This window comes from Atractosteus spatula, chromosome 7 (assembly GCF_055471065.1).
Source record: "Atractosteus spatula isolate fAtrSpa1 chromosome 7, fAtrSpa1.hap1, whole genome shotgun sequence".
Lineage (NCBI taxonomy): Eukaryota > Metazoa > Chordata > Actinopteri > Semionotiformes > Lepisosteidae > Atractosteus > Atractosteus spatula.
The window spans coordinates 31,055,481-31,127,569 of record NC_142712.1 but is presented as its reverse complement, the minus strand read 5'-3'; the positions used below and the strand labels follow the sequence as shown (position 1 = coordinate 31,127,569).

General features: G+C 36.4%; 2 protein-coding genes across 7 annotated transcripts in view; one reads left to right on the top strand and one right to left on the bottom strand.

Moving 5' to 3' along the window:
- Positions 1-20,347: 20,347 nt before the first annotated feature.
- Positions 20,348-60,528, top strand: ppp1r12b (protein phosphatase 1, regulatory subunit 12B). 6 transcript variants are annotated; one of them, XM_088921384.1, is made up of 9 exons: positions 20,348-20,403; positions 20,942-21,050; positions 49,825-49,841; positions 52,417-52,552; positions 53,094-53,198; positions 53,779-53,829; positions 54,261-54,311; positions 57,388-57,597; positions 59,070-60,528. In XM_088921384.1, the coding sequence occupies exons 2-8, from the start codon at positions 20,949-20,951 to the stop codon at positions 57,520-57,522; spliced, it is 597 nt and encodes a 198-aa protein (XP_088777510.1). In that variant the 5' UTR covers positions 20,348-20,403; positions 20,942-20,948; the 3' UTR covers positions 57,523-57,597; positions 59,070-60,528. The 6 variants fall into 6 exon arrangements, with proteins under 6 accessions (XP_088777510.1, XP_088777515.1, XP_088777513.1 ...); XM_088921389.1 differs by lacking the exons at positions 20,348-20,403; positions 57,388-57,597 and adding an exon at positions 54,993-55,047 and having other exon boundaries at positions 20,456-21,050; positions 59,070-59,153; XM_088921387.1 differs by lacking the exons at positions 20,348-20,403; positions 57,388-57,597 and adding an exon at positions 54,990-55,047 and having other exon boundaries at positions 20,456-21,050; positions 59,070-59,153.
- Positions 60,529-70,571: 10,043 nt separating this feature from the next.
- The window catches only part of syt2b (synaptotagmin IIb), a 75,670-nt gene continuing 74,152 nt past the window's right edge, over positions 70,572-72,089 (bottom strand). Inside the window, exon 9 of the mRNA XM_088920998.1 lies at positions 70,572-72,089. This exon is cut by the window's right edge and continues 420 nt beyond it. The gene's annotated coding sequence lies outside the window, so the exon portion shown is untranslated.

The window sequence follows — 72,089 nt, the reverse complement described above, 5'->3', positions numbered from 1 at the left end:
AGATTCACAGTCTGTTCACCCTTTAACTACAGAGCTGTTTTACAGCATGAGCAGAATTTGGCAGCTGCCTGAAGCACTGAGAACTCCCCTGTGTGAAAAATCCAAAGTAGGTTAACTAGGATTTGACTGTAGGACTGTACCACATTGTTTTTCACTGTGACTAGAAAAGGAAATAAGAGAAAAAGGAGCTTGTATGCCTTTAAATACCAGCTCTGTTTGTATCAGGTACTTATAGATAGTGTATCATAGGGAAGTGTCCTGCTGCCAGACTGTCTCCTTGCTGTGTGTGCTGGGGGGTTTGCATCTCCTGTTCACTCTCCTAGCTGGAGTCTGATCTGTCCCAGAGTGCCGCTCCCAGCACTGCAGTCTTTCCACAAGTCTGCCTGCTTCCACCCCTGACCTTCGCAGCAGACATGCAAGCCTGCATAACCAGGTACAGTACATTCCTCCTCTCTGATTCAGGATCTCATTTGGGTTTTAGCTTGCTTTGCTTTCAAAAATGTGTGTCACTTGAATTAAGCAGGGGTGTGGAAAGAGCAATGAGAAAACTAGCCCAGTACATTCCTGCAGCATAATCAGGATGCAGGAAAGATATGTTCAGGATAGTGTTGTCTGGTCTGGTTGCCTGTATACAGTACTCCTATTTTAAGAGTTTATTCTTTTAGAAGTATGCACTGCTCTGTAGGGAATGATGATAACGCATCGAGATTTCTCTGTGTAAGTTTTATATGTTCTTTTAGAGACTTACTCCACTTTAAATCTCACTTGAAATCTAGAACATGTACTGTAGGTTGCTTTCAGATGTACAGTACAGTATATGCACAACTCATACAAATTTATCAAACCTTTTCTTCAATTTCAAAATGCTCACAGATTTGTTTTCCTTTAACTTGTGAATGCAGTACATTTAGTGTGTCCCACTTAAGAGAGTCATTCATCACCCTGTCGTTTGTCTCCCTAAGGTTTTGCATCTACAATCTGACAAGTTAAAAAAGGGGAGGAAAGGAGGTATTACAATTAGTGGGAAAAAGATCTCTTAAAACCCAGACTAAGAGGTAGAATTGCATATCACAGTGATTGATACTATTCCTCTCCTCATTTTCAAATGTTGTAATAGATCAGTGTCTTCACAGTGCCTGTGCCCATTAACTCTCATACTCTTTAGTGCATGAAACTGAGTAAATAACAGTGAAATATAAAATATTAACAAGATGTACCATTTAGCTGAGTGAACAAAATGCCTGTTATTTTCTTTCCCAGTTTTGGAAGCCTTACAAATAGATCAGAATCAATAAACTTTAAAAGAATTTCAGAAATAAAATAATCATAAAATGGAGATGTAAAATAATTTGGAATTTAATTAAATATTTTTCACTCAGCATCCACACTTTTACAAATGCCTGTAACTGAGAAACAGGATGGAAAATACTTGTATATAAAGCATTTAACAAATTACTGTTTCACAATGATTCTATTAAGACTAATAACATAAGAATTTCATTTTGCATATAGGTTTTCCTTATGATAACAATCCTGTGTTCATTATCAATACGACAAGTTCTGATTTGCTTCTTTCTAGGTCAAGAACACTAATGTTTATGTTTTTATAATTAAATGACTAAAAACAATGTGAAATCAGAATCACAATAAAATTTGACATATTTAAAACTGACAGGTATGTTCTAATAAATGGTTTAGTGTACTGGTTTGAAAATATGCGTTTGCAATTCTTATTAATTCTGTGTGGTAGAAAGCGTGAAATGCAATGTTGCCTGACTCTGTAAATGTGATGAACTCTGTTTTAACAGCATGAGCTAAGGCACTTTTGGGTAATTAAACTTTGTGTTGATTTTATTTTATTTTTTTCAAATTATGGTCAAAGAATAAAACAATACCATATTTCTTCCAACAAAACAAAAAACAACATCTCCCTTCTCCCATGGCAGGCATTTGATGGCAATAACAGTTTACATGCTGTATGACTGTGCTAAACAAAACAAGAAACACCTTTTTCAACGTATTTTCAGGCCATATCTGACACCAGTGCGAGATGAAGAAGCAGAGTCTCAGAGAAAAGCAAGGTCTCGCCAGGCACGCCAGACAAGGCGATCAACACAGGTATGTAAGAACCCAGGAAGGTCAGTGAAGAGTGGACTGAAAACACTGACTTACAGTACATGTTCAGCACTTATGAATAAATTCATCTGACATCTTTTTGGAGATTGGCAGGAGCAAGTTTATTGAGCTTAAAAAGTTAGAAGAGAAATCCCTCCTTGAAACTTTCAAAAGCCGAGTTAACTTGCAACATACATTGCAACAAGCAATTTACTGATGAAGAGAAATCCAAATTTAGTAATGTTAAAATCCATTCAGACTATCCTTCCTTGTGCGTTACTGATCTCTTCCTTTTTAACAAAGGTGTGTATAACATTCTGAACTCTGGAGCTATTTTAAAGTATTCACCCCTGATAAGGAACCCTATTTCCCTAAAATATACACAAATTCTAACAATACAACTAAAAAAGACTGGTCAGAATAGTAGGACAAGAGATCCATCTTAATAAGCAAAACTGGACGCATTCTTACGTTTTGCAATGAAAAGATTTGTACAGTACTTCTGTAGAGTCAAGTTCTGAATGAAAAACATTTTCTCAGTTGTAAGCAGTACAATTCAACGGAGAAGCAAAAGGGGTGCTTCCTACATTTCTTACAAAATATACAAACATACATATTAGACCCATTTCACTGTTCAACACTGTATATGTTTTAATGTTCTAAAACTACCAACTTTAACTTACAGTAGATATTAAGAGAATTTACAGTAAATGAGTTAAACATCTGTTTTACTGTCATTTTATTCCAGTTGTATACAGTACCACCCTTTAAAACATAGTTTTAAAAACTTGTTTAAATCATTAATATCTAATCATTAAGTATTAATTTGGCCTGTGGTTTGGATTCTTTCATAAATCTTTAACATTTTAAATGTAGCATACTGTACAGGATATACACATATATTGTGCGGAAATAATCATTGCCAACATTTTTTGTTTCCAAAAAGTGGTACAAATTAACAAAGTGTTAGCATAAAACACAAACAATTCTCTTGCAGCATAATCAGGTTATTTGAGGTATTAAAACAGAGCGTGCTAGGTTCACAGATACCAATAAAGCAAATAAATCATCACTTCAATCTTTAAAAAGTGTCGAACTTCTCCACTCAAGCTCAATAAGGTAATCTAGTAATTAACTTTGTTTCATAACTAACAGAAATTATAAGGTTAACGGGAATCACATGATCAAAAACAAACACAGAAAACCAGATACAGTATCAGCAAGTTAGCGGAATAGTACAAAGCCTTTATTTATGTCAGTTAAAGTTAAGTATTCAACCCTCCGTCAATTTTCAATTTGCTTGTCCAGGTGAGGGCTGTGCCTTATCCAGAGATCCTTCTCTTAAACATTCAAACTGAGCCTTTAATCTGCCGGTTTGATCCCACCACACATTGCTTCAGGGTGTGACTCTTGCTGAGCTGAAGGAAGCACAGAAGATGTTCGGCCTGTGTAGATCAGAAAGACAGATCGAAGAGGCGGATGGGGACGGCCTGGAAAAGGAGGAGGCTGATACCAGACGAGATCCAAAAGCATCACCCTCACAGTCAAAGGAGCCAGATGAACCAAGTTGGAGATGGACAGTGGAACCGGAGGAGGTCAGTGAAACTTTTAGGGAAACAGTTTTTAATGAATTTCAATCTTCTTCTTCCATTTATTTTTTGCAGAGACCCCTTGACATTCCAGGACTTAGTTAAGAATAATCCACATTTCAAGTATGTACAAAATCTGAATATAGGTCATATGCCATACAGCCTTAAGGTTATGAATTCATAATACCATGATTATCAAATGTGCAGCATATAATGAGCCAAGGAGTGGCCCAGTTGATAAAGTTAAGTCTGATAAAAGGCTTAAGTCTGTAACGTTAGCTTAGCTGAGGTTTCACATATATGGAACTTCTGGGCTGTGAAGGTTATGCAAGGAGCTTTTTAGCAGGACTTTTTGTGATAACATTTTATATCTTTTTTATTTAATGCAGTAGAAAAGTGATGTAGGTTACTAAACGTGTAATTCTCATTGTGACAAGTATTGGCACAAGATAGCCTCCACTGGTTTGGGATTGTGCTAGAGTTTACATTTCATATAGTAGATGTCAAGGAACAAGTACAGGTTAATTCCACACTGAAAAGTAAAAGGTAGTAAACCAATGTTTTATCTGCCTTTTTAAGGTGTGAGGGAGAAAGAGGAAGGCAGCAGTTATACTGTATAAAGCAAAGGAGAACAAAGGACAGAGCAGATGAGAATGGGCAGTGGGCAGGTGAGAAAAAGTGTCCAAACTAAGGGAGCTCTGGGGGACAGGTGTGAAAACCTGAAATACATAAATAAATGGATAGGTTCTAAGAGAAATTGTCTAATTTGACTAATTGAGAGAGGAAAGGTGTGATCCAAGTTTAAGGGTAATCTTTGTTTATAATTTGTTTTCCCCTGGAGTAGGAGTCCTGAAATCACTGTAAGAAGATACAGTACAGTCTCTGCCTGTCAGATGCACAGATTCAGGGGTCAGCAGTATGGCATGATATGTCAGTTTAAGAAAAAAAGCTTCCAGTTGAAGCTGTATAATGGAGACATTATTTTTGATGATCCTGGGAATGGAAAGGGTTTTGTGGTGAAAAGGAAACACCAGTGGACTATGTTTCTGAGTGTGTGAATTTCTCGTTCCTGAACTAATGTTCTGAGTGCAGGCTATTCCCAGCCAATTAAAAAGAACACATTTGGTTTTTTTTTCAAAAGCGCTTGATTTTGGAGGTCTGTATCATCACTGCATAACCAGTAAAGTCTGACTTGAGAAAGGCAAAAACTATATTTGGAAGGGAAGGAGCTGTAAAGGAGATACCTGTGTGAATTGGTGGATCAAGTTTCGCACATTTGTTAAGTGTGTGTTTTCATGCTGTGAAACCGTCATCAATAGCAATAACGGTGCACAGGGATCTGATTCTCATGGTGAAAATAAAATGTTCTGGACACTAAAACTGAAAACTGTCAAAAAGCTGAAGAGATTGATTGGAGTTCTTAATATACAAAGGAATCACTGCAATCAATGGTCTCATTAGGATGTCAAGGATAGTTGAGGTGTGAGTAATTGGTCATCCTTGGAGTGTCAGGTTTGTGGATGTGGAATGAAATCAAATAGAGATGCCTGAGGATGTTTAACTATAAAACAGTTGATATCTGGGGGTAATTCTTTATTACTAATTAGAAGTGAGATTGTGGATAAAACCTCTATTTGAAAGTCAGTGGTTGACTAATTTGGAAGAGGACAGTATGCAGAAGTTTTACTTTTCTAGTGGCTTTAGAAATACAGGTCCACTTATATATCAGTGCTTCCCTTGTTTGCTGTTTAAATGATAATATCTCATTTGTGGTGTGACTGGAGTGCCTGGCTTTCCCCTGGGGTGAGGTTATACTAAATACTATAGATTTCTGGGGATAGAAAATAGTTTTGTAGCTTTGTTATTGCATTGGTAGTCTGAAAAGGACTTCAACATCTTTGGGTTCAATTGGTAAATCTAGTCGATAACTATCTGTTCTCAGATTTAGACTAGGGGGACTCATTAGAGAAATGTTCTTTGACACAAATCCTGTAGTAAAAATAGCTGAGGTCAATCAGCACCTGTGGGGCATCCAGTGTCTTGGTAGGCACTACAAAATTGACGTTTTCACTGAGAAGAGATCTCTCATCATATGAAAAGAAAAAAAATGGTCTTATTTCTATTTTCCAGCATGGAAATAAACCCTACTTGTTCCATCAATTTCCATAGCTCCCTGCTCAAACCTCTTACAAGTGATTTTATTGACAAAGTAGGTAATAATCAGCACTCCCCATTGTCAACAATCTTTCTTTTTTCAGTTTGGCTACAACAGGTCCAAACTGGGGTCCCAGACCGAGAGCCCCAGCAAACCCCCCTCTACCAGAGGCTGCTTTTACTTCCCTTCTTCCACTTTACCCAGTCACATTTCTTCAAGGGGTCTGTGCCGGGACGCAGAGAAAAATGGTGAGATTAATAACAGAAACACCATGCTGATTCAATCCGAGCAAATACTTGCAGGCTTGGGATTTGTAGAAAGAATAGAGTGAGGATCATAAGGAATCTTATATTAAAGGAACAGAATAATTATTGCTTAATATCCACAAATAATATCAAATCAGTATGTATATAAAGGAGGTTCTATTTCTTATCTGAGCCCATCAGATGTGTATCTGGTTTCCATATATGGCACCTTATATAACAACTAGTTTTATATTGGAGTTTAGTGGTAATTATTCTAATAGATAATTACCTAATAATTATTTGAATAGAGCGGATTTTTATATCTGTAAAAAGAGTCAGTTTGCAATGAAAAAGCAGAATGTCGGATTAAACAGTGACATGGTGATTATCTTTGACAGTTCTTTGGTCCTGGGTTTGAGTCTGGGCTGGGGTGCCTTCTTTGTGTTATTTGCATATCCACTCAATATGCATTTGGCATTGTTCTGCTCTGGGTCCTCCAATGTCTTCCTGCCTTCCACGGCCATGCTGGGTAGATTAATTGATGTCTTTAAATTGTCTGTGTGTTGGTGTGTGTTCGTGTGTGTGCTCTGTGTCTGCTAGATGAGGCCCTGGATCACTGTAAACCTTCTAGGATGAGGTGGCTATGGATTCATATGGCTATGGATGAACAGCATTAAAGGGCTGACTAGATATCATACAGCCAACACAGTTAATGTTGGGATTATTGTTAGTTTCTAAAAAATCTTTCAAACCTTTGGATAGATGTTTTTTCTCAATCTTAAATAAGAAAAATAAATACAATTCCAGTTCTTGGTATGACTGGCTCCTGGAACCGATTCTACAAGAGGGCAGATCTGGAGCAGGATCATATATAATGATCTGTATTTCTGGAGGAAATGTAGCTGAAGTACAGTAGATATACTATCCTCCAGTTCAGACAGATGGGATTTAAGGAAAAATATCCCCTTATCTGAGTCTCTGATGTGTCCAATTTTCTGGAGCTACTGTACACCAGTTACAGATATACACCAGCATACACTCTTGTTTAACAGATGACATCAGCTTCAATCCTCTCCTGCAACTGCTGAAGGCAAGACTGAATGGTTCAGATAGTGGTAAAAACAGCTTTAACATAACCAAGCATATCAGTTTTAGGGAGTCCCTGATGCAGCTTACAAATAATCCCTTAATGAATGAATCTGTGTGTTAAGAAGCAATGGTAACAATCCCTGATAAGCAATCACAGAACAGGGCAGTTTCTGAAGGTGTGGGCTGTGCAGTAATGAGTTGCATCCCGTTTCCTACCCCTGTTTTTTATAACAGAAGTGGTCATGCTCAATGAGGCACTTCTTGGGGTTGGGATACTCTACTGAAATGACAAACTTCCCCAGACTGTAATTGAAAATTAAATTTCCAAAAGAAAGAGGTGATGAGTTTGAGAATTACAGTGTGACAAAATCCTGCACACATTCCACCATGCTTTCTACATCCCATTAGTGTCAGCATGATACAGTACCTCAGTATTTTGTGGTGACCAAAAGTGGTCAGTCCTTTTCTTTTGGACCCCATCTGGGATCCTAGTTGTTATACAGTGTAATGGTCCACTGTTGTGGAAGACTGTATGATCCTCTTCATTCTGCTGAATTTTCCTTGTCTATACTGACACACATGCTCATCACATTCCCTAGTTCTTCCCCACTACCTCTTCAGTCTCTTTCACCGTTCATCACCAGACACTAGAGTATTCATATCAATTAACTGTGTCGGGTCTGCCCAATTCTCAGTCTTCACTTCAACTCAAATTTTCACTCACTATTTAGCAAGCACTAGATCTTCACTGTTAAACGTTAATGTCCTAGCCAATCATCTTTGGCCAGGGATGCCTCTCTTTAAAAAACAAAATCTACAACCCTGATAGACTAGCAGTAAGGTGTCCCATTTCCATTCTCTCACTCTCAGAGACTGCCCATTTCTCTTCTGGTAGTAAGGCACAGGGAGTACTTGGACTCAACCTGTGACATCCAGACTCCACTCTCCTCATGGGTGGAAGGTACTCTACTTCCTTTCCAGGCAATACCCCACTACTCTGGGTGCCAACACCTCCAGTCAGCCCTAGTCCAGAAAATCAATCCTGTTCTTGAGTAGTATACTGTACAGTATACATTATCCCCATTCCAACTGGCAAACAAACTACCATGCCATGAAGACGTGTCCAGCACCTGTTATGACCATAAGTACAACTTAAACTTTATTTTCTCAAGCCTCCTTAGGTGTCACAGGCCTGTAAGTCAGCCTAATACATTATTTGGAAAAACTTTCCTGTGAATCTCTGTCTTCTGCCTTCTAGGCTGGAGCCTACACACAAACTGACATCCTTTTCCTCACAACAGGTGTTAAATGCCTATTTAAATTAAGCATACAAGGTTCTAGAAGGATTTAGAAGCTGCCTTGTGTTAAGTAAGTGTAATACAACCCTCACAGAAAGATACCACAAATTTAACAGAATAACATGCAGACATGAGAGGACCAACACACCTGATTCTTTGATCTTGTGCAGCAGGAAAGCCTGTTGTAGATGTGTACAGTATATTTCATTTCTGCATGAAATATACAGTATATTATTTTTTGAGAATGGCTCTTTTAATTACAAACATAATTTAACATACTGTACCTCACACACTAAATCCCAAACACTTCCTCTCTTTTCTACACTACTTTTCTACAATAAAGTCAGCCATCAGTAAGCACTAACTGAAGAAAAGGGAACAGTGGGTACAATGTCAACATTAAAATTAGACCAGTAAGCTTGTAGATCTGATCAATCTTCAATAGCATTCTTAATAACCATTACCTCTAGGTCATGAATGGAAAAATGAAGGGGAGAGAGAATTTGACACCGTGTCTGACTTCATCCTATCTCTCAGAGACAGAAGACAAGCTAGAGACCATGGCCGAGGGACAGACACCTCCTTCTGGACACATGAGGTAACAGACATATTTGACTTGAACATGCACTAAACCATTGTCTGTAAAATTGCAATTTTATAGTGCAATAGTGTAATAGTGTTTTGTTCTGCAGAACTTGTAAAAAAGTGGTAAACATCTATTTTTTTCAGGTTATGGTGCTGGTTAGAGACAGGCAGCAAGAAATTATTTTTCACAATTCCCTCTGGTTGCGGATCTCATAAGTAATAACAAAATTTGTTTTTAATTCTTTTAGGATGGAACAGATGGAAGGAAAGATGTAAAAGATTTAGTGGTAGGTCCCAAACCTCATTTATTTGTTCACTATTTTAATGAATACAGTACGTGAAAGTAGGCCATGTCCTTGCTTTTTTTCCATGTCCTGGTTGTTGAGTGTTCTATTACAGAAAATGTGCTCAGTACAAAATGCTGCTGTTTTCTGTCCTTTGATTAGGGATGTTTTACATATTTAAATTAATTATTATGTTAATTGGATCAGATCAACACTTTTCCTAAGTGAATAATTAAGGAAATTCATAAAACCTACTAGAATGTGATTTATATGAAGTTTTGCATGACTATCTTAGATTGTTATTGAATTTGCTAACACTAGCAAAAAATCTTTCGAAAGATTTCTCAAAGGGGAAGTGCAAGAAGGAAAAATATTTGTAGCCGTATTATTTGTATCTGTATTATCAATAAAAAACGGAGCATTATTTAACTGATAATGTGTCTGGATGGAGACATGTTTTGGAAAGCTTGTTTTCCTCTTTAAAAGTAAATGTAACGCAAGAAAACTACAGGATAAAAAATAGATCCTCTTGTAGTAAGCATTCAACAGAAAAAAAATAAGCACAGAGAAAATAAAGTAAACCTCCAAATGTTGGATGTTTTTAATTTTGGTGATTTAGGTGAATGGTATATATTGTCAGTACCACTACCACTACTTTAAAAGAAATATCTTTCTCCAGACACTATACAGTACTTCAGAATATAGACATTCTGAGCTCAGACATGCTTTGCAAGAATTGTGTGTTTATAATAAAAAATAAGTTAAAATTCACATCCTGAGAACTGTAAAGTTAGACAATCCATAAAGCAATAATGCTTTGTGTTACACAGAAAGTACATTTTCATGTACTTTACTTGTAACAACACACCACAAGATGGTGCTAAAGTTAATTGTAATTTTTTACTTTATCAAAGCAATTTGAGAAAGATGTAATTTATGCTATTTTCAAAAATAAAGAAGCATATGGTCAGTAATTAAGAGTCTAAAAGAGATAATGTATAAGTTATAGTTTAATAACATTTTCTTACAACCACATAGAAATCAGGTTGAAATTAAATTCAAATTCAAAAATCGGTTTTGGCACGACTGACACAGTGCTACCTAAACCATAACAATTAGTGAACATTTCAATTTAGAACAGTTACATCCTATTATTTGAGAAACTTACTCTCTGTTCTTAGGATGTGACAGCAGATCACATACTACGCTATTGATATTCCTCCCCACCTTCCCCATTAGGAATCATAGCTGTTCTTGTTCATGCAGATGCTGGATTTCTGGGATTTAATTATTGGGGATTGTAGGGAAGTATGTTTCTCTAATCATTAAATATCTCTTGCCGTGTAGCAGAAAATGCAGTGCCGTCTGTACTTTTATAGCTGGAAGAGGAGAACAGCTTGTCCTCTCTGAGTAACCATGTCTGCCAGTGTTGCTCTGTTTTTACGGCCAGGATGTGCATGCTAATGTTGTACTTTGTCAGAGCCTACTCTTTCTTGTCTCTTACCTTGCTCATATACTGTACTCTGCCAGTGTGTATTATATTCTAAGTGTCTACCAGCATTATAGTTTGTGTTTTGTCACAGTAGTGAAGTACTGTTACTTCTTTTTCTTCTGTAATTGTCATGACTGTGATTTGCAGTGGTTTAGCAGGGCTGTCTTGAACCTTGCCGAGTATGCATTTGATAACATTTGGTCAAATTTTTAAATGAGTTTTCCAGAACAGTTTATTTTAAACAGACAACTCTTTGAGTTTTGTTTTATTTAGAGAATTCTATTTTTCCCAGAAGCAGCTTTGGCTTATTGACTCCTCGATTCCTGCAAATTGCCTGTTTAAGTGTCTGTTTTTATGGTTTGTAGTCCATCTGTATGACTAGTTAAGGTTATACACCGTAGCTTGCTATGCTGTGCCAGTGTGCATTTGGACAGGTGTGCATTTTATAAGGGTGTTGACAGAGAGGGCATGTAGCACATAGGAGAGGGGTCCAGGTCATTGACAAAATAGTCCACTATTCTGTAGCCCAGAGCTGACATGTTAGTTCACCTTCACAAAACGTCCCCTCTGAACCTGACAGTATACAGGTGCAACTTGAGATTCTAATTTATCTTTAATTAAGTGTGTGGTTTTTAGAAATGAATAATTTGTGCAGCTGAGTTTGCTTTGTCGCGTCTGTGGTATGTTGTCATTCTTATGTGACCTATCATTGACTTTCCTCCTGGAGCAGTACTGCAGTCATTTGTAGCTGTTACAGTGTATACAGTATGTCTTACAATAGTTAAGCCATATTGTCATACATATTACAAACAGAATGTTCCTGTGACTTGATAATAGGAATGACTGAAGATGTACTGTATTGATATATACTGTATCTACAGTATATTGTGTGTCCAGCTGGTCATGCAAATAATAACAATCAACAAATAATGAATTTACTGTTGTATAACCCAAACTAAAACCACTAAAATAGCAGTTTTCTTTACATCATTTGCCCTTGAAATCAGATTCTTCACATATATAGAAGTGCTAAGCAAAATATAAGGCTGTTTTGAGCTGAAAACTATTACTACACCATGGTAAGATACAGTATGTAATCTATCAATCTACAGTATACTGTAATCTATTCCAGGCTGTATAGTTACAGGGATACAAAATGCCTTGAAATATTCACCCCCATCCAAAGATGCCCCATTTTATTCAATTAAGGAGGATGTACAGTATACAGTTTTTTAAGTTTATTAATATTGATATTTAATCTGACTTGAATGCTTAAACTTCATACTGTATTTTTATGGGTGAAATGAGTTAAATGTCAGCAAAAACTGCAATGAAAACTAGAGTATGTTTTATACATACGTATTCATCGTGCTGTGGGAAACCTAAATTAGTTCAGGTGCGCAAAATTACTTTCAGAAGTTGGCCTTTGTCTGTGTGCAATAATAATGGTTCACATGATTTCAGTATTAATCTCTATAAGGCACAGTACTTTAGTCATTTATAATAACACCCTAACACTGCCTAGATCAGGCTGAGACTCCAAAATGAGCATCTGGCAAGGAAGAAGCTAGTCAGGGATGCCACTGTGAGGCCAATGGTGACTTTGAAAGAGCTAAATGTTAATTAAATTCCAGTGGCTGAGATTAAAGAAAATGTCTATGAGTCAACAATATTTAACTTTCAATGTTGTACATTCCTCAAACCTTGCCAGTACTGCAGATCAGTAAGAAGGAAGCCATTACTGAAACAACACCCATCAAAACATTTTAGTGATACTTCAAATATGCAAAATATTTTGTGATCAGAAAAGTCAAGATTGTGGGGAAAATGAGTGGTGCAAAAACATAAAACTGTACTAAAATGTACAGTGTCTATTAGCTGGAGAATGACCCAAAGCACAAGGAGAATTCAACATTTCGCTTAAAAAGAATAAAGAAAACGTCCATGAGTTGAACGGCTCAATTAAAGGTCTAATTTAAATCTGAAAGTAAATCAGTGTTATCACTTGAAAGGTGACCAAGCCTGAGCAAGTTTATAAGAAGAAAAAGAATGAGTGAAAAGTGTGAGAAAAGTTGTTAGAGACTTATCCAAAAAGACTCATCGTCCAGTGGTCCTACTACCAATAATTAACTGTAAGCAATTTGAAAAGACAGTTTTAAAGCAAAACAGAAAGCATGTTATTTCTAAGTAGAGTAATTGTTAAATTAAATGAAAGACCACAGGTTTATATGGACTATGCAACACTGCAGATGTATGCCTAATAATATATATTATTATTATTAATAATAATATAGTATATTGAGATGTAAAAAAATATTATTTTTTCTTTCCTGAAGTAACAGGGAGCTCTCTTATAGATAGAATAAACTAATCCAGGCTGTGCAGTTCTAGAGACATATTTCTAGTCTCAACACTTCCCCCAGTTTGGTTTACTGGTCTAATATAAGCCCTGGAACTGTGGCATATTGTGATTTATAATATTAATATTTTGTTTGAAAATACATGTGTGTATAATATACACACTAGTATAATACATTGCATAATTTAGCAGAAAATAATATGACTGGTGTTCTGTCCAGGGTGTACCCTGCCTTGCGTATGTTACTTGTTGGGATAGGCTCTGGCTCCCCTGCGACCCTGTACTGGATAAGGCAGCTAAAAAATGGATGGATAGATAAAAAAATGAAAATGTGTTGCCCTGAAAAGTATAACAATATGAATCAAGTGTAAAAACCTACCCCAGTGTTTAACAGCTGTAAAATGTTGGTTGTAAATGATCTGCTATTCGCTATCTGCTATATCCTCAGGCCTAGATTAACATGTACAGTGAGGAGGTATGATTGTTTTGTAGAATGATGGATGCCAGTACAGTAGCAGATCTGTCTGGTATCACTTTGGGAACTACTTCAGAAGAGTTGACCTCCGGAATCTCTTCTCTCTGTCACATGTTCTAGGTAGATTTAAATTCCATACCATACTTGGGGAAACAGACTGCTTATCCATCCACAGTCCTTTACCTTGAAAGGGCAGGCTTTCCCAGAGTTTCTTTGAATGCTAGTGTTTTCACAGACTTAAAGTCTGTCTTGAATTTACTGTGTGGTGTCCAACCAGAGTGTTCCAGCATACACATTCCTATCAGCGCTACTTAATCTGTGCCTTATCGGTGTATATGATTGTTATATATGATCTGAGGTTTTTCCACATCCACATTCATGTGTAGTCTTTCAAGCAAAAAAAATAATAGAAAAAATTAAAGTCCAATAATGTTTAAATACAAAACTAGAGAACATATAAAACTGGGAACATAACTGTACATCCTTCCATAATAACAATTCTCTAAATATGTAAAAGATGCATGTCCAATTTTACAGAGCGTGTGCAATCCCTTTGAAATGCTGTAGAGCACTGAAATAGATACAGCTCACTTAGGATCCTGGCAGAAGAACAGATATAGAGAGAAGGTCAGAAATGAGCAGTGGATTATAGTGTGATTTGAAGATGATGGAATAGCCCTTTAGGCAATGGCAGATGCTTAATGTCCTTGATACCACCAAGATTATGTCATCGGGTCTTGTTTACAATGTAAACATCAGTCTTCTCTGTTCAGCTGCTCCTATTGAGTCTCAGATCTCAGTCCGTAAAATTTTACAGGGTCAGACAATGGTAACCTCTGAGCTGATGCTCTGTTTGATTAAATTGTGCATGACAATTACATTAAAACAAACTGCGCACATTTCCTGCTTTAAACACTTTATTTGGAAGTAAAAACTAGACTTTACCTGTGTATTGTGTATTTAGCTGTGCACAGTGATTCTCAAGACTTTTTCAGGACTTCATGTTGCATGGCTCTCAACACTTAATTCAGAAATATATCTTATCCTACAAAATGAACTGGAATGCTCACAAGAACGTAAGAAGGTTACAAACAAGAAGTGAGTCAGTCTCCTGTTAACAATAACTCATCTATTCAGTGGTAAAAAAAACAAATTTAGCTTCTTTTCCTTTTATCTATTGAAAACCCAGGCATCAAGTCCTGGGGTAGTTATTTTTGCTTGGTGATAGGGTCAATGTTTTGGCTTGATCTGAGGTACATATGGTTGTCCTCATTTATATTTGTGCCTTCCACATTTATTTGCAAAACGCTCTGCCTTCTGCTCAAGATCTTCACTTGCCTATTTAGAAATCACATCCTGATCAATGTAATTAAACAATTATACCAAAGGAAGGTCGGTATAAATCATTCTAGTAGCAATATACTGTAGTGCCTGCAAATGAAGGTCAGCATTAATCATTTTAGTGGTTACACGAGAAAAGTGGTTAGACAAGAAAAATGAATACCAAATGCAGAGCTTAATGAATGCCTGCTATTAAGGAAAAACATTTAGGAATCTCTAGTTTTTAACAATTGTGAAAGACATCTTGAACACATCTTGGACAACTCCCTCATCCAATAATTACAATTCAGGTTGTTTGAGACTAACTGTTTGCAGATGTGAAAAACTGTATGTGATGTAATTTGTTCCATTTTACATGAAAATAAATGAACTGGCAGGTGAAATTTGGCATTATTTCTAAACCAGCTTTTAAGGAATTGCATAGCATACGTACTGTACTGCTCTACTAGTTTATAAAAGGAAAGCGCAATAATAATGATATGAGCTACTGCAAAAGTTTTTTATAGCTAAATTCACAGATGTAATGTGCATGTAAAGGCAAAATGATATAAGTTTTAGCATATAGTATATGTGATTCATTAAAATATTTTCATTAGAATTGGTTGAGATGCAGCAAGCTTAACTCACAAAGCATCGGTGTGAAGAGAAGCAGTTGTTCACTTAAAGACAAGCTGCAATGCTGTGAATGAACCAGGATCTTTGTGTTTGATGGAGAGTCAGCTGGAAACAGCAGCAGTCAATCTTTGAAAAAATCAAAGCTCACGGATCAATGCGGCACAGCCATGCGGATGAAGCTTCAGGCTGATAATTATTCTTGACAAGGTACCCAGACAGTTCCTGCATAGCCACAGCAGCCTACATTTGCCTCAGAGGTGCAAATGTAAATATCCTGGAGTTTTGCACAAGTTTGAGGGGCTTAATTTGGGATTGGAACCAAGTACATTTAAGCCCGTTTTACTTATTTTTCACAGCTGATAAGATTAAGACATCAAAACCCACTTCCTGGCTTCCTTCCTTCCTTTTTGCTATGCCTCTTTCCCCATTCTTTTAATGCTAATCAACACAAGAATTTCAAGAGACACACTACCAGCATCAAACACTTATAACAATGGTTAAAATATCAGAGGTGCAATTTTCCAATTACCCAGTGAATTAGTTATTCAATCATCTGGGGGAAGGAAAATTGGCCCAAGGTGTGAGTGTTTATGTTTCTATGTCTGTGTGATTCCTGAGATGGACTTGGTATATCCTGCTTTCTGCCCATTACTTGCCAGGATTGACTCCTGCTCCCCCGCCACCCTACATTGGACAAGATGGTCAGAAAATGGACGGATGGATAGACTATGATCTTGTAATACTACTGTACATTTAACATTTTTGTGACTGTGACTCGTCCAAGTACCCTTTTAAAGTGCTGTTAACTGAAGTGCTATACTCAAATGTTATTCACACTCCATCTCCTACCCCATCAAACTAGCTTTGTGGGCCTTATTCAGCTCAGTCTGTATTTTGTATCATCACTTCTTCTGCCAGATGCATTCATCTTTCAACTCTCTAAAGGGTTTTTGTGATACAGATGAACTCTGCATTATTTCTGCACTGTCTTGCAAAATTCACAGAGTGGTTGTAAACTTCAGTACCTGTAAAAAGAGCAAGTATTCCGTGAAGCACTCCAGATACTGTATGTGCTCTTATTCACATATCAGTCAAGTGAACATATGTAAATGCACTTTAGAGGAAACAGTCTCAGTGACCATCTTTAGAACATAAAATGAACAAGAGAAGGCTATTCAGTCCTTGTAGCCTGTTTGGTAGTTAGTAGTTAATTAATCCAAGGATTTAATCCAGGCTTTTCTTGAAATAAGCCAACATACTGGTTTTAACAGCATAACTGAGTAGCTTGTTCCATACTCTCACAACCCGTCGTGTGAAAAAATGCCTCTTGTTCTTGCTTTTAAATGGACTATGGACTTAGCTATGTAGTTTCTATTTGTGCCCTCTGGTTCATAATTCACTGTACATTCTGAAGAAACCTTTGTCAATGCAAATGAGGTGTTAGTGGGGCCAGCAGGGGGTGCTCACCCTGCGGTCCATGTGGGTCCTAATGTCCCAGTATAGTGACGGGGACACTATACTGTAAACAGGCACTGTCCTTCGGATGAGACGTAAAACCGAGGTCCTGACTCTCTGTGGTCATTAAAAATCCCAGGGTGTTTCTCAAAAAAGAGTAGGGGTGTAACCCCGGTGTCCTGGCCACATTTCCCATTGGCCCTTACCAATCATGGCCTCCTAATAATCCCCGTCTATGAATTGGCTTCATTACTCTGCTCTCCTCCCCACTGATAGCTGATGTGTGGTCAGCGTTCTGGCGCACTATGGCTGCCGTCACATCATCCAGGTGGATGCTGTACATTGGTGGTGGTGGAGAGGAGTCCTCATTACCTGTAAAGTGCTTTGAGTGGAGTGTCCAGAAAAGCGCTATATACTGTAAGTGTAAGCAATTATTATTATTATTTTTTAATTTCAGTCTTAAATCTCAAAATTCCCTGGTATCAGGTCTGCTCATAGTTTTCTCCTGTTTAAGACTATAGAGACTCAGTTCCTTCAGACTGTGTGAGACACTCTCTTAAGCTTTGAAATGAATTTTCGTAAGTACCCTCTTGTTCACTTTTTCCCATTTTTTATTGCACTTAATACATTTAGAAGAGCAATTGTCTGTTGTTGATGTTGATGGTTTAAAAATTTAATCATGTTATACATTTCACATCTTATGTCTGACTTGGGATGTTCTAATGTTAAAAGGAGCACATTCCAAGTTGTTGAATGAATTTTAGATTAAAAAATTTAAAGAAAGAGAAAAATATATGCCAGGGATGTATTTATAACTTTCCATATGTAAAGAATATGAATAGTGGTCTTCCCAAATAAATTTAATAAAAAATAAATGTAATATTTATGCAGTATATCAGACCAGTCAAAAATGTGGATTTTCTTGATGTTTGAACCAGGAATATTCTTAACTACAGAACCATCTACCCTAAGTATAAATAGTGCAAAACCTAGCAATGGTACCAAATCCTGGTGAGACCTTTGCTTTAAAAAAAAATTGTAAGATGGCAATACAGATGAGAATTTACACGGATATCAGAATGCCTGAGAAAAGAAAGATTTTTCCTCAACTGTAAATGCATTGCTTAAAATTTCCTGTCACTTAAAAAAAATAAAATCACTTCATGCCCAAGAAATGCGGACACTTGCATTAGTGATGATAAGCTGAATACAGATGTTTCCTTTTTTAAATGGAAAAGTTCAGATTAACCAAGGTACATCTGCAGTTCTAGATTAATTCCTATTCATGCAAGTATAAATTCCAGAGCACCAGTTTCTTTAGAAATTGCAACATCACATGTCTATGGCAGTAATGTCTACACAACGGTTTTTCTCTGTTATTAAAGCAATGGGAAAAAAACACATTAAGAAAACAAAACATGATTTGCATGAGCATTTAGTTAAAGATCTCAGTGAATATTCTTTAAGGAAGGGATAAATATTCATTTTCATATTTTAGAAAAGAAAAACAATAAGAACCATTTTCGTACCATTAGTGTACTGTTTATAATTACCATTGCTCTTGATTTTGAAGATCCCAGTAGATAACTGATGGTGAAAGAGAGTGTTTCTCGGCAGACAGCTCTATATAAGGCAATGCTCTGGCCCTAACACAGCCTTTGTGTTTGACTATACCATTTCAACTCAGGGTGCTGCAGCCTGGGGGTTGGCGAGGGTTTCAGTGCTCATAAGGGACTGGAATATTACAATGCCTCCTATTATTTTCTTTCATTTTTTATAACCTTCAGCCCCCACAGATTCAAGCAATTCCAATAGTCTATTTCTTGCACACAGCAGCTTGATTTTCTGTGTCATACTTACAAGTCAGCTTCTTTGGACATGGAACTTTTGAAATAATGTTTGAAATATAAAGACATTATTTATTCTACATACCCTTTCTCACCAGAAAATATTATGAAAACCATGTTTTGCAAGCTTCTTCTGTCATACTGTATGTGGGTTTACTGCATGGCAGAACTGTATACTGGCATACTGGCATGGCATACTACTGTGGCAGAATTGTACCTTACCGATTGCCAAGAGTAGAGGGCTTATCATGCTCCTTTAAAATAAAATCACCAGCATTTATTGTCTAGAAAGGTCTTAAATATCCTCACTAATAAAAAGTTCTGTGAACTAACTTTTCATATCTTCCAGTTGTAACTTTTTAGCAGATGGATCTTTCCTCAGAATTGAAAAGGAATTTAATTCATTTTGATATTATAAAGAAACTGATATCTAGCTTATTAATGGGTTGTAATAATTGACCTAAAGAAATTATAATAATATCATATTTAATATTACATTAGATATCATTATATTGAATAGTATTATAATATAAATATTAATAATTAGATCAAAAGTAATCTAAAGACATCTATAGTATTTCTCTCCCATCTTTAAATATTGCAAAAACAGTGGATAGCACCTCTATTAATAGCTTGACAGCTGCCAACACATTTAAGAACCAAAAACTATTAAAAGGATTATATTAATCATATTACCAGGTCACGTAAGGGTTTGAGGGTTCAACTAGGACAAAAAACAACCGTTTGTTTATCATATGCCTTGTAATAATAGGAATGCTCAGTAAATTATGTATTTGACATACTGTATTTGAATTTCTAAAAGTAATAGAACCTGACACTGAAGAAAAAAAAATAAAGTATTAGACAAAATTGTCTTTCATCTTTCACTAATAAACTGGCAAGTCATCTGATCTCCACTATTCTTTTTAAATGTAATTGGATAAAGGTTGTAATATGTGATTGTACAATGCCTTTACAAAAGAAAATTAATCTTTCCTTCACTGGTTGTTTAGGCACTTTGTACAGTAGGTCTTTGCAACATGTTAACAGTCAGGTGAACAGTGAACTAAAAGAAGGAACTCAGAAGTAACAGGACATAAATTTACAGTAAATCCCAGTCCCAATGCAACAACAATTAGTTGCACATTTGCAACAGATCATACAGCTCTTCATTAAAGCCTTCTCATGACAAAGCATCATGGGTACATAGAACTGCTTAGCAGGGCATGATCCGTCTTAGCCTTCAATGTTAACCACAGACCTCTGAAGCAGCAGTTTCAGTCTCCTACATCTGTCTGTGGACATATAAGGCATTGTCCTTCCCCCCTTCATTCCTATCAACAGAGCTTGAGAGCACAGCAAAACCCCTGGCAGCCCTCCAGAATCAGCAGCCAACGCTGGAATGGGGTTCAGCTCAGCAGGCAGAGAGAGACACTGGGAGGAGCTTGCGTGTTTTTGTGTAAGTTTGTTGTGGAGCAATGTACAAAGAGCATTAAGACCTGAGAAAAAAATCAAACTTCATCTTCTCCCATGTGTCTAAATGTGTGTGTGTCATGGGGGGTAACATGGGAGGGACCTGGTGCTTGCTTGTCTGGAGTTGGGGGTGGCTGAAATACCTTCAAGACTAAGAAAAACTGGCTCCTCTCTTTCCTATTTGAGTTCTACAGCACTGGCTTGAGTAGTCGTGTGTGAGAAAAGACAGCGAGAGAAAGGAAGAGGGAGAGAAAGCAGTTTTGTTTTCATTTTTGTTTAATGACCACTGCAGTCACAGTTCATTTGGGAAGACAGCTTCTTAGACCTGCTGTGTGAACTCCGCTGCCCTCCCTGCCACTGAAGGCTCTTCATTGGTTTTTGGATGTTCCTGGATGCACTGTTCATCTGAAGAACACACTTAAAAGACTGAAGAAAGCTTTACCCAGCTTGAGCTGTTATGGGATTCCATGTAGTTTTAGTCTAAAATTTTGGATTTAACCCTGTTCTGTTGCTTTTAAGGACAGTAGAGCAATGTCATCCCTTTACTCACGGACAAAGGAACTGTCCCGAACCAGAAAGTCACAGTCGGACTCCCCACCATCTTCACCCTCCCCTACCGCCAAGAGTTTCAGAGTAAGACACCTTTTTGTTTTCCAGATATAAGAAACCAATATTAATGCAAGTCATTTGCAGGTGCTCAGTCAAAGGATTTTGCCCTAATGTAACATTTGCTCAATTTTTTGTGAACGCCAATGTTATTTACAAAAGTTAAGTGAACAAAAATAATTATTTTCCTTATATACATTCTTTCTTGATCATTTTGAACCTTTATGCTTTTTCAGTTATGGAAAAAGAGGACCAATTTTTGTTTCAGTCTGATTTAAAAATCATCCTGCTATATAATATTTAATGGTATTGACCTAGTATCATGCAATAAACCTACCATTATGAATGCTAAGAACAACATAAAGATTTGTCATTTTGAAGGTGTGGTTGATTTTAGTTGTGTTTAGCCAATTATGGTCTTAATCTGTGCAACATAACGTGTTACAATCAGTTTGCAAAACTATCTATCTTCTTTAATCAGTTCACACTCATACAAAGTCAAATGTATTTTTCATGGCAGTCAATATTTATTTTCTAGGACAGCAGCACAGCAAAAAAACATAAGCATAAACAATCCCCTAAATGTAAAACAAATGTTGCATGACTCCTGTTTCTAAAAAACAAATCATCTATAAATGATTATTAGATCTAGCAATTAATTTTGTTTAGAATGTTGGGAATTAAATAGGGGGAAGTACCATGCTCACTGTCATTTCTTGTACTACAGTAATAGTACAAAGCTACATTGTAACAGCAGGAGCTGATCTCATTAGAGAGACATTTAAACCAACTTTCCATTTATACATTTTGCCTGACTACTTATAGTAAGCACTGCCTGGAATATCTGAAGGCTTTTAGTGTAACAGTCATCAAGACTATAACGATAACATTCCAATAGATGATGGGGGCTATGTTACAGTAAATAGATATCTCAAATACTGTACATTCAAGGCAAATCTGGCATCTTTATTGTATTTTCACAATTAACCAGGCATTTCCCAGACATCACTGAGTTGATCCATACTGGATTCTTAAAAAGCAGTAATGTCCATAGTGGACAATGTTTTAGAGAAGAATACCCATCAGGAGAGTAACATTACAGATACTGTATGATCTGTAGTACAGTATTTCTCTCCCATCTTTGAATACTGCAGCAACAGTTGACAATACCTCTAATTTTGCAACACGTATTATATGGTTGTTTCTTGACACCAGCTAGTTGCAAAACTATGGTCTTGGCTTTAGACTAATAATAATGCTGTGACTGCTAGTATGTATTATTTTAATCAAGTTCTTCGGTATTTATTACTGATGAGTCTTTACCTACATATTTTTCACAGCTCAATGAAGGCATTGCACTTCCCACTTGTGTCTGCTTCACTATTTGTTTATTCTCGCTATTTATATTTTTACCTTTTTTTTCAAGTTTTACTTTATTTAAATGATTGTTTGTATTTACATTATGCATTTATGTATGAAAATGTATGAAAACAAAGTTTTTAATGTGGAATATTTCAATTTTCAGTGCCACAATTTTCATTTCAATGCCAATTTTGGCATTTTTGAATTTTTCTTTTCAGAAGTTTCCAAAATGATCAATTCTCAAAACTGCAAGTATTCAAGAAAAAGTGTGTATTAGAACTACAGAATTATTGATGGATAAAAAACAGAAAGTGGAAAGTAGGGGTAAATGCTCAAATTGAGGTGATGTAATTAGTGGATGGTGTGTGGGTTTGAATTAGGAATCACTGCTTTTCCTAATTTTTATATTAAAGATCTACATTTTGTAATTAATTACAAAAACAGTTAGTAAACTAGTCATGTTATCAGATGATACCAAAATAGGAGAATTGGCAAACACCATACAAGCTGCAGAAGAAATTAAAAAAATGAGATGAAATTCAAGATTTGAACATCTGATTATTGTTATTTTTTAACACTCTCCCCATTTAATTAAACTGCATAGTGTTACATACAAGTAGTGAAAGCAAACTATACTAAACATAAATTGAAATGCAATAAACTGCATGTATATTTTCAGAAATATATGTAGATTTTAGATATTGCTGAAATGACTGACTGTAATGCACTTGAGTGAATTTAACTATTGCATACTGCATATGAATAAGAATGACAGACCCCACCCTTAGGTATGGTGGCTACAGGGATTAGAGCACATAAAAATATGGACAGTCACTTTGAGGTGCAAAAGGCTTTGTTGCAGTTTATATAGGCCTTTCACATAAAGCTTTACGAGAGATGCCCCCATTCTCTATTATTGGTAAACCTTAGCAGTCACCCCCAGCTGTTTCCTAAAAACACCACTATCACTAAAGATCATGTAAGCCCTTTGTATACTCTAATCACTTATTTACACCCATTTCAAATGTGCGAACTACCTCTCAACAATAACATAGTAATTAAGAAATTTCCTCTCATTGAATCTATTTTCAAGTGATAGAGGCCTTTGAATGTCTTTAATGACAGGTTGGTTAGTCCCAACCTAGAATGATACTAATTGTTGTGCACAAAAGACCAGGTGATGGGGAGATCCAATTGTGTTGGCCAGGGTAGGAGTGTCTTGTCACTACAGAACTTCACGTATGCTACTGGATGACAACATGAGATCTACAGTGATCAAGATCTATCCTGACAAACTGCAACATTTCATCAGAACAATGCACGATGTTAAGCATACATTGTGGTGGACTCTCTAGCAAGATTAGAATGAGAGTTATGCTATGGATGCCACATTGATTCCTCCTTTTGTTTTTATATGAAAAAGTTGTGGTAAGAACTTGAAAGCACAGCCGTGTATTAGTTTGTCCTGGGATAAGTGGAGTGCTCTCATGATACTGTAGGTGTACTTTTATGACCACCATGTTATTTTGCTGGTGATTTTATGTAACAGAAGATTTTCTTTGCTTTCTCCATCACAAGAAGGGGTTTCTCACCTAAAGTGTCAATTTCTTTCAGCAGTAATACAAAAACAAATGACCCAAGTCTATTACCTCAAAACAAAATGTGTCAAAACAACACATTTGCTTTCTGTGCAAATGCTTTAGAAATAACTGCACTTCATACACTTCATGAGGTATAAAAATACAAAGTCTAGTGCTACAGTATTTTGGGCTAGTGAACCAATTTCAACTTAGTCATACTGTATGTGTGCCTTTATTGTCTATTGGCTCATCTACTCTTTGCCTCTTCATGCTGTCATTCAAGGTTTAGGGCAGTAATGGAAAAATTGAAACAGTACAATGAACCCTAAAATCTCTTTGAACTTGAGCTGGAGAAGGGCGATGAAATACCACAAAACCTAATAGTTGAAACGTTAAAACAATAACCAGTTCCAGGCTGCCCATTACAGACGTTTACTATCACTCTTATGCACACGTCAAACTTAATATAATGATATCATACAGTATATACAGTACCTTACTGCAAGTTCAGATACTGTTTGAACACATTAGTATATCTAGAGAGTGAAGATCTCTTAACTCCACGTTATAATTCCTAAGATACATATGTTATAAAGTGGTATAATGTACCATGTATATTTTGGGTGATTGTCTAGCCCAGGACTGGACTCCGATCCATTGCATCGCACACACAGACATACTGTATACTGTATGGACAATTGCAAACCAGGGACAATTTTCCCAGACCAGAAGCTGAGTAACCTATTAGTTACTGTATGTTTTTGGACTGTGGGAGGAAACTTGAGCTCCCAGGGGAAAGCCATGCAAATGTGGAGGAACATTCAGTACAAACTCCATGCAGACATCATATAGAAATATTTTTTTCTATATAAGCAGACACAATATTTTTGTAAACTTAGAAATTAATTTTATTTCTGCAATAATTAGTTATATCGTCAATACTGATAAGTGAGTGAGTTCCAGAGGCAACCAAGCTTCACTGATAAAACAGTATTCCCTGGAGCATCTTTATTTTCTTTCTTTCTCCTCACTTCAACCTTTCTATCACTTAGGTACAGTATAAGTAAGTATATTTTGGCTTCATCTGTCCATAAAATGTTGTACTATAACTCTCATGGCTCATTAATGTACTTCAAGCAAATTCTGAAGAGTGGGGGAGGTAATGTCATGTCCTGCCAGTTCTCTAGAACGAGCTCACTGTTCTTACCACAGAAGGCAAGGTTCAGAGAAGTTTTAGTGAATGTGATCTGGAGTTCAAGAATGACGCTGTCATGTGTAAATAAGAGTTTCAGGGACAGGAAGAGGAAACAGGATCAAGTCTCCTGTGAAGCGAATGTATTGTCATTTTTTGGAAAACCCGAAGAAAGGAGATCTTGGCAAGTTCCTGTGAGCTATACTGTAGGTTCCCAGTTCAGGAATATATTGCTTAGAACATTTTTAATCTGAGTGTGGTTTGAAGGGCACACTTGTGGTTGCCAGATGCTGTAGTATATAATCAAGATGGATATTTTACAAACCACAGTTGACACAGCCAAAACAGATTGTACATTCAAACTGTTATTTTTTTCTTCTTCAGAGATTGAGTAAAAACTGAAAGACACAGGGCTAATGCAGGATTGCATATTAATAATCCAGCACAAATTCCTAGGTTCATTTAAGTTTATTCGTAAAATGATCACACCACATGCCTTTTATATGATACACTAAAAAAGAAATATATGAATTCTACATCTGCTGATCATTATTATTACCATAAACAGCGCAGCACTGCAGGCAGAAATAACTCAAACTGTCAGTACCAGAGTAATTAATTCCTTCTGACTTTAGGGTGATTCAGATTTAGGTAAATGTCTTAAAATTCCTTTCACAGTGTAATTTCAAAACTGGTATTAGTATTAGCAATTTCACCTTTATTTAAATGTGCAATGAACTTTGGGACACTTTCACTTAGGGTTTTAATCAGCTTATTTGAACAAAGAATGCATGAGGAATTATTTTCTTATTACATAAAGAAACAAAAATGACTATTCATTATCTTAGTAAGAAAAGCAGTCTAGAAAATGCATGATCCACTCTCTTTCCAACTTGCTCAATTAAAATGCCCAGTTCTGTACAATCACTCCAGTGATTTTGAACAACTTGCTTTTATGCCCAGTCTTACTCTACAAGAATATCACTCCAGAAAATGTAATTCTCTTAATCACATTTTTATTCAAGCTGACTGTGATTGACTGGGTTCTGCTTGAATGGTTGAACCCTGCATTCGACATAAAATAAAATAAATGTTGTAATTTCAATAACACTATTCAAATCTGAAAGTTGACATTTCCAATCCAAATCTTTCTAATTTCTTTGAATGTACTTGTTTAATAAATCTTTCTAATTTCTTTAAATGTACATGCTAAATAAATATCTGAATAATGCAACATACCTTTTTGGACAAGGAAATGTTATATTAATTATATTTATTACTTTTCAGGTATTCACTTGTTATTCCCACATGGATGGATGGATGTTTGTCTGTTATGCCTTCTGGCATGACGTAACATTTGTTTTACAGGACAGGTGTCACGCATTCTGCACGAATCTCTGACCAATCTCACATTCCCACGTGCACTGTGTTTAACAAACACTCACACTGCAACTAATTTACGTATCACCATTCACTCCCATCACTATTTCAGTTCCCCTTTTTCCTCACTTCCTTGCTTACTATTGCGGATTCTCCTCGAGCTCCCTAGTGTGCGTTATTTTCTCTTGGTGTCTAATTGGTATCAGACCTTCTTGCTTGTCCCCTCATTTACAATTTAGTCTTGTGTTTTGGGTTGTTACTCTCTTGCTGTCTCAACTGTTATCAGACCTTCTTGCTTGTTTCCTGGATTACGTTTTAGCCTAGTGATTTGGATTGGAATTCTCTCTCTCTCCTGAGTCCTGCACAGGATCCATACTCCCTTTCCTGCCTCCTGTTACAACAGGGTTGTCAGCCTTGTGCCCAACTTCCAACATGGAGGCCCTGGCACCCAATGTGGGACATGAACCCACTATTCTGAGATTATGAGTATTATGCTCTACTGACAGAGCTAGGCAGTGTCAAGGGAGCCAGACCTGACTTCCGTAAAGTGCGTTGTTTAGGAACCTATGCGGATGGTATAATCCAGAAGTGACTGGAGAAGGACAATGGAAAACACAGCTGGAACAGGTGGGGATGACAGGCAGGGGGGCGGTGACGGCAGTGATCCAGTGCTCGGGGGGCGTGGCAAAGGCGAACGAGTACAAGGGGAGTCCAATTGGGAAAAAACAGGGCCCAGTCCAAAATCCAATACCAGGAGATCCAAAGCCAAAGACGAACACAGGGAACAGGAAACCAGGAACACAGAAGATAAAACCATAATGGAGCCAGGCGCTCCGAGCCCCGGACTCAGATGGTCAGGACACCGTTCTGAAGCCTATGCCGTATTATGATACAATAATACAACAATACAAAACATACAATACTGTCAGTACAGTCATTGAGAAGTGCAGTTAAAAGTAAAAAATTGATTATACAGAGTTGTTCAAAGTACAAAAAATACAAAAAGAGACCCGAAAGTACAGTACACAAAAAGTTGTATTACACATTATAAATATATATTATAAATATATTGCACAAATCCCTAGCATACAGTATATTGAATAAAAAACAGTTGTAAATAGGAAAAAAAAACTGATGTAAGCAGTTTTATGTTTAGTCCAAAAACAGGTCAATGCTGTCCCTGCCAGACACACAGTGGACGACTTGTACAGTCTTATGGCAGAAGGCAAGAATGACCTTCTGTAGCGCTCCCTGTTGCACTGTGCTTGGATCCGCCTATTGCTAAACATGCTCTTCATTCTCAAAAGCATGTCATAGAGGGGATGGGAGACGCTGTTCATGATGGCTATTAATTTTCACAGTATTGTCCTCTCAGCCACTACCTCCAATGGTCCAGGTCAGACCCAATGACAGAACTTGGTCTTTTGATGAGCTTGTTCAGCCTGTTAGCATCCCCTGCTCTACTCCCAGAGCCCCAGCACACCACTGTGTTGAAAATGGCACTCGCTAGAACTGACTGATAGAACATATGGAGCATCTTACTACACACATTGAAGGACCTGAGCCTCCTAGAGAAGTAAAGTCGGTTATGTATGTCAGTTAAATAAAGTATGAGTCTACTATCTCCACGCCATTCCCGTAAATGCAGACCGGAAAAGGTTGGACACTCTTCCTCCTGAAATCTATCATCAGCTCCTTCATCTTTGCCATATTCAATTGCAGGAGGTTCTCCCCACACCACTCCACAAAGCTACTGACCACTCCTCTGTACTCTTCCTCCTGCCCACCCTTGATACATCCCACACAATTGCAGAATCGTCTGAGAACTTCTGCAGGTGGCACAACTTCGAGTTGTTTTTAAAGTCTGAAGTATAGACGGTGAAGAGGAACGGAGAAAGAATTGTCCCCTGAGGAGCCCCCTTGTTACTCACTACCTGTTCAGATACACAGTTCCGCAGTCTCACGAACTGTGGTCTGCCTGTCAGATAGTCAGTGATCCATGAGATCATGGAGGTACCCACTTGCATCTCCTCCAGCTTCCTTCCTAGCAATAAGGGCTGGATAGTGTTGAAGGCACTGGAGAAGTCCAAAAACGTAATCCTCACAGTGTTGCCAGCCTTGTCCAGGTGTAAATAGGCCCTTTGTAGCATGTACTGTAGATGATTGCATCTTCCACACCAACATTGGGACAATAGGTGAACTGTAGAGTGTCCAGTGATGAACTGACCAGGGGTCTCAGGTGGGACAAGACCAGCCTCTCCAGTGTCTATGACATGAGAAGTCAGCGCTACTGGTCTATAGTCATTGAGGACACAGTGGTGCCCTTTCTTTGGTACCGGGACCAGGCATGATGTTTCTTAGAGCACAGGGACTGTCTCCAAGCGCAGGCTTAGGTTGAACAGGCGCTGGAGAACTCCGCTCAGCTGATTAGCACAAGCCCTCAAAACTCTGGGACAGACGTCATCTGGTCTTGTGGCCTTCCCCTGGTAAAGCCTCTTCAATTCCCTCTTCCTCTGGTCGGCCATGATGATCAGCCTGGCCTGGTGGATGGTGCTCATAGCCCTGTCAGTGATGTAGGTGTTAATGGGGGAGGTGTTGGAGAGTTGCAGCTGTAGGGGATGGGGGAGTGAGTAGCAGTTGGCAGTTGTAGCTGTAGTTGGTAACCGTGGTTGTGGAGGGATAGAGGAGGTGTAGGGTAGTCACAGCTGCGAGGGCTTAGGGAGCGTGTGACTGTGGGGGGATGGGTGATGAGCCACAGAGGTCCCTGAATCAAACCTATTAAAGAACTGGTTCAGGTCATTGGCCATCTCCAGGTTCCCCTCTGTTACACTCCCAGCCTGTTTGAACCTAGTGATCTCTCTCATGCTGTTCCATATGTCCCTCACTCTATTCCTTTGCAGCTTGTCCTCTACCTTCCTCCTGTAGGCGACCTTGCTCTCCCTTAACTTCTGCTTTAGTTCCCTTTGTACACGCTTAACTTCTTCCTTGTCCCCCCTCCTAAAGGCTCTCTTCTTCATCACCAGAAATGAAACTTAATCTATTTTAAAAGCAAAAAAATATATCTTTCATACAGTAGTTTTGAAAGTGTTCTATTAAATATGATCATAGAGCCTCCCTTATTCATTCAAATCTAGCACTGTGCCATTTGAAGTAAGATAGAATTGCTTTTGGTGCTTTTTGTTGCACAATAAAATGTACAGTATACCACTCTCTGAAATGTTGAATGAATCATTAAAGCTGAATATTAAAGATTATATTCTGCAAATCCTTATACAGAATAGCTGTGTAGTAGGGCTACAACAATCAGAACAATAATAAGAAGAAGAGCAGGAACAATAATAATAATAATAATAATAATAATAATTTTATGTTTCTTCACAAGTATTCAAATGATGTCCCAATTTGTAGATTTACAAATGATGCACGTGAATATTTGAATTAAAACTGTATTAATAGGCGAACATTCAATTTAATAGGTGAATTAATTTATGCCTGTTGAAACTTTAGATACAATTATTAAATATATTGATTTCAGAATATATACCAAACACCTGTTTCTATAAGGTCCATCTGTTAGGTAGTTTTTTTTACAACTATTAAGAAAAAGGAACTTTAAAAACAACTCAAATGATAATTTCTTACAAAGGCTCAGTTCAGAAAAAGGTTAAAATTTGAATGAAAATGAATATCCCTGTGAGCTCACTGAATTTGGTCATTAAGAAGTAGAAGTTGTCTCTTTCTGCACACTGAAAGTAAAGCAAGCAAAAAAGCACTCTACTTTTTTGCCAGCTACCTGATAGATTAGAAACACATCCTTTACCACACATCCCCCTAGGTACTATATGTGCACATTGTCATATAATTAAAGTGTACAAAGGGAGACACTGAACATGAAGAAGAGACTTATGGAAAGAATTTAGATGTTTTTGTGGACTTCCAAAATGTGAGGAGGTGATAAAAAAGGCCAGGATGCCAGCATATGTGGTGAAAGGTGTAGAATGCAGGTCAAGAAACATTAGAATTACAGTGCTGTGATAAAGTAATTACACCCCATGAAAGGTGTGTTTTTCAACATATTTGCATGTATGGATATTTGATTTAATTTCAACAATATTGATAGATAAAGTGGATCTAATTTAACAAATAACAATGATTTTGCAATAATTTTTGCAATAATTTATTCAACAAAAAAAAAGTCAGAAATGCAATAGTGTACTGTGGAAAAAATAAGTACACCCCTAGCTTCAATAGCTGGTATTGCCCCCTTTGGCAGAAATCACTTCTTGTAGGCATTTCTTGTAATTGTCTATCAGTCTGCTACATCGACTTGGAGACATTTTTGCCCACTCCTCCTTACAGAGCTCCTTCGACTGTGTGATGTTTGAGGGCTTTCTTGCATTTACTGCCCACTTCAAGTCTCCCCACAGCATTTCTGTGGGGTTAAGATCTGGGCTTTGACTTGGCCATTCCATAACCCTCCATTTCTTCTTTTTGAGTCATTTTTTGTGGATTTGCTTGAGTGTTTTGGGTCATTGCCTTGTTGCAAGGTTCACTTACGGTTCAGCTTCAGCTTTTTGACAGATGGCCTCACATTCTCCTCAAGCACTCTCTGGTACAATGTGGAATTCATGGTTGACTCTATGATGGCACACTGGCCAGGCCCTGAGGCAGAAAAGCAGCCCCAAACCATATTGCTTCCACCACCATGCTTTACAGTTGGTATGAGGTTCTTTTGGTCAAAGGCAGTTTTTGGTTTTGGCCAAACATAAAGTCTGGCATTGTGGTCAAACAGCTCTACCATTGTCTCATCCGCCCAGAGCTCATTGTTCCAATAGTCCTGATCTTCACTTAGGTGTTGTCTGGCAAACTTCAGTCGTGCATCTACAGTATATTCTTTTTTGAGAGCAGTGGCTTCTTCCTTCCTGGCCTCGCATGTAGGGCAAAGGTCTGCAGTCTCTTTTGGGTGGTTGGCTCATGCACTTTTGACACTGACTGAGGCAAGACTTCCCTGTAAATCCCTTGATGTTATCCTGAGGTTCTTGGAGACTTCCTGCAGCATCTTTTGTTCAGCTCTTGGGCTGAATTTGGTGGGACGACGTGGCCTGGATAGATTGCCAGTGGTTTGAAATTTTCTCCATTTGTAGACGATCTTTCGGACAGTTGAGTGATTGACTACAAATTGCTTGGAAATGGCTTTAAAACCCCTACCAGGGCATCATAGGCATCAACAACCTTTCTTCCGAGGGCCTCAAAGAGCTCTTTTGATCTTGGCATAATGTAGCCACACACCTCAATTGCTAAGACCAAACCAGACCACAGGTTTCTGATGTTTATAGAAAGCAGTGTCCTCCAAGTTACTCTCTAATGATGTTCTAATCATTTTCCCCTGTTTTGGTGCACCTAATTCTAATTTTAGGCATTTGATGCAATGATAAAGGTAGGGGTGTACTAACTTTTTCTGCACAAGGAAATTGCATTTCTGTTAATTTAAATAGAACAAATTAATTGAAATAAGTGTTAATTTTTTAAAAAATTATATCAGCTTTATCAGTATTATTGAAATGACAATCAAATATCCTTTTGTCCAAAAATATAAAAAAAGACAAACTTTTTCATGGGGTGTACTTAATTTTTCACACCACTGTATATAACATTATATATAGAATTATATAGAATAACCTTGTTTAGAATATAGTGTACAATTTCGATTGTCAAAATACAAAAAAAACATGGCTTCTTTGGAACATACTGAATTCAAATGTGTCAAGGTTGAGTCCTGCCCTTTAAGAAATGTAAAACTACAAAACTACAGGTAACACAAGTCAAATTTAAGAGTGTGTGGATTTTGAATTAAAAAAAGGAAGCACTTATTTTAACCAAGGATTACTGATGTCTGAATGAAGCTGCTCAGCTATTTGTAATAACCAAACTGATGTCTAAGCTTAACTCTAAAAAAGCTATGACAGAAAAATGGATCTGCAGGGTAAGGCAATAAATATTGCGTTTATTTTTTCCCAAAGAAGTGGATAAGAGCAGCTGAATTAGATAAGAGAAATGGTAACTGCAATACATAAATCTGAATATCTTTAAAATAAAGACAGTTCTGAAATGATTGTTCTTACAATGCTATTCAACCTGATCTGGCCAGACACACAACTGACCGCATGATTACAGTGCCAGACTTCATTGCCTCAAAGTTGTTGAAGCACAGTTGCTGGGATCCTTCTAGAAATAGGTGGATTCAGAGATCCTGAGATTATAAATCTATTAATCCAAAACCGCCAAAAACTAGATTATCAGAAATCTCTTGGTTTAAAGCTTGTTAAATAAATATCTGTCTGTTTCTTTAGTGGTCCTGTTAATACATTACTGAGAAATATGCTACTGTATGATAAACTCCTTCAGGAAATACATTTGAACTCTTTTTGGATAAGCCATGATACAAACTAGCAATTATTTGAATTAATTTATTTATCCATTTAGCTGTAAGCAAAACTTCTCCATATCTATGTCAGAATTGTTTTTGAGTGACACATGAATGTTCTCTAAGATTAGTTTAAGAGAATCGTGCAACATTTAAAAGAGCTTTGCTCATCTGTGCTGGTTGTCTTTTTCAGTTTTTTAAAAAAGCAAAAGAAACTAAGAAGCAGAACATAACTTGTAGAGTGTGTGCACTTCCATCTGGAAAGTGTGAAGAACTGCCAGGTGGTAACTTCACAGCTTGTTTATGCTTTCGAAGGCACCAGTGTTGAAGCCAAAAGGCTTGGAAAGCAAACTTCAGAAACAGATTCCATATGTTTAAGTCTTTAATTTTCTAAAGTTTTCTCACATACCCACACTTGTATAGTGTCATCATAAATTATACACTGACAAAATCCAAGATTCAGACAATAGCTTCTATAGTTCTGCAATCTGTTTTGCTACTATAACATTTCTAAATCATAGTTCTATATCTGCAGGAGCACTGATTATATACTGTATTTTTATTCTGTATACATTCTTTTTTATAAAACTGACATTTTCCTGGAAGACATACAGTTTAAGAATATAATGAAATTCAAGATTTTAGCTATTGTAAATAATTTTGCTATTAATTGTACCAGATGATGAATAATATATAATGTTACTGTAATATTGCACAATATTAGACTTTGTAGGGACAATCTGTTAAGACCTGAAACTCCTAAAAAAAACTCAATTTTGCAGTTTCTGTAATCAGATTAGGTGTCACCAAAGGGATTGGGCAGCATAACTCAATAAAGTCAGTATTCCCAATTCGTGTCCTTGATCATCTCTATTTACATACAGTATCACATGAAATCTCAGGTAGTTAGTTGAACTTTAGTTGAACTCTTCATTGTCAGGTCTAAAAAACTGAATTTCAATATACCAAAAAGATTTTTAATTAAGTATATCAATCAATACTGTTTGCACCTCTAACAAGAATCAAAAGATATTGGATCCTCAAAGGCTGAGATTGACGGAGCCTCAAAGATTAGAATTGAGAAGTTCTGACTCAAAGGATATTAGGCTTGAGCTATGTATCAGTCATGTACAATAAGAACTTACTTTTAACATTTTATTTGAATGACTACAGTAGCTGGCATTTGAACAACAGCCTATTAAATTCTGAACAAGCTCTTCACCTTGACCAACTATCTTTCATACAGTGATCAAAACTCCAACCAGATAAAGCAGATTGACAATATTTTTTATATATGTAATAATATATGTATGTATTTATTATTGTAGTAGGTTGTTACAGTACATAAGTGTATACAGTACCTCTGTGTACTAGGAGTTTTTACCATATACAATACATAATGCTTCTCTTTATCTCTTGATGACACCCAGCACTTTCAATACCTACAATTATCGTTGTTATCATTAACAAGTTAGCATAAAATCAACTGTTTTTTGTTGCTAAGTTTACATTTTTTATTTCTTCTCTTTCAATTTTTTTCTTCTATGCAGGTTTTGGTTTGGTATTCATTACATACTAGATGTTCAAAGATTTTTGTTCTTGCAATCTCCATATTTACTGTTACAAAAAGTAGATATGAAAAGATATGTCAACCATTAGTTAAAGAGATGTGTTAATAAGGGTATTTATTAAAGTGTCACAAAGAATCTATATGAGGCCATTGTAGGGGTTTACTGGATGATTGGCTTTCTGGCTAAAGATAGCCAAAGAAACTTCATATGGTTTACCAGCTGGAGTCCAAGATGGGTGGCTCCAGGCCCAGCTTGGTGACATCTACCCAACACAGAATTAACAGAGTTTCAGAAACTGGCTGTCTTGTCCTATAAAGACATTGTGTGCACTTCAGATGCAGGGATGTGTAGGAGGTTAACTTGTTAACATATATTGCAGCTGCAGACATGTATATCATACTAGAGCAGCATCTTCAGAGTTTGCTGTGTCTGACCACTTCCAGGCTTTACTGGAGATGGATCTGTGTAGTGATTGCCTGGAGGTAAATGGAAGGATTTAAAGGCCCTAGGACCCCTCTCAGGGAGTGGACAGGCTCCTGGCCTTGGAATCCATTTGTCATGGTCAATGTAGGAACAACTGACATAAAAAAGGGTAGGCTGACGATTCTGCAAGACAGTTTTAAGCAATAGATTATAAACCTTGGAGCAGAACATCTGTGGTGGTCTTCTCAGGAAATCAACGATTTGGTAATGCAAGCCCAGGTAGAGTACTGTATGTATGCAATATGGAAATTTAACACATGGCTAAAATATTAGTGTAGAGAAAAGGCTATAGGTGTACAGGGCCATGGAGGACTTTCTCTGAAAATGACACTTGCAAGAGCGGAACTTGTTGCATTTGAAACAGAGGTACTGTATATTGGTGTATTGGGGAGGCAAATGCATAGAGTGATTAAGGTACAGTATATTTAAACTGGGGAAATGGGAAGCAGGAAGCTCACAACAGGGAAACTCTGGTGTGAGCAAAAAAGTCCTAGGCTACACGAAGATTTGTTTTTCCAATGAAGCATTGTCTTAAATGCTTTGACTTTCACGTTTGAAGCATAAAAAAAAGTATAAACTTGAAGCTACTGCATTATTGGGAAATAATGACTTTATATAAATAACTGAAATGGGGGAAGGTAATGGGCATAAATATAAAATAAATTGGTGTACTTTTGTTTGTTAAATATGAAGTACTCACATAAAGAATACTTAACACTCTATACATCCCATAATGTAGACATACTGTGTGATGTGATCAGGTAAATGTAGTCTAGATGGCTAGATGGTGATACGTAGGCTCTATAACATGGTTCAAGATTCAAACAGAAAACGAATACAATGAACAAAATGCACAATTGGAAAATGACATGAAAATTACCAAAAGAAGAACATTTTTACTACTAAAACCAGTAAAATAACTGTAAAAAATGAGAGCAGTTAATAAGATAATGTTTAATATTAATGAGATAATAAGGACGATTCTGTTCAGTCCAATATTTGCCATGTCAACAAAGTTGATTGGAATTTGTTGCAGTGCAGCCCAGATAAAAACAACATATTACAAGAAACATATTACATTTACACATACACAGTACATAGTAATCAATCAAAGATTCTAGTCTACTTATAGTACTACTGTACATTCACTCTCAATATTTGCAACCTCCAAGATCTTCATATTGAGGTGCCTAATGGCTTCTAGACAGGAACTGAGCAGTACTACATTTGATTATTTGAAATCTCCTCCCCGAAGGGAGAAGTTTAAAAAAGGAGCTGGCAGGAGCAAAGGTCTGTGGACACCTTAGATTTCCGTTTGATGCAGCTATCATAAATAGTAGAGCCAACAGAGGGAGGATTGCATCCGATTGATCTTGGATGCTGTGCATATGGCTTTTTCAAACTATTTCTTCTCTTGGGCAGTTATATTGCCATACCCCACTGTCACCGAGAAGGTGACCAGACTCTCACTTACAGCTCTATAGAAATGCGTCATTGCTTCCTCATTAACTACAAACACTCTGCATTGTCATAGGAAACACAGTCTTTAATGGGTTTTATTCATGATGAGGCTGGTATTAATTTCACACTTCAGTGAGTGGTAGATGGTCATGTCAAGAAACGTGAAGGCTTCCATTCTCTCTACAGTCCCCCACCAGCGTTTAAGTCTTAAAGATAGTAATATGCTAAGTGAAGATTTCACCACATGTTTTTACAATAGAAAACATCAATTACATTATCAGTGTTATATACTGAGCACTGTCAGCATGAAATGATTTTGGCATAGTTGTCACTGAGTTTCTAGAGGGGCTATGACCGCAAAAATGGTGTAATTCACCAGAGCCTGGTGGTATTCTCAGAGCCATACTTCAGGAAATTAAAGATGTTTTTCATAGAATCCCAGTGAGGATACTGTATGTCAAGGCTCACACAGAATGGAGAGGGACCCCTATACTGTATTTAAGAATTGCAAATGTAACATGGGTTCATGAAAGGTGGATAGAACTGAACCAGTAATCTATAGAGCAATCATCTTACTCCTTCACAGTTTAAAGAATCGCAACCCTTTCAATCTGGAACAAAAGTAAATAAGAGGAGATTTGATCCAAGTCAGGAAAAATATTATGGGTTATAGATATTAGAAAGCGCTTTCCAGGATAAGCTGTGGCTCCTCCATGACCCTGAATCGGACAAAGTGGTTAGAAAATGAAAGGATTTGTATTGGAAAATGAAAGGGAATTGTTTAGGACAGGGGATAGGGAACACGTCTTTACACAAAGGGTTGTGGTTGTCAGGAACAAGATTACCATCAGATGTTTGAGGTTCAAACTTCTGGACTCTTTTAAGAAACATCTGGATGAAAATACAGACTTATTTAACCTTTAAACTGCCAGTCTGTAAAGATAAACTAAATTACCTCCCCTCATTTGCAACCTTTCTTATGCTGTTTTTTCATCACGAGAAGAAATATTCAAGCCCAAAGGGTTTATACAGTAAGTTTTATCTTTTAATATGTAGATATATAATAATAATAATTGATAATTGGTTACACTTATATAGTGCTTTTCTGGACACTCCACTCAAAGCGCTTTACAGGAAATGGGTACACTCCTCTACCACAACCACCAATGTGCAGCATCCACCTGGATGATGCGACGGCAGCCATAGTGCGCCAGAACGCTCACCACACATCAGCTATCAGTGGGGAGGAGGACAGAGTGATGAAGCCAATTCATATATGGGGATTATTAGGAGGCCATGATTGGTAAGGGCCAATGGGAATTTTGTCCAGGACGCCAGGGTTACACCCCTACTCATTTCAAGAAACTCCCTGGGATTTTTAATCTCATCCGAAGGACAGCGCCTGTTTACAGTATAGTGTCTCCATCACTATACTGGGGCATTAGGACCCAAATGGACCGCAGGGTGAGCGCCCCCTGCTGGCCCCACTAACACCTCTATATGAACAGATTTAATTATTCAGTGGTACACTGACTCTATTTAGCAGTAAAGCAACCAGACAATATGGGATTTCCAGCTTAGCTAACATATATACAGGAGCAGTTTGTAAACAGTTTCTTTGACCTCAGAGAAAGGGGAAGCCATCACAGTTTCATTTCATCTGTTTTTTAAAGCCGTAGAGAAAATGAAAACGAATAAGAATAAATGTAAAAGCAACAATACATATTTAAATGATGAACCCTTTCAAAGACTGCTGTGAGAGAAACATACTGTATCCTGGAGGGTTTAATCTGGGCTGTTTACTTGACCAAGAAAAAAAAATGATGCTCAAGTTTTAATATAGAACAGAAGCGAGAGAAATGGAGAAAACACAGGAGGAGTACACTGTATGGGAAGGAAGCACAGGCTTTTATGGTCATGTTTATCATTAGTCATTCCGGTGGGTGAAGCTCATATTTTCCATTGGGGAGAGCTGGCAAGGAGACTGCAGCTGGTCCCAGGGGGGATAAAGGAAAAACATGCAAGCAAGGAGCAATTTCAAAGATATAACACTTAACAGAACATGATTGTTCAAACTGGCTGAGTCCAAAAACATTATAGCTGCAGAGGAATTGATTTAAAGTGAAGCAACACAAGTGTTAAGCATTGCTGAGTAAGCCTACAAGTTTTAAGAAATTCAAGCACATCTCAAACATGTTGATGCTTTAGCATACCACCTTAGCAGAAATGTTTACCAGTTCATTCATGCAATTGTCAACAATTCTGTGTGAGACAAAGGAATTTGTAAAGTTACCCTTTAACAAATATGTTTTCTGCTCCCTCCTTTCAAACCTCCATTTATCAGGTATTTTATAACATTTTTACATTTTTATGTAAAATAAGCTAATGTATCTAGTAATGTATATTATATATCTATAATTTATCCTACAATGTACGTCTCACATACATTATACAGGTATGTGAATGGAGCAAACCTAAACAATGATGGACAGATCTTCAATGACCTGATTATGCAGATGTCTCCTAGCTGAGATATATGAAATGTTATTTCTTGCTCTGGAAATAATGAAAAATTATTATCTTCCATTCTGGCAGAATATAGACTAAAACAAAAAATACTGACTACTGATAAGGAGCCAAATGTCATGACTGTAATCCAAATACCAGATAACAGTGTTGAATTGTTGAAATCATAATACTGTATGCTGTTGTAGTATATATTGTACTAATTATTGAGCTCACAGTATAATATATTTTGAAGTATACCTTTAAACCAATGTTAGTCCAAAGAACAATGAAGGAATGAGAAAGAGACTAAAGAGAAGTACAAATGGGACAGGTTAAATTTGAGATCAATGGGAAGTGTGTGTAAACAGCTTAGGATATTCTGTTTGAAGAAAAGATCATATTTATCCCATTAGTAAATAAAAATAAGCAGTGTCCAAAATGGTAAGGCTTTTTACAAAATCCCTAAAAAATAATCCTGGAACTCCTGTCAGTTAGCATTCAAAGTAATGCATGTACAGTACTTACAAGAAGAATCGGTTAATAGACAGGAAACAGAGTTTACAGATAAGGTGTAAATGTTTAAATTATAGTGATATGTTTAGTGGATCTACACTGCACTTCTAATTTATGTTGATTATCTAAATTATGGTATAGTTAGCAAATTAGTCACATAGGCAGATTATCCCATACTAGATGGATTAGGAAAATTCAAAATGGACAACCATCTTACAGATTACATATTAATATAGACATTTAATAAGGTGCAGGGTATTGTTTCTTGATAGCAAAGACATAACCTACAAATACAAAATAGGAAAAACAGAGTTTGGACAAGCTAGTTTTGAGGCTAAAATAATTTAACCTTTTTAAACTTTAAAAGCCTATAGAATTTGAAGGGAATGGATTCCAATATTCAAGATCCTTAAAGGAAATGAGAAAGTCAACCCAAATTATTTCCCCAAAATCACCTACATTATGAAATGTGCACCAGAAGTGGAAATGCAACTGGAGTCACTTTTCAAGGGTTGTGGAAGTGGAACAAGCTACCTCACTATGCTTGAAAGTTGAAAAAGCAACGAGATGAGATCCTCAGGTCAATTATGCACTTAGAAATGACTGAGAAAATGCTTATTTGTAACTGTTCAAATGTTTTTTTGTGAATAAGTAAAAATAATTAATCTACTGTTCCTCAGCTGCATTTTACAACAAACGTCTGGCTGTGAAATAGGAATTAAAAGAATATATACTGACCAGCTCTACAGATATATGGTATCTAGAGCCACTAAAGACCAATTTACACAATGTGTACAGTATATCTTCATAAAAGCTCTAGTTATAAATGTGGTCAATGGCTGCATCTCTGAGCAGGAAACTGGACGTTTTGGATCAATAATTGTGGCAAAGGATTGTCCACGTTCACTTCAATGGGCACATCACCATACCAAGAGGTTATGGTTCTTTGAGCATGTTGCACCAGAGCTCTACAAACCAGCATTTGAAGACTACCACAAGACTAGAACTAACTGTGGAGCAGACGCCAGTTGACATGGACATGCAATTGAACCTGACTTCAAACTTCACAGAATTTCAAATTGTCTTCAAATGCAGAAAGCGGTCATGCCTGCAACCATCCTGCAACCACCTCATGGTGACTGCTAAGTTACTGTACCTAGTTTAGCTAGGAATAATAGATTGGCATTTACTATAATAAGATAATATATGAATGCAAATTTATTCTAAATAGATTAAAATAATAAAAAGATTGTTTTTAATTGACCCAAATACCAAATATTTCTGTGCTTTGAATTTGAAGCACTACAATTTTTCAGTTTGACATCTTGCTAAGGCAACAGCACAAGCATACCCTTGGTTTGTCTAACTTGTCTCTGCTGTGAGAGAGCCTGGCATTGTTATTGTATACCTGTACAGTGTATACTGTATGTGTGTTGAATCAATGTTTTCTGCAAAACAGAGCTGTACTGTATGTTAACACATTTTAGAGGCTGTTTAATAAAGTTTGGGCTGCAATGCAATTTAAACTCAAACAAATGTTTCTTACTATTGCACAATATGTTTAACAGTTGTGTTTATCTACGTACTTTTTAACACATTTTAAGTCAACCAAGTTGCTTGATTAAAACATAAGAACATAAGAGTGTTTCTGTGTGCATCACTTTGTGGTTAAAATATTTTTTGCTTAGCTATCGTGCTAACAGAAAGTCCTGTTTTTAGAGAGGACACAAAGAAAAATAAGAAGAAAGGAATTTAGGGTTTAATTGTAGGGTGGTACAGTAGGTGTGTGAAAAAAAATCTGTTCAGTTTTGTTGAAATGGATTGATCACCAGGTGATTGTTTTTAACTTTATTCATTGGATTTACCTAATACCTCTGAGACGGTTTTTAATGCATGTTATTGATTCTCTGTAGTGTACTCTGTTTTATCATATGGTCCTGAGAGGCACGTGTTAGAGCTTTGGGAAAAGATACAAGCAACAATATGCACACTATTGAAGCACAGTATTCCTTGCTCCCCTTTGGTACATTATTACCGCTTCATGATGGCTCTTCTATTAACCAAACTACAGAAAAGGGTTTTGCTGGCTAGCATCATGGCCACCAAAATAATTATTTTGCATCATTGGCAGTCGCCTCTTCCCTGATGTCAATGGGCTTTTGCCTTTATTGAGGTTGCATATTAGTTATTTAACAGATAGTTAGAGTTATCTAACGGCTCAGGTTCTTGGTGCCAGGGAGCAATCTTTGCATCTCTGGCAGAACAGAGTGAAAGATATGAGAGCGTTGCTGGTCCCTCTACCATCCTCTACTTGCTGAGCTGGTTTCACAGGACTCCTAAAACTTGTCATCTGGGAAAGGTGGATTTTAGGAAAAGGACAGTGATAAGGAAAGAAGCTTCTAATTAATGGAGTGCCACAAGAATATTCCATCACTGATCTTCCTACTTTATAGCAATATACAGTACACTACAATTTCAGTAAATATTTGAAATCTGCAGATGACATAAAATGGGACAGATAACACTACTGGAGATGTAAAACATTAGTGTTCACGAAAGTGGGAGAATTTCTGGAAAAACAATTCCAATTGTTATAGAGGTTTTTGAACCCAGTTTCCTAGGTAATACGGAATCCTTGGATCAATAAAGTACTACCAAAAATCTTAGCATGATGGGTTGAATGACCTACTCTCATTTCTTATCTTCTTTATCATTATTTGATAGCAATTTTCATCCCAAATGAGTCCCAAAGCTCTTTACATAATATCTATCCACTACTGAAGTGCAGTACCCACCTCGGTGATACAAGACAGCCATTAACACTGCAACAACACAACAAAACTTTCATTTACTATCTAGAATTAATTTGAAAGATAAGGCAGGCCAGATGTTCATATCCAATGTAGAACATAGTCAGTTGGGACTCCAGGCTTAACACCCCTACTCTTACAAACTGTTTCTTTAAGGGATCTTTAATATTCTTTAAAGGCCTCATGTTCACTTCTCATTGGAAGAATGGTATCTCCCATAGCACAGCACCCCTGGTCTCCATATTTGTGTGTATGTTTGTAATTTCTGAATCAGAGGGAAGAAGACCACCTAATAATCCACAAATTCCACATGCAACAGCAACCTTAGAGCTCTCCCATCTCAGTAGATTGTAGATGTGGGTCACTAGCACTGGCACAACATTGGCACAACATTGGAATAGAGGAGCAGAACTATACTGATTCCAATCTGACAACAAGCTCATTAATTCTGCTTTCACTCATTTTGAACTACAGTGTAAAAAGACTTAGAGTGTGTCATGCGGTAGAAATACAGTATACAGTCCAATTATCCTGATGTTTCCTGTGAACTAAAGTGGTAAATAGGGAAACAAAAATCCAAACATATCAGCATATCTGGCCAAACATATTGTATGAGGAACAAGTAATAGGTTTATTCCATGATGAAAAAAGAAGAAAGAAAACACAACGTTTCGGACATGGAGCCTTCTTCAGGTGTGAGTCTTCTTCAGGTGGCCTTCAGGCCTTCTTCTTCTTCAGGCTCCACAGTCGAAACGCTGTGTTTTCTTTCTTCTTTTTTCATCATGGAATAAACCTATTACTTGTTCCTTTGCAGCCTACGCATGCTGACGCGGCTACCCATCTAAACTATATTGTATGAGGACTCTTAATTGTAATGGGGGTGATAGAAGATTTAAAGCCTGTGTCTAATTCAAGTTCTCTGTGAATTTTCAAGGTATCATTGTATGGAGTGGTGCAGTGTCACATGGTTTCCAGAAACTGACACAAAAATAAACAGGACAAAATAGTAATTAAACCTAGTTCTTCTTTGAGATCTAACTGGACTTCTTCAGTTCTTTCTCTAGTTGTTGTTTACTAGCTGTTTACTGGTTTTCACCATAACCAAACACAGAACAATACTGGTCCCTGTTGCAAACCCATGTACACTATTTGGGTTAATCGCTTGATCACTCTTTCTCAGTAGCTCTTGCTCTCCTGCACAGTTGACTCGATGAGCACCTGCTCCCTCTGATGGGTGGAAGATTTTAATAGATTTGCCAGTCTTGGAAGCCTACAGTAACATGTCCAATAGCTATTGCCAGACTGCTCTTTGCATACACATCTGGATGAAGACGGAGGAAGGACCACTAAGACACAAAATGGAACAAATTTCAGCTTGCTGTTATTTAATAGGGTGTGTGAGCAGCTCCCTTCCTATTTTTCAGTGCGCAAACACTGCACATCTTCATACAATGGGCAACATATACAGTATGTATCATATGTATTAACCACTACCAATAATCTAATTAACTAATATGATAGACACCAGGTGTGTGTATTTAGAAAACATAGAGGCCTTTTTATATCCTCTTGTGATAAGTCAACTGTTATCACAGTCCCATCCAAAACTGGCCTGCCACAGCCCAGTTCATTCATCCATTTTCTAACCATTTCATCCAATTCAGGGTCATAAGGGAGCCGGAGCAAGCGATGGGTGAAATGCAGGGTACAGCCTGGATGGGATGCCAGTCCATCACAGGGCACAAATAGTCAAAGACAGTATATGCACACACTCACACCAGGGCCACTTTTTCCTGAAGCCAATTAACCTACAAGGATGTCTTTGGACTCAAGAACAGGAACTCAAAGATCACCTACAGAAATACCAAAATACTACACAATTGCCACAAATATAAGGGTAACATACAAACATCATGCAGATAACATCCAAGGTCTGGAATTGAAACAAGGGCCCCAGTGCTGCAAGGCAGCCATGCTAACCAGTACACCAATGTGCCTCCCAACCCTATTTCAATGTTATTGTTACTTCTGGACCATTAATTTAACAGGCCTTCCCAACTCCAAACAGAACTTCCTATTACTGTAAGTCTATATTACAGTATGTCTTTGCTCCTACTGATAATGTGTACTAACATGTATCAGAAACTCTTCCTTCACATTGAACACTCTGTTTTATTCTCAGACTCTTACCAAGTAAAAGAAATTAAAGGTCCTTTCTTTTTTAAAGTCTTAACGAGGAATTGATTGTAGCTAATGGAAAATATCATGTAATCATGCGTTTACTCCCATGTTGTGTCTTAGCTAATTTATAAGGAGTTATGTGGCTATAATATGAAACGGATGGGAAGGAAGTGATTGTTAATAACAGACAGACCTACAAGACATTAGGGAACTCAGTAATGGCTATGTATTTGCTGTAATGGTGATTTATTGCAAATGCAGTACAAGGATATGAACTCAGCTATATTCTTTATTGGTTGCCACAGTAATAGGATTTGTTGATAGTGTGGAGAAATACAGATGTTAAAATGAACTGTTAATAATATGCCAAACAGATTTTAGTGAAAAAATGCACCTGGCTTTTGAGCTTGTCTGAAGTCCCTAACACAACTGACTACGGTTGTGTGGTCCCTGTATAGTAATATAGGTTCTTACTGGAAAAAATTAGCAGATGAATTAAGAGTGTAATTAGGGCCAGCTGCTTGGGCACCCTAGAAATAAACTGAACCAAAGGAGCAGGGGAAGGTGGGAGGACAGCTAGAGGGGGCACATTGCCAAGAAGGATGAAGACAGGGAGAAAGAAATGGATTTCTAAAAAAAAGAGAGGATGTAAAGGAGAGTATTAAATGGTGGAATGGGAGAAGAACAGTGAAATAGAGGAAATAAGAATGTGATTCTTGAGATCCCCTGGGTGCTATCTAATAAAGGCAAAGTTTCCACCACTTGCTAAATAGTATAATGAAGTGGTGAGTGCCTCTGCTGTGGTCACTCAGAATGAATAGATTTGCTGAGATTTGCTTGTTTTATTTACAAACATGAAATAATTATTCTTGTTCAATAGGGATTAAGCTGCTTGAAGTGTGGACCGCACATAAAGAGCTTTAAATAGCTGTGTCTTCATCAGGGAGAGGTCCCTGGTGGCAGATCAACCTCAGTTAACGAGCAAGGGCTATAGCTTTTGGAAAGATCTTCTCTGCAGCTCCACAGCAAGCATCCGTCCCGAACTTGAGTGCATGACCACATAAGGACAGGCAGCTGCAGCGGCAGCACATAAATATTTATAGAGAAGAAATGGGATTACAGAAACACTGTGTTCAATTTAACAAACTTATGTGTGGTGGGTTGTGGAATAAAAAAAATCCAAAGCATATTTTAACCCTGTAAATTATCTTCTTCATCTTTGCTATTCTCAAATTTATAAACTTTTATCAAAAGGAAAAGACAGGTGTTAGCTTGATGATCAAGGATTTATGAATATGATCCAGAGTTTCACGACAAGGGCTTTACTACTATTTATTATATATGTACTTTTTATTTATGATTAGGTGCTAGTAATGTTAAGACACTATTTTCTCAAATTAGCCTGGTTTTTGTGATCAATCAAGGCTGATACTTTTTTTTTATCCAGAATTGCTAAACGTTTTTAAAGATTTCTTAATGATGAAGAATTCTAATCCCTTAACATCCTGATACACTGTATAGATACTGTATACAGTATATTGCTTTGTACTGTAAGTCCAGCTCAACTACTTGAATGTCAGAGGAAAAAAAATAAGTGGAAGGATTGATTCTCTGTCCTTTTTCGGTGTTGTTTATATACCCCTGGTTTCATTCTTTGCATCTGATATTTCATTCCTTTCATGAGAATCAGGTTTATCAGAATCGAGTTTCGTTCAAAATAGGCCCATAAGAAATGAAAAAAAGAGCAAGCTCCCTTGAGGACAAGCTAAATCTCCCAGTGAGTGTTTATGAAATTCTCCCATGCAGAAGCAGAACTCCTAATCTCCTGGAATGTAGAGAACATGAGATCAGAAATGAAAAGAAGAAAGCAAAGCAAAATATCTTATAAGACTTGCCAAAAGGTGCATATCTAACCATATGTTCTTGTATTCTAATACTGAAGAATTGCAGCTGCACAAATCCTTACAAACATAAAACCTTAGACCTTTGTCAGCTTTCTGGCATAATTGACCAATGTGTCTTTGTAACTTGAAGGAGCCATGTGGATATATTCACAGACTCAAACTATTAATAATAATTACAAAACTTTTGGGTAACATAATACACACAATACAAAATCTTACACTAAAATGTGTGAAATTTCTCAGGTTACATTTTGATTAATTTCCTAACTTTCTTGCACCATTTAAAACAAGAATAGCAGTGGCAAAGACCATGGTTTGTTTCACCTATCCTCCAAGGCAACCTGCAGACCTCTGCCTCCTTAGAAAGCATGACTCCCTGTAGAAACAAAGAGCTAAGATCTGTCAACAAGGTCCATTCAAAAGCACAAAGGTCACACATTTAAGTAGTGCCAATTGAAAAGGTCATAACTTTGTAGCGAAGTGAAATTATTTATGATGGATTGGAAACAGCTCTTGAATGACAAACCGGATAAAAGATATTGGAGAGAACTGCAGTAGGTAAAAAAGAATGCAATCAGACCAGCAGGGAGCATATCACTTTTCAGGGTCAGTGTGTCTTGGAGCCTGATCTTTTTAAAGGTCTGCTTGAGTGATTGCTGAGGTTCTGTTACACAGTAGGTGAGGTGCAGCATCAGGTTCTTATCAAAACATTGGCTTTTTACTATAGTCAATCAACTATGGCACAGAACTGTTTTTTTAAATGTACAATTTAAAATAAAAAAAATATCTAAAGAGCTTTGATCTCTCTCTCTCTGATTTTGGAACATCTACTCTAAGTCTGTGAAGGATTCGTTTAGATAGCAATTTAGGCCTTATAGTACTGATATTCCTGGATTGATATGGGTGAGTGCGAATGGAATTTTCCGACTGGTTGAACAGAATTGGTCAGGCATTGCCACGGTCAGACGAGAATGAAGCTGGCTTCCTGCTTCCTGTAATGAGTTATAGTAATGAGAGTTTTCAAGGCACTGCAGTTCCATTAATACTTCATCTGATACTTTAGCTTTGCTGTTTTACAACATTGGTAGGCAGTGTAAATAGTTTAATGTCCCAGCAGTACACATTTTAAAATAGGTATGTACAGTATTTTATCTTAACCTTTTCTTCACTTCTCTTGTGCTTGCACAAAGCTGCAGGGGTGAGTGCAGTTGATTAAGAGCTGGCAAATAAACAGAATAAATGGGAAAATGCATACAGTAAACAATTTACAAATTATAACCTTTAAATTAAAATAAAATTTAATAATGATATAGGTTAAAAGTACATAATTCCTGGTGATCAACCTGAAACATTTTTTTTTTCACTGTGGAATAAAGATTGTTTCCTACTGTGAGTTAGCCCTGTATGGGCAAAAAAGATGTAGTTTTACTCAGACCTACAGTATACTGACAAGAATTGCGGGTTTGTTACAGTTTTTCTAAAATAACTGAAAAAAGAAAACAACAATAACTCTATAAAACTGATACTACAGTATATCATAATTGTTTGTTTTGCATCCAAACAACTGTTTAACACATGGGGAGATTTACAAAAAATACAAACATTACATATAAACATCACTGCACATTAAAAATAAATCTCACAATACATAAAAACATTGACCCATACATATACAGTACATTATACATTACTCCTACAAGGATTCACACAGTTTACCAAAACCTGCAAGTTTACTTTCCCACAATCACCCTAAGCTCCTATAATTGCACAATACCCCTTCATTTTCACAAATAACCACTAACTGCACTTGCCCCTAAACTGATACTCCTTTATTATGAGTTCATTTTTTGAGTAGTTTGATTGAATACAGGATAAACAAATTCCCCATTTTATGTCTGCATTGAGGACCTCTAACATGTCTGTTTGATGGCACCAGTTGGTATTCTTCATGCAAAGCATGTGAAAATCAGAGAAAATACTAACGGCTCTGTTCAAGTGTTTTGCCCCACTATCTTAGAATACATGCAAAGTGATATAAATCAAGTTTACTATTTACTGACTGTATGCCAAAACCAAGATCCTCTCCAATGATTTCTTCACAATTTGCTGTGATGAGTTCACAGCTTGACATAAGAGGTATCGGCCTGAAATGACTGTGTTCTCTTGGACAGGTTTTCTTAGCGAGGGGTATAATACTGTAAGTAAGGTTTTCTATACAGGAAAAATTAGTGTCTACACATCTGGAAAATTGTTTGCCAATCTGGAGCTCATTTCCTTGCAAAGAACTTCAGAATAAATGCTGTGTATGATCATCACCAGTTACCTTACAAACATTTGTAGACTGAAAAGTGTTCATGACTTGGTCTACATTAATGATAACCATGTCTGAACTGTTAAGTGAAATTTAATTTAGAAATTTATAACAACAATCATAGGTGTCTACTTTATCATACCTGGTGAAAAGCAAAACTTTAAATTTAGCTCATTTGAAAACTGAAGTTCATTATCAGTCATTATTCCCGTCATTTTCTTCATACTGTCCCAGTTTCTTCTATGGTTATTTGATTTGAATTAATCCTCCAAATGTTGTTTTTTTTTGTACATTTGGCTTTTAATTCTTTTTCAGTCACATTCATTTCACCAAAGCCCTTATTTTTTAAAGAGAATTTCCTCAGAATCACGGTGTGTGTAGTGTCCTTTCTTATATACTGTATACACCTTATTATTTAGATACAACCCTATTTTCCTTTCTGGAAATAAAATGACTGTACACAAAAAATGATGTCACTGTTGTTATGTTATCTAAGGCCCTTATTGAAACATGTCCCATTCCATACATTCAAAAAATAGGAGAACCTGTTTAAGGCATATCTGAGAGCTGTAATTGTATCATTCTTTTTATTGGGATAGAAGCAGAGCGGCATAGTGGCACAGTAGTTAGCATGCAGCCTGGGGCCATAGAGTCAATTCCTGGGGTGCTCTCTGCGTAGTGTTTGTATACTGTGTTCATGTTGCTCTGGTGCTCTGGTTTCCTCCCTTAGTCCAAACACATACAGCATACAGCAGGTAGGTTGCCTTCTGGGAAAATTGTGCATGTGAATGTGTGTGATTGCTTCTGTGTGTGCCCTGACATCCCATGTAGTGCGTATTCTGCTTTGTGCCCACTGATTGCTGACATAGGCTCCCGCTCCCCTGCAAGCCTGTAAAGCTATTAGATAATGATGGATGGATGTACAGTATTTGAGGATTTGTTACAGAGCTTCCAGTAAATACTTAAAGGACAGAAGAATCTCTCAGTCCATTCCAATACGTTTGGGCCTACAGGTACAATAAGGATATTGTATGCTTCATTTAATATATGTGATAATATTAATTTAATCTTTTTACATATTTATTGCATTTTGATGGACTTTTCTCTTTTTTATTTTACAGCATGATAGGACATCCAGGTAAGTAATTAATTTATTATTATTATCCATTTATATCCATAGTTCTATGCTTTTAGGAAAAGGAAAACACTTTGAATATGAAAACAAAAACTTTCATTTATATCCATAGTTCTATGCTTTTAGGAAAAGGAAAACACTTTGAATATGAAAACATATTCAATTGTAGTTTCTGCAGACTGACACCAAAGTAGTCATATGCATTAAACTACATATGCATTAATTCTTTTACAAACCTAATCTATCATGTACAGTATATAAACATGATCATGTCAATTGATCAGCAACTTGTACATATAGTATATTAAACCAGGGCATGTTCAGTTGCATAATTCAAGGTTAGTTCACCATTTTCCTTATGGGTTCCTGTACTGCTGGTTTCACTAGGTTTCCTAAACAATCAATCAACAAATATCTGGCACAAACCTCCATTTGTAACCAATTAAGTCCATTATTTTATTCAATTAATTAATAGAACCAGTAGCAGATATAGAGTTACTGTATCATCTGTGTTTTCCTTCATTCCACAATGCTCTCAAAAAGAGCATTTATCTTCTGTTCACTAGCTATTTCCTCATCTTTCCAATCACTCCAAAACCAACAGGGGAATGTAACCTCATAACCACCTCATTTTCTCTTAACTTTTCTTCAGAAAACATCTGGATGAGATCCTTGAGTCAATTAGCTACAAAACAGGCTAGATGGGCCTAATGGCCTCTTCTAATTTGTACCTATTTTATGTTCTTAAGTTAACATAACAACATCCCACCCTAGACAGACTGCTTTCTTTTCACACTTAGGAACAACTTGGGTGACCACCAGGACAATGGCCATTGCTGTTAGCCACTCATTTCACACTGAATCCCTCACATTTATTGCATTTCTCTTGTGGAAATTGAGCTGAATGTATAGTTCAGAATTGTATGATATCCTCTCAAGTCCATGATATAAGAACACGTAAAATGTGAAATTTGCGAGAGGGAGCTTTCCAATCATGATTCTATTTTAGTCTCATTTTGTTAATCCAACACCTGATTTTGGTTAAGAATTTTGCACCAGACATCCACAACTCTTAAAATATAGGGCCTCCTATTTTTAGACCTAAATGCACTGCTTTGTAATGTCAACTCCCAAAATTCCAACAATTCTGGAACAAAAGCATTTAATTTAAAACACATTGTCTTAATTAGGCAAAATAAAGACACATCATGAGTTTTGAGTTTAAAAGTAATGAGTTTTTTAAACTTTTTTTTAAATAGTACAGTATGTTCAGAAATTGTAGTACTTTCATCAGCAGAATTAGTCAACATGTCTCTGTTTTGTATGTAGATTATATTGCAAGTACTGCATGTTTTATTTATTTTGACCAATTACTTTTTGTTCTACTCATCCAAAATTGCCTACTGAGTGTTTTTCATGTGTCAGCTCGAGGATACAAACCATACTCACAGGGTAGAATGAGGAAGTGTAGACAAACTCTTTTGACCTGCCCACATTACAGTAGAGCTATTTGTCTTTTGGCACAATGTAGATTCACTGTCGATTGGTGGAGATGCTCAACCATCACTGAAAGCACTGCAAGCTCACAAGCACCTCATTAGTAGGCTGCAGGGGTTGATGTGTCATTAATAACTGATAGAACCCTGCTTACAGTACTAATTCAATCATATATTTTGTTTTCTTCTCAACTCCACTTAGGACAGCCTGGTCATATTTAGCTAATGACATGACCCAGGCTTAAACTCAAAATGCCTTGACCACAGCATAACATCACTAATTAAGCCACTCTGGGGGGCCAACAGGAATTCTGTTTAACTGCCCCTAAATTAATGGGAACCTGCCTTACTGCTTATAAACACTTCAGTGGTGTCCATGCTCTGACTTCCAGCATGAGACTAATCCTGTGTTTAAGAATTTCGAGTATTATTTGTTTACCATTTAGATATTTCACTATAAATTTTAATACACATCATGGATGATAGAGAGCATGTAATTTAATTTTTCTCATGTAAAGAAAACTATTTTGACCATTTCAAAGTCCTTTACCTATACTGGTTAAATACAGAGGTGAGTTGTTTTGCTTGTGGGTTTTAGGTTGTTTTCTAGGGGTAGAAGTACACTTGGCAGAGCACCATTTTTCTATTAAGCAAACTTTTCACAGCACGTGTCTTGAATTAAAATAATCAGGCTCATAGCAGCTTTATTATGGGACACATGTAATGTATGCAGTAAGTGCATACTTTCAGTCTGGTATATGATTCTTTTCTTATACAGTTTAAGTTGCTAAATCATTACCTTACTGTACATTACATTATTCTTAACTACTAAAGTTAATAAGATGGTTCATACGCTGACCCCTTCAGGTTTCTCAGTTGTGGGGCAGAGGATCTACAGTATGTGTTCAGTTTTAGAATGACTGTATCTGCTTTCTCTTTTGAAATTAATAAATTTTCAGCCCTTGCACTTCTAAGGCTGTTCATCTCCAATGCCATGTCTGTTTACAGGATGGAAAGGGAAGTGTATTGTCATCAATATTGTCATCAGATGTTGACCTTGGACTTCTTATTCCTAAATGCAGGTTAGATTCCTCCAGCTCTGGAGACAGTGCCACAGACCGACTGCTGAGCCGAACCAGTTCCTACACCCGACGAGAGAATCGTTTGGCTTCACTGAGCAAGTCTGAGGAAGACAGAAACACCAAGGACTATAAAAAGGCATTTTACAGTTTATATTCAGCTGTCTTTTAAACCAACAGCCATGATTTTATATTAGATTCTTCACTGATGCCCAATTTTATATAATGTTCTTTTTGAGTAAGCTTGTACAAATCTGTGTGCAAGATTCAGAATTGAATGATACAAATGTAATGATTTTTGCTAAGCCTTTCAAATGTAGGTGCATGTACAGTATGACACTTTACAGTTAAAAGGAGTTCTGTGCAGTGGGAAAATGTGAGCCAATCTTTAATTGAATTATTCTCTTTCCTAGCAAAATAATGTCACTGGTAAAGGATGGAATCTAGATTCTAGATTTGCTTGGAAGATTTTTTCATTTACCACAGATTTCATTCTTTTTAGAGTAACTCTTTAGTTCTCAAAGATATATTATGTATGAGTATTCTATTCATCAAACAGCTTCCAACTACAGTTATAATATGAAACTATTTGTTAGCATAAAGTATGTGAAGTTTCCTTTTAGAAAATGTTAAAGACACCTGTTCAGTGCCTTTTCTCATTCTAACATCTGGTTGTACAGATGTACGAAGATGCTTTGGCTGAAAACGAAAAGCTAAAATCAAAATTGGAAGACAGCAAAAAAGAGCTTGCCAAGATCCGGACACAGCTGGATAAAGTCACACAGGTGAATGTGTTTGAGAGAGCTTATATTTTACTATCATTTACAGTATGTCTGGAATGCACTGCTCTTTAATCTGAAACAGCATCTCACCAAATATTATCTATTAATGTCCAAAATTATAGAAAATAGAAATAGAAAACACTTTTTTTTTTAATCTGCAAATTAATTAATCTAAAACTATGTGTAGTCTAAGTAGTTCAGGTAGGTAGCTGCATCAGCATGTGTAAGCTACACAGGAATGAATAAAGGTTCATTCCATGCTGAAAAGAGAAGAAAAGAAACACAACGTTTCGCACACCCGAAGAAGGCTCCACAGCCAAAACAGTGTTTCTTTTCTTCTCTTTCAGCACGGAATAAACCTTTAATTGCTCTTACAGTATGTGTAATCTAGTCAAGCGTCTAGTCAAATCTATGCATTTTTGTGTTTCAGTATGTTCGGCGAAGGCTTTCCAGTATGTCATAAGTAGTTCACTTAAGAATGAAAAGAGATTAATCTTACTGTATGTGTTGTCTCCGCAATGTAGATCTTTTTTGGATTCAAAACTCTGTCTTGTTACAGTAACTTTGCCACTTTTTGTTGCAGAAGCAAGATAGCATGTCTGAAAAATCCACTGTGTTTGAAACTGAGAAAAGGGTATTCACATTTTTCTCATTTTAATTCCTTATTATCAGTAAGAGTATATACTGAAGGATACTGTTATTTAATTTAAACCCTTTCCATAGTTTGACAAACGTTCATCAATTGTTCTCAAATCTTTTTTCCTATAAGCAGAATATTAGCACTGGCAAATGCTCTTTAAAAACCCAATTTTAGGTCTCTTTCCCTTCCTTTTCTCTAAAAATGTAACTAAATTTAACATTATTTCTTTATAACTTTTGTTTTATTAGTTACATTATTCTTTAAGGGTTAATTCTTTATGTAAGCTTGATGCTTAATTTCGGATTGACTGTCTGGTAGAATAGAAAGAAGTAATTGAGACTGACAGCAACAGAGGCAAAATCTCCTCCTGACTCTGTGATATAAATTATTTTGTTACATCTTATTATTTTCTTACATCTTTGAAGGAAAAACGCACTCTGGAGAAAAAGGTGTCGGAAATGGAAGAAGACCTCAAGGTAAAGGTTTTTACATTAGATGTTTGATAGATCTTAACAAGCATGTCCTCACTAGTGCAGACTAGTTTAGTTTAACTAAACAATAGCAAAATGAATCATTCCCTGCCCTTAAAGAAGCATCATATTTGTATTAATTAAGAAAACAATAGGACAGAATTAATACTATTGGTATTTGCATGATTGTAATGACTTTAAAGTTAGTGCCTGCATTTCAAACAAAGTTTTAGTATCTATTCACAGTATGCACACAAATACATACATAGTACAGTGCCATTCGTAATGTGTGCAGAGAGCCTGATGGACAGAAAAATACTATTAATTCTTCTTCATAGTAATCTCCAGCTTCATCCTTGCAACCCTTAATAGACAACTTTCTAATAAATTGCAAACATTGAGTACCAAGAGTGATGGCAGCCCAAAAAATCTAAGCATAACAGTGAAAAATAAATAATATTGCTTAGTTCCCATCATATCTTTATGGGTTGTTTCCAAATCTTTGATTATAATGATACATTATATCATATTATTACAGTTAAAAAATACTATTATTGTATTTACAAGTATTTCTCATGTCATGCTTGCAGTAACGTTTCAAGAGATATGGAAAGGAAAGCTAAAAAATGATTTTGCTTAGTGGCCACTTCTTTGCATTTAATGATGTTATTACCATTACTTCAGCAGGACAGCTCTCTGAGACTGTGGTCTCATTTTCATTAATCCTGGTGCAGGGCCTCTGGTGAGTGGCACAGAAAAAACTTGGACCTGCTTCCTGCTGCCACACACCCCTGCAGTGTCTGGCCATGGCCTGTCCATGACAAAGGCTTCTTTTTACCAGCCTTTTAAAGCAACCCTCATACACACCACCCACTCTGCGTGTTTCTGATTTCTTTAGTTTGTTATTGTTATCCACTCTTGAATGTATTAGGTTCCTTTTAATTCACTTAATGATTTTCAGATCTTTTTGCTTAAGCTCAGAATAAGCTCTACATGGAAATCAAGCATTGTGTGTAATATATAATTAAGAGAATTGAAAATCATATATAGAAGTTTTAAAAAACATTTAAATAATCAATGGCCTAATTGGTTTTAAAAATACTAAACTTATTGTTACCATGGAGCAAATTGTGTACTGGACTGAAACAACACGCAACAAATACAGATTTGAATAAGGACACTGCCGGGTGGCACCAGCAGTGTTTCACTAGGCTCCTATCCAAGGCAGTATCACAGGCATTTGGTTGGTCCAACTATCAAATCATATCTGTAAAGGTTGTCTAAAACTGAACCAGCAACCAGCAGCAGTGGGGCCTATTAAGAAGCTTAAGACTGAACAGCACAAGGCTTGCACATCAGAAGTCAGGCCAGTTTGCTGTATCCTGAAATGACGTTTGCATGGGATTTCTAAAACACCCTTTCTAAGTCTGAAGAAATTTCAGATCACACCAGACAGTATTGTAACCGTGCAATGACAATTACAGTATATTACCAAACAGTAAATGTGTCCATTACATTTTTCAAAAGATCTGAAATACATTTTTTGCACAAGTATGTGGTATGAACACAGATGGCTGGATGCATACTGTTCACGTCAGTGTTTCACTGAATGTAAGTCTTAAAGGTTGTGACCAATCCAAAACATATTTACATAGAGGCAATGGTCTCAATGCATGAACAAGACACTGGGGAGGTGTTTTTTAGCTGCATTTTTAGTAGTCTTTTCTGGCTTGCAAGTCTTTCCAATTTACTGTTTCACAAAAATTAATCAATTTGTTTATATACAGTAGCACATGTTACTCGTCAATTAAATTATGTTTCTGTATATCATGTGCTGCTCAAGGGAAAATAAATAAGTAAAGCATATGCCTTCTGGTTTGAGGATGAATGCTTTGTCTAGGAGCAAAGCCACTAAGTTGATTACACACTCTCTACTTTCAAAACAGCATAAGATGGAAAGCATAAGATGATTTCTAGTACTTTATATGAAAGAATACAAGCTTTATAAAAGAGTCATCCGTTTATCAGTCAAATAAAATTAGTTTCTCTGACAGTTTATTGGTGTAGGTTTTGAAATAATTAACAGGAATGCATTTTATAATGTTTAAAAAAATAAATATTCTGTTGCTATTTACTTTCATCATTTGGTTCACAATACTGTAGCTTCTTTTGGCTAGTTAAAAGGACGGCCATTAGCTCATTACTCGAGTTTGTGTGCACTTCTGAGTTTGTGAGAGTGGAGTGACTGATGATTTTAATAGCTCCACAATAAATGTAACCAAATGGCCTTGAAGGAAAAGACCCAATTTCAAATGTGTGGTTAATTCTTGCCTATACTGGTGCCCCTGTTACCTTACTTAAGCCATGCTCCCGTTGCGTGTGGTAAAACTGCGTATGAGGCCATGTGTAAACCACCATATCATGAAAATACAGTGCAACAGGGAATTACTAGGGGCTCTCTTAAAAAGTCAGTTTTACAGTACATCACATACACTACAATACTTTAATGTTTCATTGTCCTTTGATTAAAATAAACCAAAATGGTCATTTTAAAATGGCTCAGTGGCATGGTGATACTACAGTATGTATTGCTACCTCACAGCTCCAGGATAATGGCTTTGTTTCCACCCTCTGCTACTTGTCTGATTGGAGTTTGCATTTCCCTCTCACGTTTGTGTGGGAATTTTCACCCAGGGTGCTCCAGGTTCCTCCCACTTCTGAAGACATGCTGACTGAGTTTTCTAGATTATTTTTGTTTCTCGATTGCTGTGCATTGGACTTGAACACAACAGTCATGTGTTTTCTGTCCCACTTTGCATTCTGTGCTGACCATGGCACCAATATAATGAACATTAGATCATTATATATTGTGAGGGCCAAACCAACAATCAGACAGTACACTCGAACCATTGCTGGGTCTATTGTTCAGTGCAAGGTCTATGCTTTCAAAACACAGTCCCTCACTCTGTGCTCTGTACACTTTGCTCGCTGCTTTTGTCTTGCCTTGTCCGTCCACATTTCTCTCTGTCTGCTTGTCCTCCACTGTATCTCCCTCCCCTCCTCCTCTGTCTCATCTTTCCAGAGCCTCCCCCAGCTGGCACAGATTCAGACCCTGCGCTGGGTGAACGAGCGGCTCGTGGCAGAGAACCGAGCCATGATGCGGGTCATCGCCAAGCTATCCGAGGTCACCTCCCTGCCAGAGACTGAAGACCTCTAACCCCCACCCTTCCACTCCTCTCCATTCTTCCTCCTCCCGTTCCTTCACATGTCTTCTCTGCTGCACTGCTCTCAGGCAGGTCATGACCCCACACAGCCCCACATTATGTCATTGAAGGCTTCCTTTGGGCTGTGCTTTTCTCAAGTCTCTCTCTGAGCTGTGACTTACAGTCTGATACATTGTTTTCTTTTTTCCTTCAACCTCAATAAAGACAAAAGGTCCCACGTCCAAAGCTTTAATTTTGAATTATGGTGACAACCAAATGAAACCTACAAGAAAAATAAAAATGTCATGAGAAGGTAACACTTAAGTGATCATCCAAACCATCATGCTCATTTACAGTAGTTGCTAATATCCTCGATTTGGTTGCTGATCCCAGGATTTCATCCAGCTGCTTCTTAAAGGTTCCCAGTGTATGAGCTTCAACAACATGGCTTGGCATGTGTAAAAAATTAAATATTGACTGACTGGATGCAAGCAAACCAAGCATATCTCATGGCACCTACTTTGGTTTTAAAATGCTTTAAAACTTTGCTAGAAAACAACACAATTGGTTTGATAGACTTCAACGTTCTTTCCTTAATGACAGCAGTGCAAAATATTTTAGTTCTTAGGTTTTAAACATGTTGGTAAACTAGGACAATGTTTTAGAGTCTTTCCACAGAATAAACATAAAGAAAACAATTTTTCTTTTCGGGAAATAAAGAATAGGCTCTTCATTTTCATTAAAAAGATTTAGCTTGAGCATACTGTATGTTAAATCTCATCAGATCTTCAAAAAATAATTGGATTTAACCTTCTATAAGTTAATGTTAAATATATGCCATCTGACCAGAAAAGAACCACTATGTATCACTGAGCACTGGAATTCAACTGACTGAAAATGCAATCGTTTCTTGTAACTGTTTTTTGGAAGTTTGTATTTGTGTAACAGCTGTATTGTTTGCTAAAGATGTCTGGTCTTGAGAAACAATCCTTAAATGTACAGCAGCTGTCAAGCAATGGGATATTAAAATTACAGGCTTAACAACAACAACAGCATCTTTGCCTCTGAACTATTAATAGTGGGTTTGTGTTGTGCATTCCAGGATTTACTGTATATGTACAGACAGCTGAAATTGGTTGTTGTGTTTGAAAAACAACTATACTGTAGTACCGATGACACTTGAAAAGTTCAGACAAAATGCATTTTACTTACCCCACTGAAAAAAAAAAAGTGGTATTTCTCTAAATTTATTGTGGAAAAAATAAGGGGTAAAATGCTCTAAGAATATTTTAAAGTGGATTTTTCTTGATCAAATGTTTTTAAATTAATGAATGTATAATATGATTTATTTTATATTCTATTATGGAGTATATTCTTGATCAAAGGCAATGGTCAGAATATTTATGTTTTGTTGCTGGTTGAATAAAAAGAACAGATTGTGTCAAATGCTCTCACAGGTATTTCAGCAATGTCTGAAGAACAATCTGCTTGAGGAAAACCAAGCTTATTTGAAGTGTTTGCAGCTGCTTCTTGACAATCCTCCCTTTCTCTGTCTGTTCAGGTTTTAACTGAACTCAAATCTGATAACCAAAGGCTGAAGGATGAAAATGGAGCCCTAATCCGTGTCATCAGCAAGCTGTCAAAGTGATGACTACAAGGCAGAAATGAAGGAGCTGCAGAGCATGCATGTCCACGGCCATCTCACAGTCCAGTACATGCTCACTATCACTCACTGGCTCACCACAGATCTGTACCTGCTATAAACTACTCACACTGCTGTAGAGGATGCCAGGACAAAGACTCGTCAATCAGGGACTTGCTATAAACACATCTTAGTTGGAGTAGCAGCCAGGACTCTGTAACATTTTAAGTAGCCATAGCCTCAAGTTCATTGGAGCCCCTCCCTAGAAAATTCATGAAGACAGACAAACCCTACTAGAAAGAGTCACATACTACACTAAGACTATACAGTATTTCATAAAGAGATTCTTTTATTGATTTACCACACAAGATAACAAAGGTTTACAGAGATTTTATATGATATATTTTTAAATTATTGCCAAAGAAATGAGTGTTGAAGCTGTTATGTTATATTAGCTAAAGATTACGTGCAGACATCTGTTATCAGTATCGAGTGTGTACCAATTCTAATTTTTAGTCTACAGTACATATTCAGTTTGAACATTCAATAAGGGTGTTCAAACTGAAAATGTAATCTAATAGCAAGATCTTTTCTGCTTGACTATCAGCAGATAAGAGGCCATGAGTCTCACTGTATTCATCCATTCACTTCATCCTACCTTTACCCTCCACTTGCTTTTCAAATTATCCGTGATCATAAACCATTTCCAGAACATCTGCATTCCACAGTCCTTCCTTAAAAGCTCCCCATTGATTGAAATATATCCAGAAAATATAAAAATGTCCAGACGGTGCAAAAATCTCAAGACTACAGTACATTACATTGAGAGAAAAATTTTACACAAGGCATGGAATGTGTCATAGTTTATGTCAACTTATTTCAATTCCAGTTCTAATTCTGGTAAACTGATCATATTACAGACTTGGATTTCACTTATCATACTTCTTAGGTTTGGCAGTTTTTCCAATATTTCTTGTTGAAGTTTCATTAGTAGAATTTCAATGTACACTGCTTGATGCAGATATCTTTTAAAAGAAATGATTGCCGATGCTTCAAACTGTCGCAAGATACAGTACATCTCAGCCAAAAAGTGAAACATGAATGACTTTCCATTTTATGTGTTTAATTATATAGGTAGAAAATTATGACATCATGATGAAGAAACTTTGGTAAAATTACAATTTCATCTTAAAGAGTATCTTTAACACTTTTGCTTCCTGTGCCTTGCATTATTTGACTTGCAAAGAAAACAAGTGAAAACCTTCCCATAAATATTAAGTAAAGCAAGCCCCAGTGTTTAATATTTAATATGTATTTATGCTATATATTTGAAAATCCTAAAAATGGAATGTGACACATCAATAAAAAATAACTACAGTATTATACTGCTTTGCCTATTTTTATTATAAAGTAAAATTGTTCCCATTTAATTTCAAACCTGGTTTTAATCAAGAAAAGTCTAGAAAGCTTCCATTTTGCCTACAGGTACGCTGGACTGGTGTCAGTGCACCGTTGCACATGTTCTGAGATGTTCACAGCTAGCAATTTCTAACCTGGCAAGATGTTGCAGCTAAACACAGTCTGTCAATCATAGGAAACAATCTTGGAGACCACAGCACAGGATGCCTTTCCATGAAATGTATACTGTATAATCAAAAAGAGATGACCTGGGCATTAATGTCTAGTACAGAACTCTAGTAGTGGTGAGGAAACCTGACTGCACAGTGCTACATTGACCTCACCTGGTGACATTTCTACTGACTGAACCCAGCAGGTTAATGCACATCCTCGATGCTACAATGGCTTTTGTGCAAGATGTGAATGTAAAAGGGTCTTTGAGAGAAATGGGGCAGAATCACACTAAGATTAACACAATGCATCGCAGATGTACAGTTTACTTTGCTTTTAACAGTACTGGCTTGTGACCTTTGCACTACTGTACATGTCCTGTTGATTAGACCCATTGATGGCAAATGTAATGAATTTATCAATGTAATTTCTGTTCAACCTGAATTCAGAGTATCTTCTACAAAATATTCCTTTTTTCGTTTTCCTGAAAACTTTCCATTTGAAGTGATTCATGTCTTTTTGATGTTCGTAGATGCAATATAAACTGATGGAATAAAGAAACACAACATTTTCTGGAATGAGAATACTATAGTTACAGCTTATGTACATTCACAAAACGTTGTCCATTTGTTTTAAGTCCTCTGACCAGCAATACAGCTTCTGCAGTGAAGCATTGCAACTTGCCAATGAAAGCCCATTAGGTGCACTTTTACGCAACGAGGTCCAGGTGGAACAATGCCTGATCAGGTCACCTTAAAAAAGGCCTTAATTCAAAGATTAGACCACTGCAAGAAAAATGCCACACTTAGTCAGTTTTCTGTGCATTCCAAAATGCCTCCAATGTCACCAGAAGCAAGGTAGGGGGCCATTGGCATGCTGCAGGAAGGCATGTCATGTGCCAGCGTTGCCTGTAGTGTAAGCCGCTCCAATGTGTCCCGACTGCAGAGAAGGTTTCAGCAGACCGGATTTTTTTTTCCATCAGTATATATGTTCCTCAGTTTGTATAGTGAAACATAAAGGGATTGGGGTGTAGCAACATGCACAACTTAAAGGCAGCTGTTTAAGAGTATTAATACTATAAGCTATAAGGGTACAAACCCAGTGGCCTTTACTTACAGTGTGAAAGAAAACCAAAAACCAATTGATATATTTTATTTTTTATGGAACAAGTAAAGGTTGACTCCATGCTGAATAGAGAAGAAAAGAAACACAACATTTTGGCTGTGGAGCCTTCTCCGGGTATGAGAAAGAGAGGAAAGTCTCTAAACTTTTATTTGTTCCTTTGCAGTCTACGCACGCTGACACAGCTACCTACTTTAACTATTTTTTATATTTTATGATTAGTTTATCTGTCTTAACTACAGTAGATTCAGTGCAGGTACCTAGACCATTTATGGATGACGTTTGTAATGTTCCAGAACATTGAAAGCTTTGCAACTAGCCTACCACTTTTGTGAAAAAATACTGTACTGTATATGCTGGTTATACTTTCTCTACTGTTACACTTATTCTTCCCCATTTCTTACCATTGCACTTACAATAAAATCAATTTTTTTTTTCATTAGGCTCACATGTTTTCTTAATATAGCACATACAGACAAACAGCACTGTGAGGATGTACAGTATGAAGTCACCAATTTCACTCTTTGTTCATTTAGGACTATATAGTATTTTTAGGTACACAGATGGATGTCTTTAGCCATTTAAGATCCCATGGACTGTTCTTATGGATACTAGTCTCAGCCACAGTGTCCTGGATAAATTCCACACTGGGCTTGTACAACTTTAGCTTGTGGGTTTGCTAAAGTTTCTCCTTTATTCAAATTAATTTATTGAGTAGTGTACTGTAGTACTGTGTAGTGGGGTTTCTGGAGCATAACTATACTGTAGCAGAGGAAGGGGCTCCCCTCCAATGTGTAAAACACTTTGGTATTCCTTTGCAATAAAAAAGCACATTAATGCAAAGAACTATTATGATTAAATATTATTAACTGTTTAAAACCAGTGTTGAAAGTTTAAGAAATTGTTATTTTTGCTTTACTTTCTTGCAATTTGTACTTTTGTCATGAGAGTAGTATGAATAATATAATTACATTTCTTTCTGAGTAATTCAGTGGATACATTTGATCACATTTGAACAAAATCTTTTTAATCTGGAAAAGTAAAAAAGTCAATCTAGTGATTTCAAATGATCATAAGTATAGAGATACATTCACATTGCTGATTTCTGAGTGCAAAAGATAGGGTTGTACTTGGTTGCATATCACTTTTAGACAATAACGGCACATAGACTGAGAATGTCAAGCCTGGTGCTCACCAAACTCATACTCTGTGTAATCATTTGAGATGCTTTGCCAAACCAGGTTCTGCCTATTTTTAGGGCCTTCAGACTTTCTTTCATCAGGACTTAAAATTAAATTATCAGTTGTATTTGGATATTGACTTGGCCAGTCTTAAGATTTTTCATTTTTGTTTCTCCTGATGAGCTCATTGGCCTTTAATTGCAGGTGATTGTGATGCTGCATGTGAAAATGCTACCCAATATGCATGAAAGCCTTCTACATAAGTAGACAAAATGTTTCTGTAAACATCAGAATTAATTTGCCGATGCCATTATTACTTGCATTATCAATAAAGACAGCTGAGTCAGTTACAGTGATGGTTGTGCATGCCCTGGCCATAACTTTATGCTTTGCTTCATAGAAGAGGTGGAGGTCTTTGGAGCAACTGCAGTTTTTCTTTCTTCAAACTTTGCCTTTTCAATCAGTATGATTAAGGTTTATTTTCTTCCCTTCTGCCCATAAAAGTTTGTTCCCAAACTATTCTGCCTTAACTTTGTACTTCTAAACAAATCCTGAATCATGAACAACGGTACAAAGTGAAATTGCTTAATAGCTTTTACCACACCTTTACTGCACTTTGTTATGGTTTCTCCTTTTGTGTCATAGTATGTACTGCATCCACTTTTTATATAGGAAAGACTCAAAGTTATAAAAAGCAACCCTAATGTTTTTTCTTTAGTTCTTAAATATTAACCACTTTACAGCTCACGAGGAATGACGACATCCAAGGAGGACAAGGAGGTTTGAGGGACATTCAGACAGAGCAGATGACCAAGGGGTAGCTGTAAAAGTGAAGATGGGGTTGAAACAAGATGAAGTTAAAAAAATGTTAAACAAAAAAATGTGAGAATAGGTGTGTGAAAAAGTTATATAATGTATACTGTATATAGCAAAAGTCAGTAGCGATTTAAAACAGATGGGTGAAATTGGCTTGTCTGTCATTATCCCTCCCAAAATTCAGTTAAAAACTTCCATACAATCAAGACAAACATAGTTATATTTGATACTGAAATATTTGAATGAGAAAACATTTCAACAAGAAAGCAGAACAGATGCATTAAAACGAAACTAAAAACATTGAATCAAAGACAGAGATAGTTAAAAGGCCTTTATTTCTTATTTGTTCAGTACAGAGTTGGTAACATATACGATAAATCTGTATTGAGTTATTTCATTGTATTTGGTGTTCCCTTGAAGTCTTTATAAGGATTGCTGATGCATTGATGTTAATTAATACCATGGTGGTGAGAGTTGCTGGAACAACGTTTGCAAAGTGTCCCCCACAAGGGATAAAGCATGCGATCCATAGAAGGTACAACACTGACATGAACACACACCACAGTACTAAGACAGGAAAATCAAGTACAAGGAAGAACTTTGTTCTTGCCATTGAAAAGAAACAAAAAAGAAGGAGCAGTTCTTTGGAATATTATTTTACAGTTGTTAAAAGGATATGATAACCACTTAGTGGATGAAATGGAAGACAGTTGCACTTTTGATACTGGAGATTAGCAGCAGTCATATTGCAATGGGAGAGCAGCAGTTCCTACTAAATTTCCACCAACAGGTGGAAACCAAGAAGCACTTCAATGCCGATCCCACAATCAGCCAAAAATCATTGTATGTATCTTGCAATTACAAGATGCAAATGATGGCAGTCTTAAATGTGCATGATTTAAGTTTAAAGTCTGTCCTGTTGGTCCTAATGCATTTTGTATTCTACGTAGTGGTTGTTAATGCTAACAAGATGATTTAAATAGATGCAGTTCGAAGCCAAAAAAAATAGATTTCAGAATAAATCATGTAAACAGGTACTAAAATCACACTGATCATACTGTACCTTTAAAAAACGAAATGAAAGAACCAAGTAAAAATAATATTTTGCATCTGTACGTACATTAAAATCTACATAACATTAATATTGTCAGAACTGAGTCTTTTCTCTTAGAAACCTGTCAAATCCTGGAAAAGCCTGGCTGGAACTAAACAGCATAATTGTTATTGAAACATTATTTTCTCATATAAAGATTGCAGAATCCTATTTTTACTCATTCAACACATTTTAACCATACATTCTTTCACATTTCTTTGTTGAGTTCTCTAGGTCCATACAAAGATCTTTTTCATGTTTCATATAAAATAAACATAAACAAACTCCCACTCAATATATTACAATTATTAACATTTCTTGTCAAGTTGGAAGTAGCATCTCTCTCCTGACTTACAATCACTAACAATAGCATAAAAGCATTAATAAAATCATATTATTTTACTACATATGGGTAACCGTAATAGCAGGTATGTTTTATTTTTCAAGCTAGGACTGCCTCTTAACTGCTTGACTACAGTACCCTGGCTGTATTTTCCCTCAAAGCATTTACAGCAAACCCCTCAGATAATAGATAACACAATCTTCTGTCACAGAATGTGCTCACTATAATGATGAATCCACGCTTTGTTTTTGTAATGGCTTCAATCTATTTATCTATGGAAAGTTGAGTGTGTTCTGTTTATTGTTCTCTTTACACATCTGTGATTATTTAATCTGTGCTTTCTTCTGGCATTCATTAATGATTCTCATGAAAAACAATCAATATAATCTGAAGCTTTGCTGGTTTACACTGTTTTATAAAGCACCCTGAGCTTTGTGGTGTAAATCCTAATTTATATTAAGATGCAGAATAGAAGGGGAGAAAATCAAAGATTAAATAGATGACACACACAAAACGTAACTACTTTTCAACGGGCCTCGGTACTTACTTCAAAGACGTACAAAAGATATACAACAATAAATTTGTTGAAGGGGGTAAACTATGGCTTTCATAGAAGTGGAGAACTGGATTTTATGTATCATATCAAAATATATAGAAAAGTGACATTCTTTCTAATACACCACCACACATCAGCATCAACTATTTTTCCTATATTGTAACATGTTTATGGATATACAATGTTTCATCAAAAGCCTCTTTGTCTTCACTCCTGCTTCTGATAGGCTGTTTTTAGTGGATTCATGATTACAATGAAACAAAAAGTCAAAGCGCTGTTTATAAAAAAAATACAGACAAATACGAAGTCATTTGGATTTCATGCTTTAAAAATTGCACCCAGCCCAACAATTATACATACATTGAGTGTATTACAATCAAACTTGGTTTATCAGCAATATATTGGATTACCATCATAAGCACTCTACAGAAGCAATTAACAAACATACTCTCTCAAGGAAGATGTTTGGTGAATTCCATTACATTTTTACTATATTTCTTTGTATACAATATAAGCATCAAATTAAAGCCTTAAAGTGATTGGCAAGAATAAAGTATTTTGCTTAAAAAATAATAAAAAAACAACAGGTTGCCCTTTTACATCCAACAGTTACTCTACACAAAAACAAAGACATTTACTTCTCCTGGAACAGCATTAGTTTTAGAAACTTCACAAAAAGAAAGAAAAAAAATGACTGTTAAAGCTATTCGCAAGGACAAGCAAAAAGAGTAATGGTTTTTTAGTAGGTTTGTCTCTACACAGCTGAGCTCTAAGGTGTTAGTGCTCAAGTCATATGGCTTTTTAAATTTTTTTATTGAATAATCTCTATACACACACACACAAAGAGCTTTTAGTCAAAAGCTGGAAAACGTGGCTTATAGCTTAGGAAATAGAATATTTTAGCCTACACAAAGCACAGCTTCTTAAGAAAAGGATATACAGGGGGGCTCCAAGCTTTGGAGAAGGTACAGTAGGGCACTTCTGTCTTGACTGGTCCTCTCTATGGCATTTTAGCAGCACTTGGTTGTGATAGCTGAAATCTTGGCTTAAACCAAGGCTAAAACACACATAATAAGAGATAATCTTCAAGCCATCTGGATTGCTCCCCATGTACAGTAGGTGTCATACAGTATATACAGAAGACCTGAGTAAGATTATTTTTGTCATTCATAAAAGGATGTAACACAGCAAACAACGCTCCAAACTAGTAGGCCCCTTCAATCATATGCCAAGCTCAAAACTCTTTGATACAGCTTTGGGATCATAAAGCAGCCATCCTTGAGACTATATGGTTGACATTTTTGTGTTGCCACCAGGCAATAATTTCATTGCTTGTGCTTTATTTTAATCAGATATTTCTGTTTTATTTTTATCAAGGTAATTTTCTTTCACTGAAAGTGTTGGCCAGATATACTTACAGTACACACATATATACAGTTTAAACTGGCATTCTTTGTCTTTTGTTCCTCTTTACATCTATATTTCCTAAATGCTGTATAATTTTTAATATATAATATTATATAATATATAATATATAATATATAATATTTATATTGGAAAAGCAAAGCCATTAGAATTAAATGTTATTATCTCTAAAATACGAGATCACATAACAAATCTTATGATTCAGATGTATGTACTGTAAAATGTATATTTTCTCTAAGAAAGTGGTTTCTTTCAATGATTGAATTTTCATATTGAAGATTTCATATATACTGTACAGTACCTACTGGTATAATAATATTTATTTTTTTTACTTTTCAGGATGTCCAGTTGCTAGATGCCCTGAGACAAAATGTATGAGCGAACTGAAAATTTATTGTGTAAAATTCCAAATTATGAAGCAGACAAAACAACTTGCATCGCTCACCTGAAGGATTATCACAGGTGCACTATTAAAATGATAATCTAATAAAACCAAGTTTTTCTGTTTTTAAACTCTTACTATGCATACACACAAAGTAGATATGTGTGTTTTCCATCAGGACAAACAATAAAATGAATGCAAAGGTTATAATTTTGAAGGAACTCTTCAAAAAGAAAATCTAAGGTCAACTTTATTTTTTTTTTCAAACAGTGTAAAACACAAAAATGATACTAAAAGTTACATATATTACATAAACTCAAAAAAACAAATTGATCTTCAAAGAGTTTTGCTTGCACCCACTATTATGAACCTAAAATGAAAAAACAAACAAACATCTGCTTTCATGTAATCAGAAATTAATTAAATTACAACAAAGCCTGCATTTTTTTTTTACTTGGAGCCCCCAGTATATATATGTATATCTATATTTGTATATTTACATACATTAAAAAACAACAAACATCAACAAAAGAAAAAAAGACAAACATTTCTCTCACAAAAATGAGCAAGCATGCGGCTACATTTTGTCAACCTAAATGAATTGAAATTGCACTAAACAACACCCTTTTCACATGTAGATCAGGCAGAATAGCAGTTTGGATATTAATAATACTCATCTCTAATTTCTATTCTTTCCCCTACCCGTTCATGGAAAATACAGATTTTTGTCTTTTAGAAAATATACAGTCAGTGCATCCTTTTTTATTATTAAAATGACAAATGACACACACGTACACAATAGATTTTTGCTTCTTTAAAACATGCTGCTATTTACAGTATTGTATAGAAACATGCAATATTAACAAAGTTAGTCTATATATATAGGCAAAACTACACACCGGTGGATTGGTATATTTGTTTGTTCCTTGTCCCTCAATTTTCCAGATTTTTGGATTTTGGAACAAAAACAAGGCTCTGGTGGCTAAAAACAACGTATTTCAGAACTCTTAATCAGTACAAAATCTCACCCCCTCACAGAATGTTCATTTAGTTGTGGCTCTATTGCATATTATTAATACATTGTTATAGGCAAGTCATTTGACAGTTAGAGAGCCCTCTGTTGGAGGTGAAACAACTTGTTATTGGACATCTAATATTATAATATTTGTTGGTGGCAATGGAACATTTACAAGTAAAATGATATGTCTATTGATCTTTTACAATGGCTTGTATCCTACTGCAGCTCCAGACCAAGTCTGTTTGCTGCCCATCAGGTAAGCTTGAATTCTTGTAGACTTGTAGAATTCTTGCATGAATCTTGAAGACATCTAGGGGGTATTAACAGAACTGAAACTTTTGATCTCTGACTGATGAAATCCATCTGTTTGTATTTCAAAGCCCAGTTTTGTAGCAATATCCAGAAAAAAAGAGAATTTCATTTAGTCTCAGGAGCTAAATTTCTACTGGCAGTTGTTTTTCCCATAAAAAGCCAATGTGCAAAATAATTTCTTAAAAATCGAAATTCAGCCTTTCTGCGCATACTCTGCATGTCTTTATATGTGGGGAATTTATTGCATCAGTGGAAAAAAAAAGTTAAAATGGCTTGTGTATATGGATTCATCATAGTGTTAACTGATATACTATACTGTGATACTTGATGGAGGTGATAATGCTAAAGACCAGTGAAAATTATCATTGGAGGATCTGTCTATTCAGCATTTGCACATAATGAATTCTGGATATGCTGATCAAAGTTTGATCAGCGCAATTCCTATTTATTTCTGAGTGTCTTGCCCAGTCTTTGTCTTTCTGAGCTTATTAATTTAGTTTCAGGGAAAGTTTTTATTTAAGTGAAAAGGGCACTCATCTTGTCTACCAAAACAAATTATTCGATTTATCTAAAGTTCTCTGCTCTGCAAAATCACCTTTAACAAACTAATGATCTAAAACAGCCCTCTTGGTCATACCATAACTTTTATTAACAAGTCGATTACAATCTTATTGCTGCACTCAAGATACAGTATCTGTATAACATGTTACTACAGTATATAAATCTAACTGGGGCTTTTTGTTTGCACTACACTACTGCCAATATCCCAAACTGATTTTTTAATACAACAAATAAACATAAACATAGTCTTGTAATAAACTGATTCAGAATTCAAATTTTAGAACAAACAGGCAGGTACAACAGCTTATTGTCAGTCCCATAAAATAAATATTACATGTCTTGTATGCAAAAAGTTTTAATAATTGTCCATTTTACACATATTGTGAACATACTCTTTAATAGGAGCTGGCAAAAATTGTTTTATTTTTGTTGTTCCTCATTAGCAGGTACTGTATATAGACCCATTATGAAAAGAAAATCCATCCATACATTGTCTAGCAGCTTCTTCCAATTCAGGGTCTCTAAATTATATAGATAGTTTATATCTATCCTGGCAAACAACAGGCACAAGACAGGGTAATTCCTGGACAGGATGCCAGACCATTGCAGTGAAAAGCAAATCACACATTAAAAACAATTTTCATAATAGTGCAATTCAGCCTGTCTGTGTTCCATCTTTTAAAACACATATAAAGTTGTGTCTTTCCATAACCTTCAAAGTAATGCTTCTTTAAATACATATCTAAATTAAATACTTTCTGTGTCTAAATTCATGTACACTAAGGAGGATTGCCAACCTTGCTGAATAGAAAAAGAAAAAAAAGGGAACAAATCAATTACTTTGACACTCATATTTTAAATTTTTTTTAGGAAAAAAAAACTTTCCTTAGAATTCTACTGAAGACTTAGGCTTTGAAGATAACGAGTTGAGCTTCTTAACTCTAAGGGCAGAATTCACAGAACATTCACTTTAAAATTCCCATCTTAGGAAAAACTGTGAAGTGGAAGACTTATTACAGGTTTCAAATTCTGAAAGAATGGGATTTTTCTTTTTCTTGACTAGGTGCAACAAATTGAACTTACATTCTGAAGACCTCAGTTATCCCTCCATCTGGGTTCTAACAGCTCATTCCTGGTGAGGGTTGCAATGATACCAGGCTGAGCAGGGCTGACCAGACTTCCCTTTTCCCCAGGAACAGTCTCCAGCTTCTCCTGGGGAGGATTTCCAGGAGCTCACGGGCCAACTGAGAGACACATATTCCCTTTGGGATCTTGTCATGGTGGTAGAGGCCTGATTGCCTCAGGAAGCCTGAGAGCTCCGTCCAGATCAGGGACACTGGGGCCCAACCCAGAAGCCAGGCCTGGGGGAGGCTACCATCGGCAAGCGGCTGGTGGCCTGGCCACTCTTGTAACCCGGCTGGGCTCAGCCAGAAATGGCAATGTGGAGACCAATAAGGAAATGGGCTGGATGAGAAGGTAGCTGGTGGATGGGCATGAGTGGAACGGATCTGGATGGACAAGACCTCAATAGTATGAACATAAAACATGTGGTTTTAAAAGGATGATGTTGAAAAGGTAGGTGATAAATTGAAGGCTGTAAAATATAAAACTACATTAAAAACGTAAGTTCTAAAGTCCTATAAAACGTATTTCATCTATTGTTCTTCGAATACTTTAATAATAATACTTTTCCTTATGAAAAATGTATACATGACTGGGAACCCTAGCAGTGTTACAAAAGGATTGATTTTCGGATCAGTTACAATACAGAAAAGAAAGCCCAACTCAGGGTTGTTTCAGCTTTGTGCAATGTTCCCACCTAGTGTCCAGAGAACAAAACTGACCTTACAAAGGAAAATATTATAATCTCTTTTATCTCTGAAATAGTAGTCAAATACAATTTAAAAAAAGATCGTTATTTTTTTTTTAAATCATCACCTTTATGACAAATCAATCTAACGGGTATATGAAAACTAGATTTTTAAACATTTGAGAAACATTTTGTTTTGTGAGGGCTCTGTTTTGTAACTACATACAGTAAGAACATTATGCTGACAATAAACTTTCACAATTACCAGACAGTTAATTTGGCATCAGATTGTTAAAGGGTTTGTCTGTCCTAAGAGTTGTCTTTTTTTCTCAATTGATTTCATTTTATCACATCCTGAACACCCATCCATGCCCATTGATGGAGAGTACCAATACCCACCACTGGTTCTGCATGAAACGCAAGCTGATCAGCAGAAAAATGAACTTGGCAAGACACGTTTTTAGTGAACATGCCCATATGGCTTACCTAAACATCATAAAGCATTGAGAACATTTGGCATAATGACTCCTAAGAGACGCAAGAAGATAAAGATGCCATATATACTGCTATACCTATAAAATGCATGTTTTCCACATCATTTGCAACTGAGTCTTCCCTTTTTTATCATTTTTACATGAAATCTGTGTACCTCAACAACAAATGAAAGACTAAAATGCAACTCATTAATGTTCAAAATTGAAATGCATTTTAAATGTATTCCAGAGTACCCATGTAGAATACCCATCCATCC

Excerpts from the sequence above, each read along its gene's own strand:
- ppp1r12b (XM_088921384.1), top strand. The coding sequence starts at position 20,949 with ATGTCATCCCTTTACTCACGGACAAAGGAACTGTCCCGAACCAGAAAG. Across the intron at positions 53,830-54,260 it reads TGTTTGAAACTGAGAAAAGG|GAAAAACGCACTCTGGAGAA; the intron begins GTATTCACATTT and ends ACATCTTTGAAG. Across the intron at positions 54,312-57,387 it reads AAATGGAAGAAGACCTCAAG|AGCCTCCCCCAGCTGGCACA; the intron begins GTAAAGGTTTTT and ends TCATCTTTCCAG.